The sequence below is a fragment of the Akebia trifoliata genome, chromosome 12 (genome assembly GCF_017979445.1).
Source record: "Akebia trifoliata isolate Shusen 1 chromosome 12, ASM1797944v1, whole genome shotgun sequence".
Classification (NCBI taxonomy): Eukaryota; Viridiplantae; Streptophyta; class Magnoliopsida; order Ranunculales; family Lardizabalaceae; genus Akebia; species Akebia trifoliata.
Genome location: NC_141386.1, coordinates 7,178,488 through 7,231,232, shown reverse-complemented (window position 1 = coordinate 7,231,232; position 52,745 = coordinate 7,178,488). Strand labels below are relative to the sequence as shown.

Below are 52,745 nucleotides of genomic sequence, written 5' to 3'. Positions count from 1 at the left end.
GACGAGGAATATGGATATAGTTAATAAAGAATCTTTTTTGCTTGTTTGAATAAATGACTAGTATAAGGAACTGATGCAGGGATAACCAAAAAAAGGATAGAAAAATCACAAATATGATCATAATTTTTTGGTAAATTGAAACATCCCTGAATTTGGAACAATAATTGCTGTAAACTTTGAGCCTTTTAAGCTGTCAAAATATGCCCCATGTTCTAACACAAGATACGTGTAATGGAGTATGAAGCCATATTAGGGGTGTTATCAGATCATAGGTCATAGATTAACATCATCAATAACTCTTGTAACCAGTCCCTTTAAAGCTTGAAGGGGTTGGTTTTCTCACCTTGCCTTCTGTATGCAAGTCCAAATTGAGAAGCCTAGGGCTGCCAATGGATTTGGTTCTGTTTGGTGGGGATTGATCTAGGACCAATCTGATTCTTATTGGGGATCGGTTCTCAAAACAGTATGTCGAACCTCCCCTAAACTTTATTTTAGTGTATCAATAACAAAATTTCCATACTTCTTTATAATTGTAAATTTCGTGCTCTAGATTATGTATTCACTTAACTTCTATAATAATGGATGGATCAAATGTGGTCACTGTGTCATGAAATGGATGTTGTTCTTTTTTATTCTTGTTTGTTGTAGTTTTTAATATTAAATGTTTACTGCCTCCATTGCAGAGATCTTTTCAACCTTTTTGGCTGTATGCTTGAGCCAGCAACTGTAAGTTTTCCTTCTCTTTTCTCAATACAAGTACTTGTAAACATTAAGTGATGTTAATTTAATCAAGTGAGAGGATATTTTGTGCTTTGTTTGGTCATATTGTATGCCATTATTGACATTTATTCTGTTTCTTTAAATTACTTTGAGAAATATGACATAATTACACTACAATGTGTTGTAGTTCGGATTTCATTTTCTTAGTAAAGATTTTTTTTTATTGGTTAAAAGTGAGTTAAAATGCATAATTACTAAGGAAGAAACACAATAATACACCAAATGAGTTGTGACCATATTTATTAAGACATGTAATAAGCAATTTGCCTTTACTTCTAACTTCTTTGCCTTATTGTTGTGGTGTAATTGAACCATGACATTATACAAGTTTTTCAATTTTGAGAACGCTTACTCATAATTTCTATATACTATTCTAACTTTGCATGTTATTTGCCATGTTTGGATTGGTTGTGGTTAGATTCCTATCACCAACATTATTATTCAAATCTTATCCTATTACAAAATTAGATAGTTTGTCACTATAAGAGATTATATCAAGATACGTTTTGTTTTCAATTTGTTGAAAGTTCCATTAAACTATGTCGTTCTACTCATTCAACTTTTAGTTGTCTTCGACGTCGATGATTCCAAGTAAAGAGTGGATAATGAAACCTAGGTTATCAAATGAATATCTCAAAGGTGTATATTCTTTTCTTGCGTATTTGAAACAAAATAGTCTGAGTTTGGGGGTCGATGGTTACTATTATTGTCCTTGTATCAAATGTCATAACACGTCTTCTGGGAAAAAAAAACTAACGTAATTTCAGAACACCTAATCTGTGATGGTATCGATACATCTTACACGACATGGAGTTTTCATGGTGAACATTGGGGTGAAAGTCATTTTACAGTTGGGGCTAGTGAATTTGATAGTCAGTATGACAAAGATGCGTACCCAAGAGTGATTGATATTGTAACACCCCGTGTTTTTAACTCATATATCGAAGAGATCATATAGTATTTATTCGAAGAATATTCTAAAAAGAAAACTTGGAGTAAAGTGCCTAGATTTTGCTATGTTCATTTTTATTGAAAATCAACTTCGCCATTAGTTTTGAAACGATCGAAATATATGCCTTAGCCTATAAGTAAGTTTGAATTCAAGTTCGGGTGAAAAGGTTAACAAATCCTCGAATTTTGCATTAAGTAGGACCTAAAATAGAAAAGTTTCGCTAGAACAAGAATCAGGAAAATTGGAGGACACCATTAGGTCCGCAACGAAAAATTATTCGAAATGGTATACTCGTTTGTCATTTTTCGAGTCCAGATAGTTAAGTCACAGTCGAAACTAGAAATGATGGGAAAATTACAAGTATGCCCTCACCCTTATTATAAAAGAAAGCTGAATTTCTTTAACTCATTCTCTTTCTTCTCCAAAGCACCCAAACTCAGATTTTCCCAAGCCTAGGTTCTCCTCTCTTCTCCTCAAGATCCGTTAAGAACGAAGGACCGTTGAACTTCGACGAAGAAAATAAAGTTGTCGGCTCCGACTATAGCTACAACCTCACCCTCTTTGTTAACCCATTCTCATTTGTTTTCCCCATCCTCCATCAAAACCTAGCCATGTGGTTCGAGTGAATCTTAACACATTTTCACCGAGGGTTCCATCGAGTGAGAGTTAGGTCCACCCTTCATTGTGGAAGCAAAGGAGAGTGCCGTCGTCAAAGGGGTTGCAAACCCTCACTCACTTTGCATCAAACTCAGCTCAACATCAACTCTTTCACCACCAACCTTGATCTTTGTGCGAGTTCATTACTTTCGACGTCCACAAACCAAGTAGGGACTTTCAATTCCTATTGGTAACTTTAGATTTCGAAATGTGTATTTAGATTTTGAAACAAAACTTATTGTTTGCATTTAAATCGTAGAAAGTTGTTGTTTGATTTTAAATTCATGGTAGAAGTAGATGTTTTGATTATGTTTTATCAAGTTTTAACCATAAACTCATGGGTGGGTTGAATGATTCGAAGAACGGAAGAAGAATCTGAAAAAGGGATCAAAAACTCGAAAGTTCGAGTGATGATTCAGTGCAGTTGGTGGGAAAGGTCGGTGCCACCGGCACCTGCCGAAGGCATTCTGTCGGTCCCACCAACAGAATGAGGTTTCTGTCACTGACGAACCCAAGAACCGCAAGAAAATTTTATGCTGTCAGCAGTAGGCGTCGGTCCCACCAACATCTGTCGAAGGCTATACTGTCGATCCCACCAACAGAATCCCGATTTTGCCACCGACCATCTGTCGACAGAAACAGTTCTTCAGAACTGACTTCTGTCTTCTGTGTTGTCCTCCTCACACCTTATACTGGATTTCCCACCCTTCATTTCATTAAATGTCCTCTTTAATTTTTTACTTTCCATTTTCTTTAAGTTCTTTAATGAAATTATGATTTTACCCCCCATTTCGGAACAATGGAAATGGTTTCGGGATCCAAATCTCAAAGGATCAAAATCCAAATTTTGGTTTCAAGTTTTCAAAATGTAATAACTTTCGCATTATTTTGAATTAGATTACAAAAACTATATTGTGTCGAATCTCGTGATCGAGACTTTCATTTCGACAAACCCGTTTTCAATTTCGAGAACTTTGAAAATTTGAGTTTTCGACACTTAGCCAAATTTTCACCAGCTTTCCTTGTTTTTAATAATTTTGGTCCCGTGCATCTCCGGGACCTTATTTTTTAATAAACATTGATGGTTTTCAATGGAAAGACCAAAAAAATGACTTTGAAAGATTAGAAATGGATGGTTGATTTTAAAAGATGAAAAGTGAGAATGTCGAGAGAACGGAAAAATGGACTGAACGGTAAAATGTTAGAATCACACCTGAGGGGTGATGTCTGCATTTTCCATTGTATGTTGTGTGTAGGTTGGTGAAAGGATATCTAAGTTATTAATGAAAGGGTTACATGTTTATTTACGATTATGTTAACGCGTGTGCTGAATACTATTATCTATTTTAGGCCGGGTGGCCACAATTGCATGGTAGGAACTGGATATCCATTCTCAACCATGTTCTGTTAATTTTTCTTTGGTTTTAAATGAAAAATAAGATATATATGTAGTTATTTTGTGAGCTGTTAAAGGGTTTGTGAATGCCTGAAGGGATAGTGCGTCTGAAAGCGCCCTTCGATCCGCGGGGTACGCGGATCCACTTTTGACCCTGGAGGTTTGGGAGTCGCCACCTAGTTATTGTGGTCTAGGAACCAAATTGACCCTACCATGGATAAAAAGAACTAATCTACTATAGAAATCTGAATCCGGGGATCATGTTACGGGGTTGGAAGGTGTTAGGCACCAACCCCGCCCGGCCAATGCCGGTCTCTACTTATCCCAAATAGATCTACATTGCTAATGATAAAACCTAGATTAAAAAAATAATAAAAAACCTTACCTTCGATCTGCAAAAGCACTATTCCCTCAGATCTGAAAAATAGTTCCTTGCACCGTACTCCTTGCTTCGTTTTGTCTCCGGATCTGATTTCTGATCTCCGAGGCAAGGTGTCTCCTTCTTGGATCTGAATGCTTTGAATTTGTGGTGGATTTTTGGGATGTTTTTGGGAGGTTTTTGGGTGTTTTTTAGGCTAAAATAAGAGTAGGGGTGTTAGGGAAGGAGTTGGGGCTCCAAAATTAGGGTTTTGGAGGGGTTGTGGAGGCTTCTTCACCTACGTTTTCTAGGGTTTTTTCTTTGATACGAAAATAGGGTGTGGAGGCTCCTATTTATAAAGTTTTTAGAAGCATTAGGGTTTGATTAGGGTTTCTTTTAGGGTTTCACTTAGGGTTTTGACTTAGTCTTTAGGGTTTTAGGGTTTTGACTTTAGTCTTATGAGATTGACTTGATTAGTTTAGATTAGGGTTTTGATTTAGGGTTTTGACCTTAGTCTTATGAGATTGACTTGATTAGTTTAGATTAGGGTTTTGATTTAGGGTTTTGACCTTAGTTTTATGAGATTGACTTGATTAGTTTAGATTAGGGTTTTAATTTAGGGTTTTGACTTTAGTCTTATGAGATTGACTTTAACTTTGACTTCAGTCTTGCTTGATTGACTTTAATTTTGACTTCAGTCTCACTTGATTGACCTTGACTTCAGTCTTGCTTGATTTACTTTTATTTTGACTTTGGTCTTATTTGATTGACTTTAATATCTTGACTTTAGTCTTGCTTGATTGATTTTAAATTTTTGGAGAACCCCTTTCTATTATATCTTTAATTCTTTGGACCCCCAAATGGAGGGGTCCTTAAAGAAATATCCCACGAACCCTCAATAATTTTGCCTGAGAATCCAATTAATCGATTTTTTAGGTTCAACTTTTTAAATTAATTTCATTAATGGTTCACTTTAATTATTTAATGTTTTATTTATTAATTTTGAATTTTTTAATTATGAAAATTGTGAAATTACCGTTTTGCCCTCGGAGAGGATTTTTTACGTTTTAAGTCGTTTTTCAATGTTCCAAGATGTTTTTGAATCATTTTTTCGTAAGGAATTCAATGGGAATGTTGGTTTTTGTCATTTATGAATTTTTTTGTATGAAATGATCGTGAACTTTATGAGGGGTATTTTCATAATTTTGTCAAATTTTGTGAAAATTGGAGAAGTGGTTTACTTGGTTTCGATTTATTGTTTTATGTGTTTGAGTGGGTTTTCCTAAGCGTAATGCAGGCTCTAGAGTTGTTTTGATGTTAGGGGTATTTTGATAATATAGTGATTTTTATCGTGAAGCTTCTTTTTTATTTGCAAGATGATGATTTCTATGTTTCTGGGGTCGTATTTTCCTAGCGTAGCGTGGTTTCTAAGTTTTGTCAGTTCGAGATACCTCATCCGAATTTCTGAAACATATCTGGTAACAAAATAAAGTATTGGAATAGACATCCATCATTGGGAACCTTTGCGATCGGGTCGACGACTTGATTAATCAGGCGGATGCAAAAATGGGGTGTCTACAGATGCCCCTCTTTGGCAGAGGGTTGAAGCAAACTAGATAGCAAATCTATCTTGGTAGATTAGTGCGATATCCGAATGCCAAAGCTAGTGACAGTTCATTTTGCAGCCTGATTTAACAATTCGTCGGGGTATTCGGATCATTGAGCATGAAACTCTCCCCGAACTAGAAAAATGTCAGGTCCTTGAGCGCGAGCTCTCACTGACAGTGTCAGATCCCTGAATTTTAAAAAATTCTCCTTGACTGATATAACAACTGTGCAAGTGTGTGGGCTCAAAATCTGAGATAGATTTCAAAGAGTTTGAGTTGGAAATGAGTCAAAATGAAGTAAATTTAAACTGAGCGTAAACTGAGCATAAATCCAAGAAAACCCTTGGCGGCAACCGAGCAAGGTCCAAGATAACCCTTGGCGGCAACTGAGCAAGATCCAAGATAACCCTTGGCCGAAACTGAGCAAAGTCCAAGATAACCCTTGGCGGCATCTGAGCAAAATCCAAGATAACCCTTGGCGGCATTTGAGCAAAATCCAAGATAACCCTTGGCGGAGACTGAGCAAAATCCAAGATAACCCTTGGCGGCATCTGAGCAAAATCCAAGATAACCCTTGGCGGAAACTGAGCAAAATCCAAGATAACCCTTGGCGAAAACTGAGCAAAATCCAAGATAACCCTTGGCGGCATCTGAGCAAAATCCAAGATAACCCTTGGCGAAAACTGAGCAAAATCCAAGATAACCCTTGGCGGAAATTGAGCAAAATCCAAGATAACCCTTGGCGGAAACTGAGCAAAATCCAAGTTAACCCTTGGCGGCAACTAAGCAAAATCCAAGATAACCCTTGGCGGCAACTGTGTAAAATCCAAGATAACCCTTGGCGGAGACTGAGCAAAATCCAAGATAACCCTTGGCGGAAACTGAGCAAAATCCAAGTTAACCCTTGGCGGAAACTGAGCAAAATCCAAGATAACCCTTGGTGGGAACTGAGCAAAATCCAAGTTAACCCTTGGCGGCAACTGAGCAAAATCGAAGATAACCCTTGACGGCAACTGAGCAAAATCCAAGATAACCCTTGGCGGAGACTGAGCAAAATCCAAGATAACCCTTGGCAGAAACTGAGCAAAATCCAAGATAACCCTTGGCGGGAACTGAGCAAAATCCAAGTTAACCCTTGGCGGCAACTGAGCAAAATCCAAGATAACCCTTGGCGGCAACTGAGCAAAATCCAAGATAACCCTTGGCGGAGACTGAGCAAAATCCAAGATAACCCTTGGCGGAAACTGAGCAAAATCCAAGATAACCTTTGGCGGGAACTGAGCAAAATCCAAGTTAACCCTTGGCGGGAACTGAGCAAAATCCAAGATAACCCTTGGCGGCAACTGAGCAAAATCCAAGATAACCCTTGGCGGCAACTGAGCAAAATCCAAGATAACCCTTGGCGGAGACTGAGCAAAATCCAAGATAACCCTTGGCGGAAACTGAGCAAAATCCAAGATAACCCTTGGCGGGAACTGAGCAAAATCCAAGTTAACCCTTGGCGGAAACTGAGCAAAATCCAAGATAACCCTTGGCGGAGACTGAGCAAAATCCAAGATAACCCTTGGCGGCAACTGAGCAAAATCAAAGATAACCCTTGGTAGAGACTGACTGAGTAAAACTGAGAACAAAGAAATAAATCTGGGAGAGAAACGATCGAAAATGAGTCTGAAGAAGAGTGGTTGAATCTGGGCATGAATAGATTTGGGATAGAATGGATGTCCTATCTCCAATGTGAGATTCAGAATGCATTTGTTTGAACCTCAAGGTTTTATCAAAAAAGTTTTGTAAATTTAAAACCTGAGTTTGAACCTTAAGAGTTTTTTGAAAAACTACTATCAAGAGGGTAACCTTAGGTTTGGAGTTCTTATTTTAGGATTAACATTGCTCAAAAACAAAATGTCCCTAGTTTGACAATAAACATGGCATTGAAAATAATTGAACACATCATTAAAAAATGCCCCTAGTATAAAGGGGGGAAACTACATATCTAGAGGAGAAAGAAAAAATGCCTCTTGTATGAAGGTTTGAAATATTTGATTACCACAAGCGCAATAAAGATCCAACTTTTAATTTTATTAAAGATTTTGAGTCAGGCTCAAGAGAACAAAATATTTCCTTTTGAGACTCATCATAGAATTCACCATTCTCTCCATTGGTTCACTTGGGGAAGTAAGAATTTTCAGATCGATCGTAGACAAGATACTTGTGACTTCTGAATCTATGCCTGGTTTAAGCTAAGTATTGAACTTGATTATTCGGATTTCTGATGTTGCAGCTTGAACTGCTCTCAGCTTGGGATTTTCTTCTATTTTTTTTTGTATTGCTTTAACTTTTGCCTAGATCGCCTTTCCAGGTTTTCAATCTATCGAGCTTGCTCTAACTTTTGCCTAGATCACCTTTTCAGGTTTTCGATCTAGTGAGCTTTTTCTTTTTTCTTGGCTCTGATTGTTGCCAAAGTTGTCCTTTCAGATTTTCAACTTTGCGAGCTTGCCTTAATTTTTGCCTGAGTCACCTTTTTTGGGTTTTCAACTTAGCAGGCTTCATCATTTTTTTTTATATCTTTTTCTTCTCTTCTGAAGTTCTAGAATTACTGTCTGATCATGTTTCGCTACCCTCCTTGACTTTTTCACATGGTACTTAGGAGGACTTTTATAGGTAGGCTTGGGACTAGGCATAAAAAAAAAGGAATTTTGAGGCTCAAAAAATCCAAATGCCCCTTGTGTGGCATTTCATTTAAAATTTTTTCTTGAACTTTCTTCCCCATTTTGGATGATATTTATTTTTTGAATTTTTTCTTTTGTCGGGGAATCTATATATATATATATATACATATTTATTTTGATGTGATCGGGCCTGAATTAACTTCTCAAGTTGCCTACGTACCCCAAATTTTTGGGATCAGACCAAAACGTAGTTCAGATCCTCCCTCCCCTAGGTTAGGTGATCAGGCTGAGAAAGAAAAAGGCATCATTTTTTTTAAAAGGCTACAAAGGGCTCAGAAAGGAGATAATGAACTGGGTAGCAGGAAAATTGATTCGGCCAAAGATGGCCTCTTTAAATGTAGTACCATTTGATCTGGTCAAGGTTGGTTGACTCTGGTAGTTCACTTCCATCATGATCTTGAAGTCTGACGACTTTTCCAGACAGTATTTTCTTAATAAATGAATTTCTCCAATTGGGTTCAGACTTTCTCCTATAGTCGAGGAGGAGTGTTCAATTTTCTTTGAAGTCTGATAGTTAAATCCTTGACTTGTAAATGATGAGCTTTGACCTTTTTGTCAAATGCACGGGTGACTCTTCTTAGATAAGCTTGCACATGATACAGGACTTTAACTCGTTTTCTTCGATCAAGTTTCATTCTTCATACTGCTGTCGAACCCAATCTATTTCTAACAAATGATTTTCCAACAAGACCCTGAGAGACGAAATTTCCATTTCAACTGGCAAGACTGCTTCCATGCCATACACTAAGGAGTAGGGAGTAGCTCCACTAGAGGATCGAATTGAAGTTCGATATGTCCATAGCGTGAATGATAATTTTTCTGACCAATCTCGATGTGATTGACACATTTTCCTGATGATAGTCTTGAGACTCTTACTAATTGCTTCAACCGTTCCATTGATCTGAGGATGGTAGGGGGATGATTTATGCTTCCGGATCTTCAACTTTAAACATAGAGTAATGATTTATGCTTTGAAGCACGACCCATTATCAGAGATCAGTTCAAAAGGTACCCCCATATCGACTGATAATATGTGATTTGAAATTCAAGATGTAGTAAGGATAGTGCTGATACATTTTATAACATCTTCTTTAATTCCATCAATATAGACGAGTATCTATTCCATATTGAACAACACCCAAGCTTGTACCTAACATACCCTCATATGATCACACGAACAAGTCTTTTGAAATTTCTGAGTAAATTCATTATCCCCTCGTGTTCCGTTAGGGATAAGATGGTTTCTATTTGAATCTCTTTATGAATTATTTTTTGTTTTGAGGTCAAAGACCTTCCTTTCTCGATTAAAGGTTGAGCCCGACTCTTATCTTCTTGTTCAGAAACGAAATCTATCAAATAATTAGTTAATTCGTTAATACGCTCGAGGTATTCAAAAATTTCCTTTATCCGATCAATTTCAGATGGGGCAACAGACACCTATAGACTCGATGAACTAACCTAACTCAATAGGGAAGAGTAGACTCAATCTAAGGAAGACATGACCTTGTTGGAAAAAAGGACTCGAGTTAACTCAAAGGACTCATGAAAACTCAAGACAAGTACCCACACGAGTTTGATTAGGACTGAGGACTGAGATATTGCTTATAACCGGTAGGATTGAAGTACTATGATCTTCAAAGAACAACTGGACGATGTTGAGAAATTTTGAGGTCATTTCTGACTATTGATTTGATATTGACGTTTACTCTAACTGACCGGATTTACAACCCTAGCTAGACGATGGACGATTGAGCTTAGATACAATGATAACCCTTAAACCTCTTTGAAGGTGAATTTAACCAATTTCAGTGTCACCCCCTTGATAACATTTTAAATGAACCCTGAGATTTTATTGAATTTTGTGCACCAGAGATTTTATTGAATTTTGTGCACCAATCCATTAAAAAATTCATCCATTCAATGATTATTCAGAAGAAAAATAATTATGTTGCACTCTTGAAAAATATTGGAAAATAATGTTTTTATCTGATTATTTTTTTTGCAACATTTTTTGGTAGTTTTCCAAGGTCCATAAAAACTTTTCATGCAAAAATAGATCTTTTGCAAATTATTTTTCCTTCTTTTTCTTTTCTTTTGGAAAACATTTTCTTCTGAAAAATATTTTTTCTCTGAAAAATAGTTTTTTATTTGGAAAGTATCTTCTCTTGGAAAATGTTATTTTTATGGAAAATATCTTTTGGAAAACGTTTTTTCTTAGAAAACATTTTTTTAGAGAATAACACTTTTTTTGGAAAACACTTCTTTTGAAAAATATTTTTTCTGGAAAATACTTTCCCTTTGTAAACTATTTTTCTTCTTTGAAAATTTGATTTCTATTTCAATTTAAATGGCCCGATCCATCAGGATTGTTGGATCGAGTTGGGCTGGGTCATTTGCAAGAGATGGATTTTTTATTGGGTCGGTGCACTCATTTTGATTTTCAAAAATAACATTTTTTATCCTTAAGGACAATCATACACTCTGATCTTATCATTCACATACATCCATTTCATCATTCACATGTATTCTGATCTAATCATTCACATACATTCATATCAATCAGAAAGTCTCATAAGATTCCATTCAATGAACAACCCGGGAACACCCACGATAAGTTCGAGTCGTGACCTACTGGGAAGGTTTCTAGACTCTAAGCTTACTACGTGCAATGCATTTTTATCTGACCGCCCTTGCCTAAGCACACCTATATACCTTTCGATACGTGGTGACTTGGTTTGATATACCGTATAGGTGATAATCTAAAACCTCAATTCACTTCTCTGAAGCCAAAAATAGCCAGTTCGATCTCCAGTTGAGAGGTGGCGAACGATGCTGAGCAAGGGCCCACTTAAATACCTCTCGTCTAGAATAGACGTAGTCTATCCCCCTCGTACAGTAGGGTACAGCGGGGCAAGATCTTGCTTAGGCACCGGTTTTGACCAAGAAGTGCAATTGATATACTTAGATTACCTTTTATACCTACGGGTACGAGTGAAGAGTTGTAGCTTTCATAAATGGTTTGGCATCCCACGAGGGGACCGACCACGTACTAGTACTACGTTGGCAATCGGGACATGTGACTGTGTGGCTTACAATAGGTCAAAGGCTCAGGTCACTCCAGCCTGGGTGCATCAACATGTCTCTCAGAATCACCTGATCAGACGGTATTGATGCCCCAGTTCGATATACCCTAAGGTACGTGACTGGAGTTGTGGGTTTCATGAATGACGTCGCATCTCCGAAGAAACCGGGCCACGCACTAGTGCCACGTTGGCTAAATGGGATGTGTAAGTGAGTAAAGCAGTAAACGTGCATGTGGTGTGTGCAAAACAGGGTGGGGTGTGCCCGGGGCCTTTTCCAAACAAAATGGGTCCACCAACCCAATCAATCCGATCATTATAACATGAATTATATGAATATTTAATCGATGTAAGCACTACCAATCACATGAATATTAAAAATACCAATCCGATGACATCGACATTATGATCACAATCAAACATCTATTTCAAGCAAGATTATGGCATGTTAGAAGGGCGACTAGCAATTAATAATTAAATCGAGTTATTGAAATAAGCCCCTAGTTCCAAGTCTCAACAAATTTTATGGTTCAATCAAGGTTACTTCGGAGCGACCCTAACCAAGTTGATATTTCTGAGGATATTGGACTAAAAATAACAATCATTGGGATGAGAAATTAGGATGATTTTTTAATAAATTGAGGGAGAGAAAAAAAAATGAGATATTTAAAAAGCAAATCAATTTTTTTTTTTTATAAACAAACTCAAAAGAACATATTTTTTTTTGGAAAATCATTAACAAGCCAACAAGCAAAACAGTAGAGAGAAAAAACTCGAAAAGAGAAAAAAAACTAAAAGACAAATCCAGTGGCAATGTGATAAGGAGCTATTTAGCCATACTGATCATCAGTTTCAATAAACAGATGTGGCTTTAGCAAAAATGAGAATTCTTATTTAATTTCTGCAATGCTTTAGCCTCTCAAACGATTTTCAAACAAGTTCAAACAAGTTCAAACAGATAATGCTTTAGGCTCTCGACCCAATCGATTTGAGGTTAGTTTGATCGATTTAAAGTTCCACGTTAATCATCGAGGTCTTGTGATTTTAAACTCCAGATTAACTACGATAAATCATGCCATTTAATGGTTTGTTCAGCTCAAAATCGAAGTGGAAACCGTTTCCATAAATTCTAGGAGCTACCAATCGATCATTCTAAAAAAAAACGAGTCGATCAGGAAAGAACCATTCGCAGAATTTCTTAAAACTAAACACCAATAATGATTTTCAGATTAGGCGACCGAAGCAACAAGAACCCAGCCAATCGGTGATGATCTCCGAAGTTAAAAAAACCTTCAAGTACTATTATGAACATGATTTGGATTCGATCTTACCTCCCAAAGCTCGAACTTTCAACTGGTTTACTCTATGTTTCCTTCGACAGTGAGAAGTGAAATTATTATTTTTTTTTAACAAAATCGTTTGAGTTAGGTCCGAATTCAAAAGGAGAGGATGATTTCGAAAATTCCAAAGGAATTCTAAATCAGTTTGGACTGATTTTCAATTGATCAACAGAGAGGCCGAATTGGTCTCTGTCGAAAGAAAGCCATTAAACCTTTGGAGAAGATGATGTGGGGGGAGCAAAAAATAGAATTTACTTATCGCACACCACCCACAAAGCACGTTGTTGCTGTTAATTGGTGTGAAGAAAAAACAACAAAAAATTACTCGGGGCACCCCACCCACTTCAGCGCCTTGTGCTGCTGACAGAGCCTTAAAATTTTTTTTTTTTCACTTTCTCTTGATTTTTTTTCTTTGCTGTCCATAGGGCAGCACGCCTAAACATAAAAAACACCCTTTTTTTTTTTTTTGAAAAATTGACCAAACAAATTAATATAAAAAAAAAAAAATTAAAAACCTAAAAAATAATTGCTTGAACATACCTACAAAAAATATATCCCCCTTTTTTTAAAAAATAATAAAGATCAATAATGACACGATTAAAGAATGGATCCATACGTGTTTTTTGTTATTTTTTAAAAGCAATCAAATAATGAATAATAACAAAAAATTTTAACAATCCCCATGATCTATATAACCATTATCCTCAATAAAATTTTCCTTGGAACTTTCGCCTCATCTAGGGCCATTCCGAATAATCCTTTATTGAACCATAAAAAACGGGCTAAACACAATGTTCAACGTAATAATCATTAATAGAGTCACGAGAGAGGTAAGCCATAAGGATAGACAGATAAACTAAAACAATAAAATAAAGACAAACCACAACACAAAAGTAATAAGGTCTCTATTAGCAATGCTTCCCATACTTGGGGCTTTTCAAGTTTGATCCTCAATGTCCCCAGCGGAGTCGCCACTGAAAGCGCCCTTCGATCCGCGGGGTGCGCGGATCCGCTTTTGACCCTTGAGGTTTGGGACTCGCCACCTAGTTATTGTGGTCTAGGAACCAAATTGACCCTACCATGGATAAAAAGAACTAATCTACTATAGAAATCTGAATCCGGGGATCATGTTACGGGGTTGGAAGGTGTTAGGCACCAACCCCGCCCGACCAATGCCGGTCTCTACTTATCCCAAATAGATCTACATTGCTAATGATAAAACCTAGATTAAAAAAATAATAAAAAACCTTACCTTCGATCTGCAAAAGCACTATTCACTCATATCTGAAAAATAGTTCCTTGCACCGTACTCCTTGCTTCGTTTTGTCTCCGGATCTGATTTCTGATCTCCGAGGCAAGGTGTCTCCTTCTTGGATCTGAATGCTTTGAATTTGTGATGGATTTTTGGGATGTTTTTGGGAGGTTTTTGGGTGTTTTTTAGGCTAAAATAAGAGTAGGGGTGTTAGGGAAGGAGTTGGGGCTCCAAAATTAGGGTTTTGGAGGGGTTGTGGAGGCTTCTTCACCTACTTTTCCTAGGGTTTTTTCTTTGATAGGAAAATAGGGTATGGAGGCTCCTATTTATAAAGTTTTTAGAAGCATTAGGGTTTGATTAGGGTTTCTTTTAGGGTTTCACTTAGGGTTTTGACTTAGTCTTTAGGGTTTTAGGATTTTGACTTTAGTCTTATGAGATTGACTTGATTAGTTTAGATTAGGGTTTTGATTTAGGGTTTTGACCTTAGTCTTATGAGATTGACTTGATTAGTTTAGATTAGGGTTTTAATTTAGGGTTTTGACTTTAGTCTTATGAGATTGACTTTAACTTTGACTTCAGTCTTGCTTGATTGACTTTAATTTTGACTTCAGTCTCACTTGATTGACCTTGACTTCAGTCTTGCTTTATTTACTTTTATTTCGACTTTGGTCTTATTTGATTGACTTTAATATCTTGACTTTAGTCTTGCTTGATTGATTTTAAATTTTTGGAGAACCCCTTTCTATTATATCTTTAATTCTTTGGACCCCCAAATGGAGGGGTCCTTAAAGAAATATCCCACGAACCCTCAACAATTTTGCCTAAGAATCCAATTAATCGATTTTTTAGGTTCAACTTTTTAAATTAATTTCATTAATGTTTAACTTTAATTATTTAATGTTTTATTTATTAATTTCGAATTTTTTAATTATGAAAATTGTGAAATTACCATTTTGCCCTCGGAGAGGATTTTTTACGTTTTAAGTCGTTTTTCAATGTTCCAAGATGTTTTGGAATCAGTTTTTCGTAAGGAATTCAATGGGAATGTTGGTTTTTGTCATTTATGAAGTTTTTTGTATGAAATGATCGTGAACTTTATGAGGGGTATTTTCGTAATTTTGTCAAATTTTGTGAAAATTGGCGAAGTGGTTTACTTGGTTTCGATTTATTGTTTTATGTGTTTGAGTGGGTTTTCCTAAGCGTAATGCAGGCTCTAGAGTTGTTTTGATGTTAGGGGTATTTTGATAATTTAGTGATTTTTATCGTGAAGCTTCTTTTTTATTTGCAAGATGATGATTTCTATGTTTCTGGGGTCGTATTTTCCTAGCGTAGCGTGGTTTCTAAGTTTTGTCAGTTCGAGATACCTCATCCGGATTTCTGAAACATATCTGGTAACAAAATAAAGCATTGGAATAGACATCTATCATTGGGAACCTTTGCGATCGGGTCGACGACTTGATTAATCAGGCGGATGCAAAAATGGGGTGTCTACAGCGTCACATCATCCGGAGGAGTGCACTATCCTGGGATGTACGGTAGGGACCACCATGCTCATACGTGGTATGGGACGCGTATGAGAGTGGAGTCACAACTGGAATTCGGGTCCATTTCTTTCTTATCTTTACCAGCGAACGTGTATTGTAAAGGTAGTCGTATACGAGTGGAGTGTCATTTGGGAATCACATTGTAGACACCCCATTTTTGCACTCGCCTGATTAATCAACTCGTCAACTCGATTGTAACGGTTCCCAATGATGGATGATTATTCCAACACTTTATTTTGTTATTAGATATGTTTTAGAAATCCGGATGAGGTATCTCGAACTGACAAAACCTTAGAAATCACGCTACGCTAGGAAAATACGACTCCAAAAACATAGAAATCATCATCTTGCAGACCAAAAAGAAGCTTCACGATAAAAATCACAAAAATGATCAAATTACTAAAATACCCCTAACATCAAAACAATCCTAGAGCCTATGTTACGATTAGGAAAACTCATTCAAACACGTAAAATAACAAATCGAAACCAAATAACTTATTTCGCCAATTTTCACAGAATTCGACAAAATTACAAAAATGCCCCTCATAAAGTTCACGACCATTTCATACAAAAAACTTCATAAATGAAAAAAACCAACATTCCCATTGAATTCCTTATGAAAAACTGATTCCAAAACATCCTGGAACATTGAAAAACGACTTAAAACATAAAAAATCCTCTTCGAGGGTAAAATAGTAATTTTACAATTTTAATAATTAAAAAATTTGAAATTAATAAATAAAATATTAAATAATGTAAAATTGAAACATTAATAAAATTAATTTAAAATTTTGAACCAAAAAATCGATCAATCAGGTTTTCAAGCAAAATTGTTGATGGTTGCCAGGATATTTATTTAGGGACCCCTTCATCTGGGGGCCCAAAGAATTAAAGATATAATAAAAAGGAGTTCTCCAAAAATTAAAGTCAATCAAGTAAGACTAAAGTCAATCTTAAAGTCAATCAAGTAAGGCCAAAGTCATGATATTAAAAGTTAACCCAGAAAGACTAAAGTCAATCTCATAAGACTAAAATCAAAACCCTAATCTAAACTAATCAAGTCAATCTCATAAGACTAAAGTCAAAATCCTAATCTAAACAAATCAAGTCAATCTCATAAGACTAAAGTCAAAACCCTAAAGACTAAGTCCATCTCATAAGATTAAAGTCAAAACCCTAATTAAAATCCTAAAAGAAACCCTAATCAAACCCTAATTCTTCTAAAAAACTTTATAAATAGGAGCCTCCACACCCTATTTTTGGATCAAAGAAAAAACCCTAGAAAAAGTAGGTGAAGAAGCCTCCACAACCTCCCTAAAATCCTAATTTTGAAGCCCCAACTCCTTACCTAACACCCATACTTCGATTTTAGCCTGAAAAATACCTATAAACCTTTCAAAAACACCCCAAAATCCATAACAAATTCGAAGAATCCAGATCCAAGAAAGAGATAACTTACCTCGGAGATCAGAAATCAGATCCGGAGACAGAACGAAGCAAGGAGTATGGTACAAGGAGCAGTTTCATCAGAGCTGAGGGAACAGAACCTTTACGTATCTAAGGTAAAATTTATGTTATTTTTTATCTAGGTTTTGTCATTAGCAATGTAGTCTTATTTGGGATAAGTAGAGACCGGCATTGGCCGGGCGGGGTTGGTGCCTAACACCATCCAACCCCGTAATGTGATCCTCGGATTCAGTTTTTCTGTAGTAGATAAGTTTTTTATCCGTTTAGAGTCAGTATTTGGTTTCTAGACCGTAATAACTAGGTGGCGACTCCCAAACCTCAAGGGTCAAAAGTGGATTCGCGCACCCCGCGGATCGAGGGCGCTTTCACACATGCACGCCTGATAGGCATAGACGGAGATGATTGGTCAGTGATCACTAACAATCTAGTAGTAGTCGAATGTTCTGACACATCGAAAAGAGACCCATTGCTTACAGTCACGTCAAACGGTCAGCCTGAGTCGGATAAATGGTCACCAGTATGGTAAGTACAGCGACCGACCACAAAATCAGGAACTAAAAGCCAGATTTATGTTGTAACATCATGTCCCAACTGGAAGCGATCCAGTCGTGAATCCCAATGCTCAAATTCCATTACTCCACCACTTGTCTTATGTATCTGTGTTATATTTCGGATTATAAGCTGAAAAGCATGTCTACTATTTTAGTGTTGTCAACTATATTTTCATAAATGGAAAACGTATAATGAGTATGAATGATTGATGCTATGTGTAATTTTTAAACTGTTTAGTTGCTTATCCCTGGCTATATGTACCAGTTAATCGTAGCTTCAATTGTAAAACTTGTATGTTTTGAAATGATGCAGTATGATTATTCGATCACGTTAGGTTAGATTATTAGTGGAAATTGTTTGTGGACCTACTGGGTAACTATTGTTACTCACCATTTCCTTCCATTTGTTTTAGTTGTAGAGCCTACAGTTGGCGCAGCGGGTGCTGAGCTATTAGCCGAGGAACACCTGGTCGGTCAGATCGACGATCAGAGCCCGTTACCCGGTGAGCATCATGACTACTTCTACTAGGAGTCTGTTCGTCTTAGGAGAGGTCTACGTTTTTGGGATCGAGTGCTAGGTCAATGTTAGAGTGAGAAAAAAAATTGTAATCCTGTATAACTTTATCCCTTTTTGCACAACTCTGACTTTGTTTTATTTTTTGTTATTTATAAAACCTATCTCCCGTTTCTTGTTCATTGTGGATTTGTTGCTTTATACAGGATTGTTTGGATTTTTTTATCAGGTTTGAGTTCCGTGAAACGCTAACATAAACAAAGGAGACCATGCCGAAATTTTGAGGCGCCACCTAGTGATTTGAAACGACCTTGGGATTTGTGTTAGCGTTTGGCGGGGCATCACAGATATGTTGAATGACGCACTTGGCTATTTTCCTAATGAAGAAGTTGAAGATGATGTAGATACCTTTGTAGATGAATGTCGTGAAGGAAATGATGGCCATGTTGAAGATGATATCCAATATAAGATAATGATGGAAAATGCGATACAACCCCTAAATCTGTCATATCGAGAAGAAGATACAAAATTGTCAATTACAGTTGAATTGTTGAGCATGAAGAGTAGACATCAATGGTCCCACAAGAGCTTCGACGAGTTATTGCAAATGATTAAAAGAATACTACCGAAGGAGAACACTTTACCAGAGAATACCTACTCTGCAAAGAAGATGATTAAGACTCTGAGAATGAAGTATGAAATTATTCATGGATGCCCTAATGATTGCATATTGTATTGGAGAGAGCATGAACATAGGGATAATTGTCCTAAATGTGATGAGAGCAGATGGAAACCAATTAACGAAATAAAGTCGAAGAGTAAGCGTCTACCACAAAAAATTTTAAGATATTTTCCATTAACACCAAGATTGAAACGGATGTACACCATATCGTGGATTGCAGAGAATATGAAATGGCATTCCAAAGTCGATGAAAATGAAAACAAGATGTTCATGCATCATCCGAGGGATTCTACTTGTTGGAGAACAATAGATTGTAAATAGAAAGACTTTGCTGCTGAGCCACGTAATGTACGGTTATGACTTGCAACAGATGGATTTAATCCATTTGGAATAAAAAATAATTCATACAGTTGTTGGCCAGTTATGGTTGTTCCGTACAATCTTCCACCATCATTATGTATGCGGAAAGAATTTACGATGTTAACATTATTGATTCTTGGAAAAACTAGTCCAAGGCATGACATTGACGTCTACTTGTAACCATTGATCGCAGAATTGAATGAGTTATTGTCGACTGGAATTGAAACGTATGATTGTATCACTAAGAGTATGTTTACCATGAAAGCAATTTTACTATAGGCTATACATGATTTTCCAATGTATAGTCATATGTCAGGTTGTAGGACCGTAGGTAAATTTGGATGTCCTGTTTGTAGTGAAGCGACCGAATCAGTCTGGTTAAAACATGGAGGGAAGTTTGCTTACATAGGACACAAAAAATTCTTAACCGATCCAACACATCGTTTTAGAAGTAAAAAATCACAGTTTAATGGAATGGAAAAACATAGGAAGCCGAGTCGTCGTTTGAGTGGTATCGAATTATTAAACAAAATGGAAACTATTCTGATCGAATTTGGAAAAGTCCCTAGCAAGAAGAGGAAGAGATCTGCAAATGATCAGACTCTGTGGTCTAAAAAGTCAATATTCTTTGACTTACCATATTGGAAAGAACTTCCTATTTGCCATAATATAGATGTGATGCATGTTGAAAAGAATGTGGCAGAAAACCTCCTTGCAACAATAATGAAGACTAAAGATAAGACTAAGGATGGTTGTAAAGTCCGGTTAGATTTGAAAGAAATGAAGATAAAGAAAAATTTATGACCGGTGAACATCAATGGCAAAGAGGAATTACCCAAAGCTTTGTATGAATTGTCCCATCAGGAAAAATATTTAATATGCAAAATTTTCAATAATTTGAAAGTTCCTGCGGGGTACAGTTCAAATTGGAAACACAATGTGAATTTACAAGAGTTTCAGTTGAAAAATCTAAAGTCACATTATTATCATATCCTTATGCAACAACTACTTCCGGTGTTAATGCATGCATTCAAAACACAGAAGCAGAAACCATTACATGCTGCTATTCTACAATTATCATTATTTTTTAACATCTCGTGTTCGAAAAAAGTCAATCGTATGGAGTTGCAGAGTATTAAAGAAGGTGTTGTAGAAACACTTTGTGTGTTTGAAAAATACTTTCCCCTTGCATTTTTTGTTTCTACGACACGTTGTTGTGCACTTAGTAGATGAAGCTCTAATGTGTGGACGTATCAGATACCGATGGATATATTCTTTTGAACGGTAATTCGATAATATAATTTGTGATTTATTTTAATTAATTTCTTTTAAAAAAATACTTCCTGATATGTGACACATGTATTAGGATGATGAGGAGTTTTAAACGGTATGTTGTTAATCATACATATCAAGAAGGCTTTATTTCAAAATGTTATCTCCTAGAAGAAGCAATGATGTATTCTATGTATTATATGCCGAAAAATATAAGTATTTTAGGAAGTTATAAGAAAGGACGTGGAAGATTCATGGATGATGATAGTGAGCGTGCCTACTCTATCGATAAAAATGGAAAGCCATATGTTCTTACTGATGTGCAGTATCAACAAGCCCGCAAGTGGGTACTCTTACAATCTGTTGAGAATCCAAAATGGGAAAATTAAGTAAAATTCATTCTTGATTATAATATTTAATTTAGGCTTTTACAATGAACTTACAATATTTTTAACAGGAGGTACCAAGAATACCATCAAACACAAAATCTTCAAGGACACACACAAGTAAGAAATCGTAAGGCCAATCCACAATTAGAGTCGCCACTACCTTATGTCCCTTGGGTTAGAGAACAATTAAAAGATGAGGCTCATCCATCGATTACAAAGGGGCTTGCAGACGGTCTATACTTTGATGCCATTTCATATAACGCGTTTGTCGTAAATGGTTATGTTTTTCACACAAAGGAATATGAAATGAACTTGACAACACAAAATTCAGGGGTCTCAATGAAGGCTATGACCAGTTTTAGGTCAATTGCTAGGGATATGAATATGGTGGACCAAGAAGTTACTTATTACGGTGTCATTAAAAAAATAATTGAATTGAATTATGTTGACTTTACGGAGACTGTATTTTATTGTGATTGGATACGTATCGAAGTCTCAAATGGTTATATCGTTGATCCAGAAACAAATTTGATATATGTTAATTTAGAGACATTAATGAAGAATTCAAGAGAAGATGATGAACCTTTTATTCTTGCATCACAAGCAACACAAGTCTTCTATTGTAAGGATCACAATAGACCAGATGATTGGCACGTCATATTAGAAGCACCAAAGAGATTGAATCGAGATGTAGATGCTTTTGAGGATTCATATTCTTTTGCTGCAAATATGGGTGCAAATACCTTAACATCAACCTTTCAAGAAGATATTATGGAAGATGATGAAAATTAGAATATCAATAACATCTATCATATATACCATGTTTCCACATTGATTTAAGTTACTAATATTTCTGTTGCATGTTCATTTATAATATTTAATATTTTTAATGCTCTAATAAATTATTTGTATGTTACAATTTGAATGCAGGCAATATGTCATAGCATGGGTCTCGTGATCCAAAATATGATGCTTCCAAGCTACATGATTCATTGCATGACCGTTTAACTTCTCCACCTAAATTATCGGGACATAGACCTACATCTTTCCAATCGACAGATGCACCATCTTCTTCGACACTAACCACAGATCATGCGTCTTCTTCATCTTCTTGTCCATGACGTCGTTTGAGCGTCAATGGAAATGGACAATGCATCGGTGAGAATTTAGTTACTTTAGTTACACTTATAGGTCGTTTTGCTATGACGAATGTATCACCTTTATACCTTTCTTATAATAGAGTACCCATCCATATGCTTGATCTCATTTAGCATTTGATTTAGTTAATTGTTATTTATTTTATAATATTTAATATTTTTAATGCTCTAATAAATTATTTGTATGTTATAATTTGAATGCAGACAATATGTCACAGCATGGGTCTCGTGATCCAAACTCTGATGCTTCCGAGTTACATGATTCATTGCATGACTGTTTAGCTTCTCAACCTGAATTATCGGGATATAGACCTACATCTTCCCAATCGATAGATGCACCATCTTCTTCAACACTAATCACAAATCGCGTTTCTTCTTCATCTTCTTGTCCATGATGTTGTCTGAGCTTCAATGGGCATGGATAATGCATCGGTGAGAATTCAATTGCATTAGCTACACAAATAGGTCGTTTTGCTATGGAAAATGTATCACCTCTATACCCTTCTTGGAATAGAGTACCTACCCATATACTTGATCTCATCTGGCATTTGATCCAGGTAATTGTTATTTATTTATAATATTTTTATTAATGTTGACTTTTATTTACTATATCTTTGTTGTTTAATTTGATCAATTTGTTCATTTTCTTATATATGATCACTTTGAAATCACCAATGACCATCGAGATTTCTGTTTGCAGAAAGCTGGTAATGCTTGGAGGAATTGAAAATACCGATTAGGAAAGAAATATCGTACATCTGGTACTACAAATGCTCAGTGCAAGATGAATAAACCTAAAAGATGGTTGAAGCAAGAGGATTGGGAGATGTTTGTCGACACCCGAGGAAAAGGAAAAGAGCTTGAAGTATGTGAATCTATAAATATTTATAGAGATCAGATTAGAATTTCTAGAGTTTGAAAACCTTCCTTAAACAAAATAACTTCAATACGAAGTATCTGTAGCCACCAATCTTTTATTCAAATCTCAAGAAATTTTCCATCGACACCACAGTATCGTCCAAGTTGACTAAGGCACCGCGGTCAATATAGGCCTAGTAGATCTAGATTTTGGCCTGTGACTTTGATTCAGATCCTGGATCATAATGGATGTTTCAGATTTTATTGATTCTTTTCCGGAACTTTGTGACTTTTCCTGTTATACGAAAATAACTGTAATTAGGTCTAAAATACCATTTATTTGAAATTAATAATAATTATGGGCTAACAATGAATTACATCTAATTAAAGGGTTTAATGTATAGTTTACTCGTAAAGTCTATGTAATTAGGGCTCTAGAAATCACTTTCTAGACCTTGGTCACACCCCTAAACTTACATTTTACTATTTCTGAGTAAAAATTAAGTAAAAACTAAATTACAAATCACATTTGTAAGTCACACGATTACATGTAGCGAATACTGTAAGTCCTTAAACACCTAGTTTATCCTTAGTGGAGTTTGACTCATGAGGGTTTGTAGTAAATATACCCACAAAATTCCAACACTTTAGGCAAATATCAAAATAAAAATCATAGTATGTAAGGTGAACATAACGACATTTCACAAATCAATCGAAGATCCTTTACATTTGAAAAAAATTCTAAGTTTCCATTATCTAGTTTAGAAAATTTCTAAAAAAATAACTTGAGTGAGTGCCTGTGCAATTTTTCTGATTTTAAAAGTAACATCTTTTTCTAGAAGAAGATTTCACCTCCTAATTGCTAAGAATGGTCAGTTTTACCTAAGTTCTAACTCGAAACTAAACATCATGTTTAAGATTGTGAGAGGTGTGGATGTTCACTTTAATACTTCTAAGGGATTTTATCTATGATATTTCAGCTTATTCATATTTTTACTAGTGATAGCTTTCACACTACTGAAACTACTTTATTTGGTGTCATTAGACTCTTTTTTATTTTTGTAGTTTTTTAGTTCAAGTATTTTTGTTATGATTTGGTCTTTTTCACATTTTTTTACATTTTATTTTTCAACTTTTTTCACACATCACTATTTTCTGGTGTCTTTTTCAAAGAGTAGGTAGCCATTTTCAAGGTATCCAATCTAATCCTATGGTTGTTGTCAAAGTCATATTAACCCTAGTTTTGTAATTCTTTTAACCAGCCAATCAAAGGACATGGAAGTCATAGTTCACTAGACTAGGTTTTCCCTAACACTCTAGATAGAGAAGAATGTCAACTCTTGTTCCATAAAATCTTATTTTTCTAATAACTCAATTAGAAGTGTCGTGAATTTTTCAAAGTAATTTTTTTTATGATTTTCTTAATAAGGAATAACCAAAATGAACTTATAATAAAAGATTAGGACATGAGCCTAAACTTTGAAATTCATATGTAAATACTACATACAAAGAGTTTGAAGAAAATATTTAAATGTGTAAAATTTTTTTTTGAAAACTTGCAAATAAATTAACAATGCAATTGTGAGCTAACCTAATACCCCAAACCTAAATTAAATATTGTCCTCAATATGTAAGTAGTAAGGAAATAGAGATAAAAGTTAGATCATACCTGAAACGGATTGGACATTAATGTGCAAAGTCTTATTACAACTGATTTGAAAAGATTGAAAGTTTTAGCAATGATAATTTTCGAAACAGTTTTGCATAAATGAAATCCTACCTAAGAATTAAAAAATAACTTAATTAAAAAATCATAATCTAAGAATTAAATTCATCTTAATCTAAATTTGAACTCTTAGCAACACTTGTACTTGCACGTGCCTTCTTCTCTTCAATATAGGCCAATATCTGTTTCTATTGCTCAATCAACAATTGTTAATTAGTTTGCAGATCCTAGTAGTACTAGTTGATTGGTTTGGTTGAGAGTTGGCTTAGAAAAGAAGAGAATGAGAAGGATATTAGATTTTGAGAATTTTTAAATAGAAATTTTCCAAGAAAATAAATTTTCTCACTTGGAAAATCCCAAGAAAATAAATTTTTCAAGAAATTTTTTTAGACAAATTCTTGAAATTTTCAACCCTTGGGCATCTTTTTGGTGAATTCAAATTGAGTGAAGAGAAACTAAGGTCCTATGTGGAAGCTTATAATTATAAGAAAACAAAGAAATCCTAACTACACGACTTATCGTAAAAAAGAAACAAAAACATAGGGTTGCCTCCTAGAAGCACTAAGTTTAACGTCTTCAATTGGACCTATCAAAATGTCTAATTTCTAGGTATTTTCCTAACATCTAATTAGACGAACACGAAGATTGACTTCTTATCCCAAATGGTGGTCAGGTAGATTTGTATCGACTTAAAAGTATGTCAAGTATTTTAAAAAATGATCAACATCTTATGTATGTTCTCAATTATCACCTTGTTATAACAGTTCTCAACCATCGTATTCCCTAAGAAAATGGAGATTGTAAGACAAACTGGGTTTTTGCAATCTTGTAGAACTATAGGCTGGATGGGATACAAAGTTTGATTTTCTTTACTAACCTTCAAAAAAGTTTAGCTCTTGGTAATGGTCAGATTTTTAGAGTTGTTCGTTGATTCCTCTTGGATGACATTCTCCTTCTATAATGAATCAATTTCCTTAGTCATACTTGTACAATTATCTTGCTCATTGAAAATTTGAAACACAGTTTGACTCTTGTAGGCTATCTCATTTGAAAACTGATCATTCTCTCTTTCTTCTAAGAGAAATATTAGCTAACCTAGTTGGACTTCCATCATTGCTGTAGTTGGATCTGGAACCTCATTGATTTGTGTTTGAAATTCAATTGATAAAAGGATATCAGTCATTGATAGACAATCATCGAATTCCTCAAAAGAATGGAATCGGTCGCTAATGATATTTTGAAGAAAATTCTCTTATTTTTGAATTGATAAAAATTCCCTTCTTCTAAAGATAGTGTTAGGTGACTCAATTAAGTTTCCATTTTGACTAAGGCTTGACCAATGTCCTGTTGTTATTGGAAGAACTTTTGTTGTTGATTTGACAACTCAATCATCAAGGACTCTAATGACGAAGATGAGAGAGATGACATATATGAGTAATTGGATGCTAACTCTGGCTTCGCAACTTTATGTTTGAAGAATTGTCGAGAATCATAGATTTGTTGGGGAATTATGATTTCATTCATCATCGAGGTGTCGTGTATATATAAATTATCATGGTTATCAAAATGGATACCTTGAGTGAACTTGTTCTGTTTAGGTTTGTTATCCGAGAGAAATTAATTATCTATGTGGTATGGTTGATCGAAAAAACTAAGTGTCAGTATCCAATAAGAATTTTGAGAATTACGCATATTGGCCTGTGTAGCATGGAGCATGGGGAGACTTGGACAATACTCGGGAAAATGATCATAATTATCACATAGGATGCACGGGATCCTTGATTATCTCATGAATTCCATGATGATGTAAATTTGCTTCAGGTTCTGTATATATTTTAACATATACTACAAACTCGCACAAAAAGCATGGAGGAATTCACACAGTGTTTAATGGGTTTTATAGACTAGATAACTCCTAACTATTTCAAAGGAATAATATGAGTTTTCAACCTAGTTCTATAAAATTAGAGTCAACTAGTTTAACCCCGAGATGAGAGGCGGTGCACAATACTTGAGCAAGGGTACTCTCAAATCACCTCTTCATCTAGAATAGATGTAGTCTATCTCCCTAGTACAACTGTAATACAACAGGGTACAGCGGGACAGGATTTCGCTTAGGCACAGACCTTAATCGAGAAGTGCAATTGGTCCAACTTAAATGAACTTTGTCTATTGAGCTCGATGGGACCTAAAATCAAGTTAACCAAATTTTAATTAATTTTTGACTGTGAATTCAATTTCTTAATAGGACAAGAATTCGATGATAAAATCTAATTCTTATCTTATAGTGCCATTCTTGTAAGAGTGCCCTATTTACTAAGTGCGAATCCAAAGTGTGCAGATAATCACCCAAAAGCAATACAGAAACCCACTTGCAAGAGTTATGTGGGGGGTTCCAGTCTTACCTCTCGCTTTAGACGGGGAATGATATAGTTGAGTCAACTTGGACTACTGACACCAATTTCGATGTATGAATTCGAGGGGCTGGGACACTTATATCCCATTATCATCCTTCCCTAAATCTATTAACACTCCGAGCCTTGTAAAATTAAAACCAACTACAAGTTTAATTTAAAAATAAAAAAAATAAAAAAGAAGTTGCTATTTTTTTTTCGTTAAAGAACCAGATTCGGATAGTCGAATAAATTTTCCAACCACTCACTCCTCGTGAAATCCTTTGATTGAAAACAGAAGATAAATCAAAGTAAAATATCTAGAAAAAAATATTTGTTTATTAAATTCTTACAATTTTCAGAAAGTTATTGTTGAAATCAGATATGCGAATCTCGAGGTTTAATTGTGCCGCCCAAGTTGACCAAGGCGCCGTGGTAAAATTTTGATGAAATCAAAAATATTTTGGTGTTTTTCTCATGCGTGATTTAGCAATCCAACGAATTTTTTTTAAATTTTTTTGAAAAGTAAAACTTCGATTGGCAGAAATCCTAATCGAAATTTTGTTAAAAAGGTATTGGATCAAACTGTTGTCCTCGGTAATAATGCCAATTTGTTCAAGTTGTAGTTATGAATCAATAAAAATAATAGTAAAACAAAAATTAAGTAAAATCTTGGTAAGCAAGGGGTAGATTCACAGAGACAAAGTTATCCAATTATCTTCCTAACTTAAACCGACTAAAGATTATGAGTAATTAATAAAAAAAATTAATTTAGAAATATCTATCAATTAATCTAATAGAAAGGAAATAATGAAACTATAAGAGAAAATTTTAGATCAATCAAATCCACCCTAGTAAATATAGTAAATAAACAAGTTCGAATCTTTTTTATCTCAATCTACTAAGACAAAGCTAATGCTCGTAGATCAAAAAGTAAATCCGGTTTAGCACATATAATAATTAAAAAGTATGACTCCATCTTTAAATAAATAAATATCAAAATCAAAATCAAACTACTAGAACAAAACATGATGTAACTTGACCTTATCTAAAGATTAAACCATCAGAACTCTCGATAATTTAAATTAGATTTTTAATACTTATGAACAAAAAGTAAATCACTAAGAATATTAAACAAAATAGATTAAGAATAAGTTCATTCATTATAGTTACTTTGACTTCATTTACCTCTCTAAGAGAGGTTTAGCCCAGAACCATTGTAAGAATAATAATAGCAAAATTAAATAAAAATAAGATAGATAAGAAAAGAAAAATTATCTTTTATTGATCTTGGAATTGAATCTGAAAGCATCTCCTTAAAAAAATTGAAACTAAGAAAGAAAGAACAAAAATATAAAAACCCTAATTCTGATGATTTAGATATACTTTTACAGATCTCCTTTAAGCTTTGGTCTAGTCTTCTATTTTGTAAAGATCATATTAGGATTTCTAGAGTTTTCAAACCTTCCGATTGCATGTTTATTTACTTTCTATAACGCAAGCCACAGTTTGATCTTCGTGCTATTATTTATTTTAGGCCGGTGGACCACTGTTGCATGGTAGGAAACTAAAAATCCATTCTCAATCTTGTAATACTAAGTTCTTTTTTATTTTCAATATATATATGTAGCTATTTTGTAAGATGTTAAAGAGCTTGTGAATACTTGAAGGGATAGTTCGTCATATTATCTAGAGTGACGTGTTATCTTGAGATGTATGGTACAACTAAGTTCATACGTGATATGGGACGTGTATGAGAGTACAGTTACAACTGTAATCTAAGTTTATTCTTCTCTATCTTTACAAGTGAACTTGTAATGTAAATGTGGTCGTATACGAATAGGAATGTATAATGGGAATCACATGCACGTCTAATAGGCATAGATGAAGATGATTAGTCAGTGATTACTAACAGTCTATAGTAGTCAAACATCTTGACACGTCGAAAAGAGACCCATTACTTACGGTCACGTCAAACGGCCAGCTTAATATGGATAAATAGTCTCGCAAGTGTAGTAATGCATCAATTAACCACAAAATTAGGAACTAATACTTTATTGTTGAAATATCATGTCCCGACTAGGAGTAGTAATCTAATCGTAAAATCCCAACTCTCTAATTCTACTACTCTACCATTGAGTATTATGAAATGAAAAGCATGTTTATTATTTCAATTTTATCAAGTAGAATTGTATAAAAAGAAAATGTTATAGTATGAGTACCGGAGATTGATGCAATGTGAATTTTAACTGTTTAAATATTCATCCCTAGTTATATGTACCAATTAATCATAGTTTATCTTGTAAAACTATGCATGTATTGAAATGATTAAGAATGCTTACTCGTCCATGCTAGAAGAGTTATTAGTGGAAATTGTTTGTTTACCTATTGGGTAACCATTGTTACTCACCCTTTCCTTCTTTTAAAAAAAAAAAAAAAATTTAGAGCTTGTAATTATCGAAACGGGCGTGGAACCAACGGGTGAGGAGCACCAAGTTGGTCATATAGACGACCAGAGTTCGCTACCTGGTAAACACTGGGGCTATATCTAGTAGCGTCAGTTTGTGCAGGTTATACATAGATTTTGGATTGAGTATTAAGTTAATGTTAGAGGAAGTGTATTCTTGTAAATCCTGTATATTGTTACACTTTTCGCACTCTGATCTACCTTGTGTTGCTCGTTGTATATTTGGCTTAGTTATATTTATGCAGGATTTTATGTTTATTATTTATCAGGTTTTTGAGTGCTTTCGAACGCTAACATAAACAAAGAAAATCACATCAAAGTCTCGGGGCGCCACTTAGTACCTCAAGATTTGGCATTGGGATTTGTGTTAGTGTTTTGGGGGCATTACAGATGGTATCTGAAAGCGCCCTCGATCCGTGGGGTGCGCGGATCCGCTTTTGACCCTTAAGGTTTGGGAGTCGTCACCTAGTTATTACTGTCTAGGAACCGATCAATGACTCTAAATAGATAAAGGACTAATTTAGAACAGAAAAAAAAATTGAATTCGGGATCATGTTACGGGGTTGGAAGGTGTTATGCACCAACCCCGCCCGGCCAAAATCGATCTCTACTAATTTTTCCAAATAGGTTACATTGCTAAAAAACCTAGATAATAATAAAATAAAATAAGAAGTTATACCTTTCCGATAGCAAAGACTTTGTTCCCTCAGATCCGACAAAAATTACTCCTTGTACCGTATTTCTTGCTTCGTTCTGTCTCCGGATTTGATTTCTGATCTCCGAGGCAAGTTATCTCTTCTTTCTTGGATCTGAATTCTTCGAGTTTGTTAATAGATTTTGGGGTGTTTTTGGAGGGTTTTTAGGCTAAAATCGAAGGAGGGATGTTAGGTAAGGAGTTGGGGCTCCAAAACTAGGGTTTATGGGAGGCTAGGGGGGCTTTTAGACCTACTTCTTTTAGGGTTTATGATTTGATACGAAAATAGGGTGTGAGCACCTCTATTTATAGATTTTTTTAGGGGTTGATTTTGATAGAGTTAGTGTTTAATTAGAGTTATTTTAATTAGAGTTGTATTTTAGTTAAAATTGTTTTAGGTAAAGTTGTGTTTTAATTAGAATTGTTTTAGGTGGAGTTGTGTTTTAGTTAGAACTCTATTAGATAAAGTTATTATTTAATTAGAACTCTATTATGATTTTGACTTTTGGTCTTATTTGATTGACTTTTAATATTTTGACTTTAATCTTAATTGATTGACTTTTAATATCTTGACTTCAGTCTTGCTTAATTGACTTTAATTTTGACTTTAGTCTCACTTGTTTGACTTTAATACCTTGACCTTAGTCTTGCTTATTGGCTTTAAATTTTTGGAGAACCCCCCTCTATTATATCTTTAATTCTTTGGACCTCCAAATGGAGGGGTCCTTAAATAAATATCTCACGAACCCTCAACAATTTTCCATGAAAGCCCGATTGATCGATTTTTTTAATTCAAGATTTTAAATTAATTTCATCAATGTTTAACTTTAATTATTTAATGTTTTATTTATTAATTTAAAAAATTTTAATTATGAAAATTATGAAATTACCGTTTTGCCCCCGGAGAGGACTTTTCACGTTTTAAGTCGGTTTTTAATGTTCTAGGATGTTTTAGAATCGATTTTTCATAAGGAATTCAATGGAAATATTAGTTTGTGTCATTTATGAAATTTTTTGTGTGAAATGGCCGTGAACTTTATGAGGGGCATTTTCGTAATTTTGTCAAATTCTGTGAAATTTGGTGAAATGATTTATTTGATTTCGATTTGTTATTTTATGTGTTTGAGAGAGTTTTCCTAAGCGTAACGTAGGCTTTAGGGTTGTTTTGATGTTAGGGGTATTTTCGTAATTTTATCATTTTTAGTGATTTTTATCGTGAAGCTTCTTTTTGGGTCTGCAAGATGATGATTTCTATGTTTCTAGAGTCGTATTTTCCTAGCGTAGCGTGGTTTCTAAGGTTTTGTCAGTTTGAGATACCTCATCCAGATTTCTGAAACACATCCGGTAATAAAATAAAGTAATAGAATACACATCCATCATTGGGAATCATTGCGATCGGGTTGACGAGTTGCTTAATCAGCGAGTGTAAAAATGTGGTGTCTACAGATGCCCCTCTTTGACAGAGGGTTGAAGCATACTAGATGGCAAATCTATTTTGGTAAATAATGCGATATCCGAATGCCAAAGCTAGTGACAGTTCATTTTGCAGCCTGATTTAGCAATTCGTCAAGATGTTCGGATCCTTGAGCGTAAAACTCTCCCCGTACTAAAAAGTTGTCAGGTTCTTGAGCAAAAGCTCTCACTGACAGTGTCAGATCCTTGAATTTTAGAAAATTCTCCTTGACTAATAAAACAAATGTGCAAGTGTGAGTGTATGTATTGTGTGAAACTAAGCAAAGATTGAGGAAAAAAAACTAAGTATAATCTAAGTAAAATCTGAGCATAAACTGAGCATAATCTGAGCAAAGTGAGCATAATCTGAGCAAAATTTAAATGTCTTCCTCTACCTACCTTAGGTGAACGAGTAATAAACTAATTTTTTGGAAGTCTTATTCTACCTGCCCAGGGTGAAAGAGTAATGAAGTAATTTTTTTTGGAAGTTCTACTCTACCTACTTAGAGTGAAAGAGTAATGAACTAATTTTTTGGGAGTCCTAATCTACCTGCCCAGGGTGAAAGAGTAATGAACTAATTTTTTTTTGGGAAGTTCTACTCTACCTACTCGGAGTGAAAGAGTAATAAACTAATTTTTTTTTGGGAAGTTCTACTCTTCTACTCGGAGTGAAAGAGTAATGAACTAATTTTTTGGGAGTCCTACTCTACCTGCTCAGGGTGAAAGAGTAATGAACTATTTTTTTTTTGGGAAGTTCTACTCTACCTACTCGGAGTGAAAGAGTAATGAACTAATTTTTTGGGAGTCCTACTCTACTTGCCCAGGGTGAAAGAGTAATGAACTAATTTTTTTTTTTTTTTGGGAAGTTCTACTCTACCTACTCAGAGTGAAAGAGTAATGAACTAATTTTTTGGGAGTCCTACTCTACCTGCCTAGGGTGAAAGAGTAATGAACTAATTTTTTTGGGAGTCGTACTCTACCTGCCCAGGGTGAAAGAGTAATGAACTAATTTTTTTGGGAAGTTCTACTCTACCTACTCGGATTGAAAGAGTAATGAACTAATTTTTTGGGAGTCCTACTCTACCTGCCCAGGGTGAAAGAGTAATGAACTAATTTTTTTTTGGGAAGTTCTACTCTACTTACTCGGAGTGAAAGAGTAATGAACTAATTTTTTTGGGAGTCCTACTCTACCTGCCCAGGGTGAAAGAGTAATGAACTAAATTTTTTTTTTTTTGAAAGTTCTACTCTACCTACTCGAAGTGAAAGAGTAATGAACTAATTTTTTTCTTTTTTAGGAAGTTCTATTCTACCTGCCCAGGGTGCAAGAATAATGAGCTAAGCTTTGAGGGAACAAACGGGGGATTAACCTCGCATTTGATTTTTTTTTTTTTTTTTTAATAAAAAATTGGATTTTATGAAGGTCGGGTAATCATTTTAACTCTCTTTGAATCTGAGGAGTTTTCAAAATTGCTATCAAGAGGGTAACCTTTAATTCAAAGTTAACCTTATCCTTTGGGGTTGAAATTGACCAGGCATCAGAACAAAAATGCCCCTAGTTTGACAAGGAACATTGCACGGGATAATTGAACATAATTTGAAAATAAATACCCCTAGTGTAAGGGGGGAAACTGTACTCTTTAGAAAAAGGAAGTGCCGTTGTTATGGAAGTTTGAAATCCTTGATTACTGCAAGCGCAATAAAGGTTTAACTTTTAATTTTGACTTTTTATATTGAAGATTTTGAGTCAGGCTCAAAGAAATTGGAACAAAATATTTCTTTCTGAAATTCATCATAGAATTTGTTCTTTCTCCCCATCGATTTGCTTAGGGACATGAAACTCTTCAGATCAATCATAGACGAGATACGTGTATCCACTGAGTCTATATTTGGTTCAAACTGGATATTGAAACTTGATCATTCGGACTTCTGATATTTCGGCACGGGTTACCTTTTCAGCTTCTCAACTCAACGGAGATTTTCTTTTATTTTTTAATAGTTCTAAGTTTTGCCTAGATTGCCTATTCAGGTTTTCAATCTAGCGAGCATGCTCTAACTTTTGCCTAGATCGCCTTTTTAGGTTTTCGATCTCGCGAGCTTGCCTTAATTTTTGCCTAAGTTGCCCTTTTGGGTTTTCAACCTAACAGGCTCTTTTTTTTGTCTGAATTTCTGGAGTTGCTGTCTGATCATACTTTGCTATCTTCCTTGACTTTTCGCACGGTACTTAGGAGGACTTTCATGGGTAAGCTTAGGACTGGGTATAAAAAGAAAGGAATCTTGAGGCTCAAAAACCTAAATGCCCCTTGTGTGGCATTTCCTTTTAAATTATTTTCTTTTTCCTTGAATTTTCTTCCCCACTTTGACAATTTTTTTCTTTTGAATTTTTTTCTTTTTAGATTTTTTCTTTGTCGGGGAATCTATTTTTTTATATTTTATTTTGATGTGGTCGGGCCTGAAGTAATTTCTCAGGTTGCCTACGTACCCCAGAATTTTGGGATCAGACCAAAACGTAGTTCGAATTTTCCCTCCCCTAGGTTAGGTGATCGGGCTGAGAAAGAAAAATGTATCATTTTTTTTGAAAAGACTGCAAAGGGCTGAGAAAGGAGATAATGAACTGGGTAGCAGGAAAATTGATTCGGCCAAAAATGGCCTCCTTAAATATAGTACCATTTGATCCGGTCAAGGTTGGTTGACTCTGGTAATTCGATTCCATCATGATCTTGAAGTATAACAGTTTTTCCAGATAATATTTCCTTAATGATTGAATCTCTCCAATTGAGTTCAAACTTTCTATGATCGAGGAAGAGTATTCAAAATTTTTTTGGGTAGTCTGATGCTTAGATCCTTGACTTATAAGTGATGAACTTTGACTTTCTTGTCAAACATGCGAGTGACTCCTCTCCATTGACAGACCCAATCTATTTCTAACAATTACCTTCCATCAAGACCTTGAGATACAGGATTTTCCCTTTTAACCGGTAAGATTGCTTCCATATCATACTAGAGTGACTCTAGTAGAAGACTGTATTTAAGTGTAATATGTCCATAATGCGAATGATAACTTCTCTGACCAATCCCGGTGTGATGTGTAAGAGAAGTTTATTTTGTTACCAGATGTGTTTTAGAAATCCGGATGAGAACCCCCCTCTATTATATCTTTAATTCTTTGGACCCCCAAATGGAGGGGTCCTTAAAGAAATATCTCACGAACCCTCAACAATTTTTCATGAAAACCCGATTGATCGATTTTTTTAATTCAAAATTTTAAATTAATTTCATCAATGTTTCACTTTAATTATTTAATGTTTTATTTATTAATTTCAAAATTTTTAATTATGAAAATTGTGAAATTACCGTTTTACCCCCGGAGAGGACTTTTCACGTTTTAAGTCGGTTTTTAATGTTCTAGGATGTTTTAGAATCGAATTTGTAAGGAATTCAATGGAAATATTAGTTTGTGTCATTTATGAAATTTTTTGTGTGAAATGGTCGTGAGCTTTATGAGGGGCATTTTCGTAATTTTGTCAAATTCTGTGAAAATTGGTGAAATGATTTATTTGATTTCGATTTGTTGTTTTATGTGTTTGAGAGAGTTTTTCTAAGCGTAACGTAGGCTCTAGGGTAGTTTTGATGTTGGGGGTATTTTCGTAATTTTATCATTTTTAGTGATTTTTATCGTGAAGCTTCTTTTTGGGTCTGCAAGATGATGATTTCTATGTTTCTAGAGTCGTATTTTCCTAGCGTAGCGTGGTTTCTAAGGTTTTGTCAGTTTGAGATACCTCATTCGGATTTCTGAAACACATCCGGTTACAAAATAAAGCAATGGACTACACATCCATCATTGGGAATCATTGCGATCGGGTTGACGAGTTGCTTAATCAGGCGAGTGCAAAAATGAGGTGTCTACAGTATCAAAGCATATCATTAGATTTGTATGGGATATAGATCTGTTATGTTTCAAAGATGTAACTGATATCACCGAGTGATATCAGAAATTTGATATTCGAGCTCACTAGTAGTTCTGTATTGGGAGTATGAGTTATTATGTGTCTACAATTCCGTAGAACCTTATAAGCGTAATATAAGATTTTAGATTTATTCTGTTAGTAATGGAAATGGTGTCCATTAGTAAATTATGGGTCAGGATAGTAATTAATTTTTTCATAAGAGCGATTCTTGGCCTTATTCTGATAAATGCCTTATTTCTGACCAATAAAAGATTATTGAATTTGTAAATTAGGAAAAATGCAAGGAAATAAAAGTACAACTAGACCTGTGACAATGAGTCAAACCTGTAGGGAAGATCCACCTAGGTCAAGTAAACTTACCAAGATAGAACGGTTGATAGAAGCAGTCTCTGAGTTATCTCAAAGTCAGACTTGTATGGAAAAGAGACAGTTGGAGACGTTTGAAGCCCAAATGATCATGGTGGGTCAACTAACAAAAATATTGGATAAGATAGAAGAAATGATTGACCACCATTTTAGGGATAAATCCCAAAGAGATCAATGAGTAAATATCCCACTGCATGGAGGATTATGAGAGGAAATAATAATAGTAGAACTATCATCCAATATTAGACATGATTTCAAAACTAGGAAATTCACGGGAAAAACAATCATACATAAGGAGTGAGATTATGAAAATATCAACTCAATAGATGAAAGAATTTTATAAGAAATAATATCATATACTAATAAATCAGTCGAAAGAAAGAGTTGTGGTATGTTATGAATTTAGTAAATTGAGACTTAAAGAAGAGCAATGCTCAGGTCGACGTCAATCGATTAAGGATGCGTGGCTCAAAAAGATGCTAGACAAGCCAATTTAGAGAATAATAAGGCCACAAGATTTTAATAGAGTTGATAACGTACTCATAACACCCCAAATAGACAGAACTAGCAATTGAAAGTGAGAGGAAATAAAATTACAAACGTCTAGAGGACAGACCAGTCAACCCTAGACCTATCTTCCTCCTATATCAGATCCGGTCAAGAGGTCGATGTATTCAAGGCCGATCACCTTTAGGTCAGCATATCCACCTTACAAAGCTCCCCATCATCGAGTTATAGAGTAGTTGGAACCCTAGTGATACCATTAAGGCCAAGGGAACCAACAAGGCAGATTCTTTAGACACCCCATTTTTGCACTCGCCTGATTAATCGACTCGTCAACCTGATCGCAACGGTTCCCAATGATGGATGATTATTCTAGTATTTTATTTGTTACTAGATGTGTTTCAGAAATCTAAATGAGGTATCTCGAACTAACAAAACCTTAGAAATCACACTACGCTAGGAAAATATAACCCCAAAAACATAGAAAAAAAGAAGTCTCACGACAAAAATCACTAAAAAATGACCAAATTATCAAAATACCCCTAATCTTAAAATATCCCTAGAGCTTACGTTACGCTTAGGAAAATCCATTCAAACACATAAAACAACAAATCGAAATCAAATAAATCATTTCGCCAATTTTCATAGAATTCGACAAAATTACAAAAATGCCCCTCATAAAGTTCACGACCATTCCACACAAAAAATTTCATAAATGACACAAACCAATATTTCCATTGAATTTCTTACGACAAATCGATTCTAAACATTCCTAGAACATCAAAAACCGACTTGAAACACAAAAAGTCTTCTCCAAGGGCAAAACGATAATTTTATAATTTTTATAATTAAAATTTTTAAATTTAATAAATAATGTATTAAATAATTAAAGTGAAACATTAATAAAATTAATTTAAAATTATGAACTAAAAAAATCGATCAATCAGGCTCTCAGGCAAAATTGTTGATGGTTGCCAAGATATTTATTCAAGGACCCCTCCATTTGGGGGTCCAAAGAATTAAATATATAATAGAGGGGGGTTCTCCAAAAAATTAAAGTCAATCAAGTAAGACTAAACTCAAGATATTAAAGTCAATCAAGTAAGACTAAAGTCAAAATCTTAAAGTCAATCAAATAAGACTAAAAGTCAAAATCCTAATAGAGTTCTAATTAAATAATAATTCTATTTAACAATCCTAATTAAATAATAACTCTATTTAATAGAATTCTAACTAAAATATAACTCTACCTAAAATAATTCTAATTAAAATATAACTCTAACTAAAAGAATTATAATTAAATATTAATTATATCTAAATAAACACTTAAAAAATCTATAAATAGGAGCCTCCACACCCTATTTTCGTATCAAATAAAAAACCCTAAGAGAAGTAGGTCAAAAAGCTTCCCTAACCTCCCATAAACCCTAATTTTGAAGTCCTAACTCCTTACCTAACACCCCTACCTTAATTTTAGCTCAAAAAATACCTAGAAGCCCTTCAAAAATACCTAGAAATCCATAAATAAATTTGAAGAATCCATATCTAAGAAAGAGATACCTTGCCTCGGAGCTCAGAGATCAGATCCGGAGAAAAAAAAAGCAAGGAATACTACACGAGGAGCTATTCTATCAGATCTGAGGGAACAAAATCGTTGCGTTCGGAAAAGGTGAGTATTTTTATTTTTTTATTATTATTTAGGTCTTGTTAGCAATGTAGTCTTATTTGGGAATTAGTATTGACTGGCGTTTGCCGGGCAGGGTTGGTGCCTAACACCTTCCAACCCCATAACATGATCCCCGGACCCGTATTTTTCTTTCGTAGATTAGTTTATTTGCCTTTTAGAGTCAAAGTTCGGTTCCTAGACCGTAATAACTAGGTGGCGACTCCCAAACCTCAAATGTCAAAAGTGGATCCGCGCACCTCGCGGATCGAGGGCGCTTTCTGATTCAGAGGTCACAGGCTCCAGTTTACCAATTGCCCACTTCATAGAGACCTATGAACGTGTATTTCAAGTGTGGTCAAATGGGACATTAAGTGAGAGATTGCCCTCTATTATCGTCAAAGATAGGGGTTATTCCTTGACCCTAGGGTAAGACATATCATTTGACCCAAGAAGAGGTACTTATTTTTGACGTACGATTTCTATTTATAATATTAAAAATTCAAGTTTTATTCGATATTGGTTCTTCTATATCATTCATTTATATTGAGATTGTACACTTACTAGAGTTAAAAATTACTGTCACGGGTCAAGTAATGGAATTATCTACACCACTAGGAGATTATGATTAATAAAAAGTTGTTGAGTAGTGTAGGGTAAAGTGTGTTGATGAAATAGGCACGATAGGGTAAGGGTAGAATGGAACATTATGAGTGAAAATATGTGTTGTGGGGATGAATTTATTTATAACATGATAGTAGTAAGATATTGGGTTTGTGTGAATAAAGGTTAAAAGTATTTGTTGGTAAGTGATATTTTAGAATGATATAGTGTTGAATGATGGAAATAAGGTGGTGTATGACGATGGTAAATATTATAAGACATAGACAATATGGAAATGGTAATGATAGTAGTGTACTGATGGAAGGTAGCTTAGACCTTTTGGTTAGGAAATATTGAGTAAAAGATTTTATCATCTTGGGAAGTCTTTTGAAGAAAAAATGAGATTTTTGGAAGATTATTTAGGAATGTGCAGAACATAGGTGTGTAATCTGAGATTGAAAATTGGTATGTGACAAAAATGAACGAGTATTTGAAGGTATACTTGATGTATAAAAATGCATTTTTATAGAAGATGTAAGAAATAAATTTATGACTAGTGGAGCATGTTGGATTTAACGATTGCATAAGTTAAAAATATTGTTAATAAGATAGAATTGCAATACGTAAGAGTTAGATAAAAAAGGTAGTTTTGAAAGTAAGGTGTGTATTAATGAAAGGGTGGATAATAACATGTGTTCTATTAATTAATGGGTATGTTGTAGGTGTTAGAACGGTTGTACAGTGTGAGAAGATGAGTGTGATTCGTAAGGTTGGCAATGTGACTATGTAGCATGTGAAAGTATGTGTAATAATTGATACTATATATCGTTGAGTTGAGAAATTGGTGAAGTTTGGGAAGTGTAACGTACAATTTCAAAGAAGCATGTAGTATGTAAAAGAAAAGAGATTTAGTAGAGTATAAGTTAGGAGGTGGTGGATATCAATATAAGCTGTAAGAAAGAATAATTTTGTGACAATGTTGTACTAATGGTGATTTAATGGAGTTGTGAAAAATAGATGAAAAAGTTAAGATAGTAATAAAGTAAGGTAACTGTTATGATTGCAAAAGGTAAGATAACAATACTATGCTTATGAGTTGAAGTTCATGAAATATAGTTGTGAGATTTGTAAAAGTTAATTATGGTAATATCAATATTGGATGATAAGTGAAAATATGTGTGGAATGGACAAGATAAAATTAAATGAATAAGGTTTAATTGATATTACAATGATATTTAAGTAGTGCCTTGGAATGCTAACATAAGCAAAGGAAACCATGTCAAAGTCTCAGGGAGCCACCTACTACCTTGAGATTTGGGATTGGAATTTGTGTTAGTGTTTCGGGAGTGCCTCGTAAGAAAATGATATGGACATGGCTGTTGTGGAGGTATTCCTTCAAAGTTTCTCGATTGCCTTTGAATGGACATCGAAAGAATAAAATTGAAAGAGGTTTAGATGTAGAAGTTTAGAAGGAAAGTTTGTATGGTTGCTGGGGAGGGGCTACTGTGAATGTCATGGGAAAAGTGGGTTCAATTGCTGTCAGCACTGAAAGGAAGATGAATAAGAGTTTGCAGGAAGGGGTGTTGACTAGATTGTGAGTGAAAATAAGATGACAAGGAGAGTTGGGAGGTCTTAGTCATGGAAGGTCACGAAAAGATCTGGGAGGTTTCAACTAGATTGTACATGATAATTAAGAGAAGGAGAGGGCCTAGACGGTTTAGGTAGGGTTATGCGTGAAAAAGAGCAAGGGGAGGGCTTGGAGGTTTTCGACAGGGGTTGTGTATGAAAGAAGAGGAATGAGAAGGTCTAGCGGTTGTTTTAGATGGGTTGTGGGTGCAACGAAGAGGGAGAAGAGGCCCGAGGGTGTTTAGTTGTGGAAGGAAAAGATGGAGAATAAGGTTGGGGGATGTTGACTAGAATCGGAGGTAAGTTTTTTTTTCTATCTTCTCTTTTTTTTTTGTTGCTTTTTTACCTCCTTTGCTGTTATTTGTATCTAAGAGAGAAAGGGAGAGAGAGAGTTGAAATGGGAACCCGTTGTTGGTTTTTGTGTGTGTGAGGAAGAAAATGAAAAGAAGAGATGAGAAAAGAGGGTTGGACAATAGGATAAGGAGATAAGAGGGAGATGAAGGAAATAGGGTAAGAGGGATTAAATGAGGTGGAGTTGCTGAAAGAGTGATAAGAATGAAAGAGTGGTTGTGGCTAGACTAAGAAAGAGGGAGAAATTTGAGGGCTAGCTAAGAGGATAGTGTAAGAAAAATGTGGATGGTCTAACAGAGATGAGGGTATCGGCAAGGTGGCTGCTTGAGAGGAGGGTGATAGAGAGAGATGATAGTAAGGGAGATGAGGGTTATTGTGGGTGTGTATGAGGTGAGATGACGAAGACGAAGTGGTTGTGGAGGAGTTGAAAATGTAGGTAAGTTGACTTCCCTATCTTGTTTTCTTTCATTTTTTTTTCTTTTGATTTATTATTGCAATGAGGACCCCCTCATCGCTGTCTTGTAAGCCATCAAATAAGAGAAAGAACTCCCCTATTTATAACTTTAATGGATGTACCTTTTTCTCATTTTTAAAAACTTCTTCTTTTAGTTTTTAAAGAAGATTCCACCAATAGGATTTCTTTCCTTTTATTGCCACTTTCTACTTCCCTTCTTTCTTAGCTGAACCAAAAGGGGTAGGGAGTCACGTGTCCATGCGAGAGATTGATCCCACACATTGCCATCTTCTTAGATCGATGTTGGATCCATCCATTTGGTTTTAAATCTTGACTTTTGATTGGTGAAATTAGTATGATTGGTTCATGCATAGGTTTAAAAGGCTTCAATTGGTTATTTTCATGGTGATTGGTGGGTGAAATTTATCAATTAGATTGGCTTGATTGGTTTAATCCTTTTATGAATTGATTGAATTTTAAGTTTGCGATTGGTTTGGTAATTAATGGTTAATGTTCTAATCCCTTAAATTGGCTCGATTGGTTAAGATTGGTTGATGATTTTAATAGGTAGAATTATTTATTAAATTTTGTGAAATATTGCATTGATGGGTCGATTTTTAATTTTTAATTAAAGTTTTGATTTTCTAAATTTAAGGTTTGGATTTTGGGATTTTATGTGAACGAATTTGTTATTTCATGGGATGAAAATTTGTCATTTTATGTGGTGATGAGTGTCATTCTACATAGATGAAAATCGTCATTTTATATGAGGAATTTTTTCCTTTCATGTGAAATTTTGTCATTTTATGCGTAAATTTGTAATTTCATTTAGTGATAGGTGTTATTCCAAGAAATGAAAATCATCATTTTATGTGAAAATTCGTTGTCCTAAGCGCAAAAGCTTCTAGATTTTATTCGATTTGTGCAAATGCTTTCGAATGATTTATTTTTATTTCGGAATCACATTTTCCTATTGAAGTAAAGTTTTTAAACATGATTTGAGCGTCAGGGCTATTTTGATCAAAATTTTAATTTGTGTGAATTTTGATGAGAAACTTCTTTTGGTTTCAATGTAATTATTTCTAAGTCTCGAGGTCTCTTTTTTCTAGCATTGCAAGGTTTTTAGGTTATCGAAATATGTAACAATAATAAAGCGTACGTGCTTGCTAAATTGACTTTTAAACAATGATGGTGATCTTAAGCATATGTAATTTCTAAGTTGAGCATGTCGAGAAAAAGAAAGAATGAAATCATTGAACATTGGAAAGGGGTAAGAGAAAATTGCGAGAGGGTCTTTCACAAGCATGCGACTTCTTTGCATATTCTGCACTCATCATTAGGAATCCAAAACAACCTGACCCTTGTTTTCAAGGTGGGCCAGATTGAGTTTTCCCACCACTACATCTCATACCCCTTTAAAAGTCTTTCTTTGTGGAAACTAGTAAGGGTTTTTGCTAAATTAGTTGTTGAGATTTTGAAATTTCTATGAGCAGCGTTGGTTTCAAAACAATGGTCGGAACAATGAATTGGGGCAAGCGATTTTCCTAAAAATCTAAGAAAGATTGCGTGAAGTGATCCGTATCTACATACTAGGACATGTGCATGCAAGAAAATCTAGTAGGATCTGTATGTTTTGGCAGTACATTGTAATGAGTAAAGAAATATCTCGATCTGATTAAAAAAATCTATTCACTAGATCGTGTCATCAAGTTGAGACAAACTTCCTTTGTTTGTTTCCAAAAGAATCTTTAACAATCTCTTATTGAATGGAAACCGCTCTTGTTCGCTGCTTATATAAACTCTCATATACTTACAGGTATTGATATTAGCTTGAGAGAGCATTTTCGCCTCTTTGAATCATTCATCTTGGCCGGTCTCACCTTTCTCAACCATATTAGAGCCCTAACCTTGGTCTTTATTGATATAAGGTATTCAAGAACTTCCTCCATGTTCCATTCTTTGTTTGGGTTCAACAGCTATGATTATTTAGTTACTATATATTTTTATTTTTCTAATTAAATAGATTAAGATCTATATTTTCACATTTTGGGTAACATTTTAGATTACTTAATTTGTTATGGTTAGCCATGTTTGTTCATATCAATATTATATAAAATACGGGATTTTGATGATCGATACCCATTTCTCAAGGTACAAGAGACAATCTACTCTCTTTACCACTTTTTCAACTTCAGATGCCAAAATGAAATTAAATATGGTGTTTGGGATCTGGATCTTTATTCTATTTTTATTTTTATTTTTTTTATAATCATTACATCTTTCTCTCATTTCTTTTATTTGAATAAACTTCATTTGATTTAGATTTTACTCATTTGGGAAAAGCTCTAGGCCTTGCTTGACTTTCAAAATTGGTCAAGTTGGAAAGTTGGATGAGTTGATTTGACATTGATTGTCCAATTATATTGTGTCTGACAAATTGAATCTTCGATGGGTCAAATAAATAAATATTAAAAATTAGTTATATATAATTTTTTTTATAATTATATTTATTTTCAAAAAATGATAATAAGTATATTATCTGACTAGGATAAAGTTATGCATTAATCACATTATATTTTTTAAATTCAAGATCAAAGTAGGCCCAGTAATTGATTGGATTACAATCATTCTTAAAATCGTTTTCTTTCTTTCTTTCTTGTACACAGATAATCAAAGCTAATTGAAAGAAAAAAATTTGGTTGAAATGAGTTCTCCAGACTCGTGGGAAAGTGAGATGAATGGGAATGGATATCCTAGCGATGGAGAGGATGATTGGCAAGGATATATGCCTTTGAATAGTCTGACTGCACTAGTTGTGGATAATAATAGTGTCCAACGATTAGTATACAATGCGTTCCTTGGACATTTTGGTGTGGAATGCGAAATGGTCATGCAGGCGCAAGCTGCTTTTGATATTCATCGAGCTGGAGCTTCTTTTGATCTTATCCTCATCGATATGGATCTGCCTGGCATCAATGGTCCTCAGGTAGATATCCTTCTTGCTTTCATTAATTAGAAGTGCGTTTAAAATAAGTATTTAATGATAGGGTCTAGGAAAATACTTATTAGCAATGTTGTAAAAATTTAATCATCTTTTAAATCGAAAATCTATCAAATTAGTTATACCATTGTTGAACGCTGATTCAATTTGGTTTGGCTAACTTATATTTATAAAAAAAAATAGATTAAAAATGTGTAGACATTCTTCTTTAAATTATCTCTTTTTATTTTGATACAATTTTTTTTAATTAAACTTTTATTGACCGAATCAATTTTAGAAACAATGTTTTTTGATGGTCTAGGTGAAGTACTTCTACTTCTAATTGGCATTTTAACTATTAACTTAGTTTTCTTAAATATTATATTTATTAACTTAAATATAATGGATATTTTAGTGTAATTTTTTTTTTGTTATTTTGAAATAACGAAACATGTTCCTTATCAACTTAGTAAGAATTTAAGCCTTACTAAGGGTCGTTTTGCTCAATTGCATTGCCTTGCTAACACCATAGTCTTCTAAAAAGTTAGAATAAAACAAACAAATCCTTTTGGGCTAGATTGGAGGTTTTAGAAATGGACAGCTATCAAACTTCCACCTAACTCCCAAATTTAAAATTAAGATTCAATGATAAAAATTAACTTGTTTACAAATTTCATAGAATTTTTTCCTCTGAAATCCTAAAGCATCTGATCATGTTTTTGGGTGCCACAAGGTGAGCCCAAGGAACCTTAGTAAGGCTCGTCGGGTTCTTTGAAATATATGAAATAAGGACTATGTAGTATCTATTATTTTGTCAGAATTCCCTTACAATCAACAATTAATCCAAATTAATAAATTTTTTGTGTGTTATGGGACTATTGTTTTCTATGGTAGGCGACAAGGATACTACGTGCTATGGGAGTAGAAAGTATGATCGTGGGCGTCTATTTTGGATCTCAACAAAATAGGGAGAAAGAAATGTTTGAGGAAGCAGGTGCTGATGATACTGTCAAGAAACCCCTCACCCTTGGAAAGCTTGTTCGTATTCTCCGTCAATTTGACGGCAACATTTAGGGTTTCGTCCACCTAGAGAAAGAGAGTTTGTCTGTTATGAGTTGTTGAATCAGTGTCAATAAATGTATGAACTATGTTTCTAGTATGCATAAAAGAAAATAATAATAATTTAATAAAATTTTAATGAACTCTGTTATTAATATGTTGTAATATGAATTTCCTAAAATTTTAATGGACTCTGTTATTAATATGTTGCAATCTCCTTAGAATAATTCCCAAAAGTAGAAGGAGGAGTAGTAATAGTAATAGTGTTTGTTACTGAGCAAAAGGAGGAGAAGAAGAAGTAGCAGGAGTAATAACTGCTAAGCAGAACAGAAGAAGAAGTAGCAATAGTAGTAGCTATTGTTGTTGCTGCAGATCGAACTTGCTAAAATCACTTTAGTGTTTGAGGGAAAAGTTGGATGATGTAGCAAAAGGTCAGTTCCTTGATAAAGTCAAACCTCTTTTAGATGAAAATGGCAATGGGTCGGATCCTTAAGGAATTCGACTTCCTTTAGATGAAAATATCATGGGGTTGGCTTCTTGAGGTGTCCATACCTTCTTTAGATGAAATACCAAAGGGTTGTCTCCTTGAGGATTCCACATCTCTTTTAGACAAAAGTACCAAGAGGTTTGCTTCTTGAAGATAGAGGTGGCAATGCGTCAGGTCGTGTCGTGTTGAAGTAAGGGTATTATGAAATTTTACCAAACCCAAACCCAACCGATTTATAAATAGGTATACCTGACCCAACCCATATATAATATATTTAATAAAATTCTAACCTTTATTGGGAAAAATAACTTCCATTTCCATTACCAAAAAAAATACCATTACAAAAATAATGGCACACAACCGTAAACTAAGTTCAATGGTGAAAAATAACTTTCTTTTCAAAAAATTTTCAAAGTTCATATAAATTTGTCCTTTACAACTTGTGACATTAGATCATGGTTTTGGATGCCATAAGGTGATGTGGTCAGAAAACTTTCCTATGAGACATTCTAGCCTTACAAAGTAAGATCTTAAATCTTCCTAACGGTCATTTTTCCCATTTGAGGAATCAAACACTTCATACCTCTAGATTTCAATGAAAAAAGTAAAAAAATTATAAATATAAATAACTTAGTAAGAAAACTGTTTTTTCTTTCCCAAACTAAAGGTTAACCATTTACTACTTTAAAAATATCTTAAAACACCTTTTATATTTTATAGAATTTGAAAAATAAGTTGTACTATGAAAATGTTTTAGGAAGTTCTAGAAAAAATGAGTAATTTTAAAAATTCTTAAATAATTGTTAATATATTTAAAATTTCACGTTAATGACAGAATAACTAAATGTGTCAAAATGGGTTAAGTAGGTCGATGCCCCAAACCCATACTCAACCAATTTACTAATCATGTTAGACGGGTTGACACTATTATGACCCAAACCCACAAAATTCGTGTCGTTTTCTACTTGTGTTCGTGAGTTGTTTTGAGATTGCCACGCCTACATGACAAGTCCAGACTTCTTGTGGATTAAATAGCAAGGGTTCGACTCCTTGAGGAGGTCAAACCTCGTTGAGTTTTGAAAGAGTGAAGTGTTTGACAGTAATAGAGAGGTCAAACCTCTTTGAAGGTTGATGGTGTGAAGGGGTCGGTTCCAATAGGGAAGCCAAACCTTATTGAGATCTGGTTGAGTAAAGGGATCAGTTCCAATAGGGAGGCCAAGCTTCTTTGAAAGTTGATGGGGTGAAGGGGTTGGCTCTAATAGAGAGGTTGAATCTTCTTGAGGTTTGGTTTGGTGAAGGAGTCGACTCCATAGGAACTCAAACCTCCTTGGGGTTGATGGGGAGAAGGTGTTGGCCAAGGTAAAAGTTGAACCACCTTTGACCATGGTTAAAGGGTTGGATCCCTAATGACGAATCGATTGAGGTATGGGCTAGACTCATAGTACTTAGTTAATCAGCTTTGGATCGGATTGAACTAGGTCTGAATGCCTTGATATTGCAACTTTATTAATCCTAATGAGTGTGATTTTTGTGGTTCCTACAATGCCCCCTCTTAGGACATTGGATCTTGATGAGATCCAAGATTCTAAGAATAACTCTCATTCATTAGGATTAGCCAAGGTAAATTTAGTACTTTGTTGACCTTTTTGAGTTAGAGGTTACCCCCACGCAACTCGTTTGAATCATTGACTAGTCATCAACCCTTTGACCAGGGAGTTGCCTAAATACAACTTTCTTAATGTAGAACATTGATCCTTATTCATAGATTTATCATTATTTCAACTTATAGTGTGGAGGTAACCCTATGCAACTCGGTTAAGAATTGAATTTGAATTCCCAATTATAAACTAGGCATCATGCTGACTCTTAGATTTAGGAGTCAATGATTCTATGCAACTTGGTTTAGAGTGAGAGCTCTTAGTCGTAGACTCATCGTCGTGCCAACTCTTCGAGTTGGGAGTTGATGACTCCATGCAACTCAGTTCAGAGTAAGAGCTCTTAGTCGTGAACCCATCAACGTGCCTACTTTATTAATTGGGAGTCGATGGCTTCATGTAACTTAGTGGATTGGAGCCACTTATGAAGATATGATAGGCAGTCGCGCTGTGACCTCAGTCAAGTGCTCCACTAAAGGAATGACAATTGGGAGAATGCTTCCCTATTTTAAGCTTTATAGTAATAGCTCTGTCATTTTTGGAGCGTGGGCTTTTTGAGTTATGGAACGTGGGTTCTTTTTGAGAACATGGGCTCTTTGAAGCTCGGGCTTCTTTAATTTTGGATCAATTTCTTAAAGTGTGGGTCTTGAATTTGAAGCTTGTCCCTTTTTTTGGGTTTGGGTTCAATGTTTGTGAAGCATTGGCATTTTTTAGAGTGAAGGTTTTTGTTTTAATAATCTTGGTGACATCCTTCACGTCAACTTTAGAGCTATAGCTCTTTGAGTTTACAGTTGCGGTGACTTGGTGTTACGCTGACTTTAGAGTTATGACCCTTTGAGTTTGTAGTCATGGTGACTTTGCATTACATCAATTTTAGAACTATGACTCTTCAAGTTTATAGTCGTGGTGACATGGCGTCATGTCGACTTTAGAGATGTGGCTCTTGAGTTTATTGTCGCGATGACTTGGCTTCACGTCAAATTTAGAGTTATGGATCTTTGTTCAAGAAGCAAGAGCTTCTTTAAGAGTAATGGATCTTTTTTTGGGAAGCGAAAGCTTTATCATGAGCTAGGGCTCATAGTCATAGGTTTGTCACCATTCCGACTCTTTGAGTTAGGATTTTATTCCAATCAACATGGCTAGAAAAGTTTCATAATATTTGAAAAATGATTACAAACTACTGGTAATAAGTTTAGTGCATTCTTGAGAAGCTGTAATGCCCCCAGATTATTGCTATTGAGTTATTTAGTGTTCTTTGAACACTTTCCTTAGCACCTAGTTTGCGGGTTTGAAATTTCTTCATCGAACCTTTCGGTTGTAAGCCCTCTTTAGTTGGTAGGTTGCAAGGTGAACCAATACTTTTTCCCTTTCCTCTTTAGTAAGATTGAGTGCTTTGAACAAGAGGTCATCACTCTTCTCCGGGATCATGACTAGGTTCCTCATAGTTGGAAGATCCAACTCATTTGGCATGACTACTTCGACTCCAAATGCTAAGGCATAAGGATATTCTCCAGTAACTTTTCTTAGAGTAGTTTTATAAGCCCATAAGATTCTAAGAAACTCTTCGAGCCATCTTCTTTTTGCATCTTCAAGTTTTTTTCTTGAGGTTGTTGATTAGGATCTTGTTCGTAGCTTTTGTTTACCCATTTCCTTGAGGATTGAGTGGTGTAGAGAAGAATTGATGTATGTTTAAGATTTTACATAAGTCATGGATTGTAAGGGCTCTACCTCCTCCTATTTTGTAAAGTATTCTGTCACGACCAGAAGAAACCCTTTCTGTCTAGGTGTACTAGATAAAGGACCTACTATATCAAGATCCCATTGAATAAAAGGCCATGTACTTTTCAGTAGTCACTTCTCCTTAGTTGGTTTATAGATTGCTAGAGCATGTCGTTGGCCCTGGTTGCATCGTTTGACATATTGTAAGGCATTCCTTTGCATGAAGGGCTAAAAGTACCCTTAAGTAATGGCTTTGTGAGAAAGCGATCATCGATGAAAAGGACATCTCTAAGCTTCTCAAGTCTACCAAGATCCAATTGACGTCATAGTTATTGATAAAGCATCTTCACGAGGTTTTTGTATTGCCTTCAGATCCTGATCAAAGGAGAAGATGGCTTATTGCCCTTCCTCTGACAAAAGTTGAGTCCATCGTGGTTAAGGTCAACTTTGATATACTTCTCGTACCTGAATGAATTTCTAATGAGGTTTCATTTTCCTAGATATTTTGTCTTATTTGTTTGGGTATTTGCACCTTAATGCACGTCTATGTATATTGATGATATTTTCCCTCGAATTTTGTTGTCCATGCCTCTTCAATGGTCGAGGAAAAAGATGCTACTACTATTGATTGGTATGAACCTGTTTTGGGTGAGCAATAAATTTTTGTAAATATCCTTAATCTATTAGACCTTGGATCATAATTTTCTAAGATTTACACTTTGCAGTATGGTGCCCGTGGTCCTTATGGAAGGCACATCTTTTTGTCCTGTCCCTCATAGAGGAATCTGAATGCATCATCTTCGGCCATCTAATGAAAGTTTTTCAAATTTGTTGGAAGATACAATCTAACGAATCATTAAGTAGAATATAAATTCGAGCGTCTTCTGGTATCAACTTCTTCCATTCCATTAGTTTTTCTCTTACTTCTAGTTTGACAACCTATTTTCCCTTGTTGGAGTGTTTTCACTATTGTCTGAAGAATGGATGTAGCCACTGGGGTAGCTTTTAACTTGTCTTCTTTTAACTTTGCATATTTCTACTCCTTCAGCAAGAGATCCTACATCTTCTCTAGGTAAAGTTTCAAGTTGTTGGGGAGCCATTTTCGATAGGGGATAATTTCCATACAAGCATCACAATTATCGATCTAAATACGCTCCATTGTGAATCAATATGTGTATTCTTTTTTTTGTTTTTCCAGTTTTGTTCTTGTGGTTGAATAGAGAATCTACCCCATCTACTATTGTCAGCTTCCTATGAACTGTGTTACGAAGTTTATGCAGAGACAAGAGAAACTATCGATCAATCTCGGAGTGAGTCTATAGAACCATGTTAGGGGCGGCTCCATACAAGCTAGAGGGAAATACCTGACATAGGAGAGCATCTTTCCACTTTTCAAGTGCTATTAGTTGCTTATAATGGTAGAGATGTTCCATCAGGTCAACAGATCCATTGTATAGATTGAACTTGGGGATGAAGTAATTTTGAGGTAACTCATCGACCATGATTGTTTATGCAAATGGAGAATCATTCAAGTCCTTGATTGCTGATCGAGTAAATTGCTTGGTTGAATTTCCCATGCCAAGTGCCACTAGGACAATAAGTTACTCATTTTGCTTCTTTCGAATAGAGTCTAGTTCATCTCAATTGATGTACTCGCCATCGTTTCATCTTGCTTCAAACTGTTCTGCCATCAATTGAGTCGTCATCTTCGACTCTACCTCTCTATCTTGCTCTATTGATAAGATTGGAGTATTGCCATTATCTAGAAGTTGATTATACCCTTATCTTCATTATGTATCATGATTCGGAGTATTGACTGCATCTTGAAGTTGACTTGGCACCAGACCATTAAGTCAAATCTGTGAACCATTAAGTTAATACTACAAAGTTGCATTCTCTTGGCACAAAAGTACAACAACTTCTTATAGCCTTTGTATCTAGGTTTGAACCCCATGGAGTTGTTCCTGTAGAGCTTGAAGGATCTTTGCTTCATTTTGAGGTGGGTTCGAAAGACTAGCAATTGGATGGTGTAAAGAAGAAGATAAGAAGTTTTTTAAGTTTCGCACTACTTGTGAAAGATCACCAAAGAAGGATGCCTTGCTAGTTTGACTTTGACTAAAAAGATAGCCATCTCATCAGGGACTAAAAGTCTTCTTAGTTGAGAGTGCTACTTTGCAAAGCAGGCCTCTAGATTGATCGTGCATAGTTAGTGCTAATTGGAGAAAGTCTAAGCAACTCATTGATTGAAGGTCTTTGATAGTGAAGAAGAATATCTTTTCCAGGAGTATAATGAAGAAGAAGACTTTTGGTTGGTAGGATCTTTGGGTTTGTTTTTTGTTTCCCACAGATGACACTAAAATGTATGGGGGATTATTTGGATCTTCTACTCCTTGAGATACATGTTACAATTGATGATTAGATCTTCCTTGAGATTAGTTTTACAAAAAATGATTAACTCCTTATCGGGATACGTATTATAATAAATGGAAAATTTTGATCTTCTTTTCCGATGAAGCTTTTGAGTTTTAGTCTCTTCTTGAATGAAACTTCTAAGTCTTTGGTTGCAATTTGGTGTCTCTTTAACCTAAAAAGACGTCGATGGAGTGTCGATTAAGGAGCCTTTGACGATCAAGTTAGATCTTAGTTAAGTTGCAGAGTAAGAAAAAGAGAACTCGTGTTAGATTATTATATGTGGCTTGTGCTTCATACCTTGAATGGGAGAAGTTTCCCTTATAAATTAGACTCATTAAAGGGGTAGTATAGTCAGTTGTAACTACTCACCCATGTTCTCTAGTATTTATCATAATAGAAGGCCATGATGTTTTAATGATAATGAAGACACGCTCCTCATGGTTCTTGTAACCTTCATGAGGAATGGTCTTAAATATGTAATTATTCAAACTTGGTGACTGTTCAATTCCTCGAGTTTACTCAATCGAGTTACGTGATTACAACTTTGTTGAGTACCATGTATTTTTACCTTGGTTGTAGAGCATATTATAATGTCCTTTGCTACTTTGTTAGCTTTATAGTGATTAGTTATAATACTCTATTATCTTGTTACTTGGGTAACTTTGTATAATTCCCGTATTGTATTAATCTCCTTAAAATAATTCTCAAAAGTAGAAGGATGAGTACTAATAATAATAGTAACAATAGTAGTAGTTTTCACTACTAAACAAGAATAAGAGAAGAAGAAGAACAAGTAGTAGGAGTAGTAGCTGCTAAGCATGACAGGAGGAGAAGAAGAAGTAGCAGCAGTAGTAGGTGAGTAGGGTAGGAGAAGAAAAAGAAGTAGCAATAGTAGTAACTATTGATGCTGTTGATAGAACTTGGTAGAATCACTTTAGTGTTTGAGGGAAACCTCAGATAATGTAACAATGGGTCGGTTCTTTGAGAAGGTCGAATCTCTTTAAAATGAAAATAGTAAGAGGTTGGCTCTTTGAGGAATTCATACCTCTTTCAGATGAAAATATTAAGGGGTTGCTCCTTGAGGTGTCTAGACCTCTTTTATATGAAAATACCAAGGGGCAGGCTCCTTGAGGAGTCTAGACCTTCTTTAGATGAAAGTACCAAAGAGTTAGCTTCTTGAGGAGTCCAGACCTCTTTCAAATGAAAGTACTAAAGGGTTGGCTCCTT

At 35.0% G+C, this 52,745-nt stretch overlaps 1 protein-coding gene across 1 annotated transcript; it reads left to right on the top strand.

The window, feature by feature from the left end:
* The first annotated feature begins 43,038 nt into the window (after positions 1-43,038).
* On the top strand, positions 43,039-45,409 carry LOC147388820 (two-component response regulator 24-like). The gene is made up of 3 exons (XM_086419490.1): positions 43,039-43,134; positions 43,873-44,192; positions 45,081-45,409. Exons 2-3 carry the CDS (start codon positions 43,911-43,913, stop codon positions 45,258-45,260), a joined length of 462 nt encoding a protein of 153 aa, XP_086275616.1. The 5' UTR covers positions 43,039-43,134; positions 43,873-43,910; the 3' UTR covers positions 45,261-45,409.
* The last annotated feature ends 7,336 nt before the right edge of the window (positions 45,410-52,745 follow it).

Bases quoted from the DNA above. Each gene is read 5' to 3' on its own strand.
- LOC147388820 (XM_086419490.1), top strand. From the start codon at position 43,911: ATGAGTTCTCCAGACTCGTGGGAAAGTGAGATGAATGGGAATGGATAT. The intron at 44,193-45,080 runs GTAGATATCCTT...TTTCTATGGTAG, and splicing joins CTGGCATCAATGGTCCTCAG to GCGACAAGGATACTACGTGC.